Source organism: Saccostrea echinata, unplaced genomic scaffold (genome assembly GCF_033153115.1).
Source record: "Saccostrea echinata isolate AGI-Se365-2 ecotype Australia unplaced genomic scaffold, CSIRO_AGI_Sech_v1 ptg000001l, whole genome shotgun sequence".
Taxonomy (NCBI): Eukaryota; Metazoa; Mollusca; class Bivalvia; order Ostreida; family Ostreidae; genus Saccostrea; species Saccostrea echinata.
Genome location: NW_026889750.1, coordinates 24,529,568 through 24,601,656, shown reverse-complemented (window position 1 = coordinate 24,601,656; position 72,089 = coordinate 24,529,568). Strand labels below are relative to the sequence as shown.

The window sequence follows — 72,089 nt, the reverse complement described above, 5'->3', positions numbered from 1 at the left end:
GTATGAAGACTTTTTTAGATGTAAAATAAGAAATTCCATTTGATATTTGTCAATGTTTGAAATAAATAATTGATTTAAATGTAGAAAAGTATAATTTTAACAAATGAAACGTGTATTTATAGTAGCCCCACCTGAGGAACCAGTCGTCTCACAAAAGGCAAGATAGCCGTAACGGTATACTGTTCAGATTTCAATACGTGTAATAAATTACAATTATCTGCCTGAGAAGAGATATGATTATAATCTTTGATACAATGTAAACAAATATTTCCATAGACAATTTTCCTAGGTAATTAACTGTTTTCCCGATAATGAATATAAATTATGCACAACCCGAGATAATCAAGTAATTTACACATTTATTCTGAAATTAAGCCCTTTACAATATTAATTACAGATTAATTCTATCGGACATTCATTCAATGATCAATTAATTTTATTTTGATAAGTTTTCTCTTCGCGCCTGTTAGATATTCTTAGATTTCATTTGTTGTCCTCGATTCTAGATCCGATCGTATCTTTAACCAATAAAAGCTATGAAAGTACGTTTTGTATTATACATAAAGCATTATTGTACAATTCTTTACAACATCTTACTCAAAGCAAAATACATGTAATTTAGAAGATTTATAAGATAAGAAAGTAGTGAAAGAAATCAGGCGATCAAAATTGATCGGTAGTAAATTAAACAGGGATAATTCCAGCACTGTTCTAATCAAAATTTATTAATCACAGTACTTCTTTTTATGAAATCTGAAAAACACCGAATATTCGAATCTTAAATTCATATTCGAATATCAACTCATCGAATGAATATTCGAATGTTCGAATATTCGTTGCCATCCCTAGTATATATATATATATATATATATATATATATATATATATATATATATATATATAATATAATATATATATATATATATATATATATATATATATATATATATATATATATATATATATATATATATATATATATATATATATATATACATATATATATATATATATATATATTAGGGATGGCAATCGAATACAGAATTGCCAATCGGTTACCCGCATCACGTTCCGACCGATTAACCGGTTAATCGTATCAAAATACACATTTTCTTGACATTTTCTTCACAAACCTCTATTCATATAAACGCAAGAAGACTAAAAAGACTTAAGAATGTCGAAACATTCTGTTTACCTTTATCTCGAAACTACTTGTACATATGTTTTATAGACAAGAAAGTATTAAGAAAACCCATGAAACTTGCCTGAGAAATCAGACATTGATAATTTTCCAGAGCAGATGTCACACAAGTCTATACTACATTGTTACCATAATCAAAACTAAGACGGAACTTACACTTAATTTACAATGTTTGTCTTATAATATAATTTGATAAATAACTGCAAAAGATAGACATATACCAATTCACAATGTTCAACGGTGATTTATTTAATTAGGATATCATTGAAGAATTACAGGACAGTCAGGATAACAACGTGGTGTTTAAACAGCAATTAACACTAAACACACTGACCAGTTACCCTGTGATCTCAATAAATACCACCCAATCAACTTAAATAGATAGATCTCTATACGAAAAAGCTAAATTATCAATGTGTATGCAGAGGTTTCATTTATAAATGTGAATTTTAAGAAAGTCGCTTTCAAATTTACATATATTTTATTTTTCCGACTAACCGATTACAGATTTTCTAACCGATTACCATCGTTCCGACCGAATAATCGGTTAACCGGTTACAAACTGCCATCCCTAATATATATATATATATATATACATACATATATATATATATATATATATATATATATATATATATATATATATATATATATATATATATATATATATATATATATATATATATATATATATATATTTGTAACTTGAGTGACTCATGTGTCCTATTGCTATCTGTTTTTTGTCCGTCGACTGGCGTCGTTCGCTGGTTTTGAACATTTTCAGCTGCTTCTCGAAAACCACTGAACCAATTTTAGCATAAAGCATCTATGGGTGAAGGGGTACAAATTGTGAATTTCATGCCCCCCCAAGCCCTGAGGGGTGGGGCTAAACCCACCAAAAATAGTCCAATCCTTGAAAATCTTCTTTACTCCTGGCCATAATGCAGTCAAATTGTTGACATGATTGTAATAAGCATCAAGCCCTCTAGCACAATTGTAAAATTCATGGCCCCACGATCAAGGGTTTTGGAGTAAGGGAGGGGTTCTAATGATCATATAATGAAAATACCTAATTTTCTTTTAAAAACCTTCGTCTGTTCCCTTGTATATTTAGCAGGCAAACCAGGTGCATGGCTATGTTGAACAAGAAAATTTAAGAAATTTGAGGCCCCAGGATCAGAGATTGGTGTGGGGTGGGCTTTGTTTATTATACAGTGGAAAGGCATTATTTTTTTTGAAAATCTTCTTCTCTGCTTCTGGGTATTTAGCAGATATACTAAGTGATTGTTATGATAAGCAAGGGCGCCTCTTCCAAACTTGTGAATTTCATGGCCCCCTGAGTCAGGGGTTCTGGTGTTAGAGCTGGACTTTATAGATCAGATATTAAAAATGCTTAAATTCCTCAAATATATTCTTTGAACTTGAGTATTTAGCGAACAAACTTATTACACAATTATAATGAGCAAGGATGTTTCTTCCAAAATTATGAAAGTCATGGTCAGGTGTTTCGGTGTAAGGACACGGCTTTGTTGAATATATCGTGAAAATGCATTATTTCTTTGGAAACATTCTTATCTGCCACTGGGTTTTTAGCAAACACTCTTAGTGCATGGTTATGATGAACAAGGATACCTCTTCCAAAATTGTGAATTTCTCGGCCCCTGGGTCTAAGGTCTCTGAAGTTAGGGCGGGGCTCTATTAATTACATAGTGAAAATACATAAATTCTTTGAAAATCTTCTTCTCTTCTCCTTGCTATTAAGAAAACAAACTAACTGCAAAGTTATGAACAAGGGTGTATTTTCTAAAATTGTGAATTTCATGCCCCCTGGGTAAGTGGTTCTGGTGTTAGGGTGGGACTGTGTTGAATCTATAGTGAAGAAGCATTATTATTTGAAAACTTTTTCTCTGTACCTGGGCAACTAGGAGGCAAACAGAGTACAAAGTTGTAATAAGCAAGCGTATTTTTACCAGATTTGAAACTCTGGACCACTTTGTCTAGTGTTCTGGTGCTGAACAGACCTCTATTAATTTGTAGTCTGTTGAAAGTTAATTCCGTTTGCTTTTCACTTATGATAATTAATCACTGTAAATAATGTACATGTAACTGAAAGGTCAATTGAATAAGAGAATTATACAAGAATTTTTATAATATATAATACAAAAATCACTTTCATAGTCTCTAATGGTCAGGTAGAGTTGTAATGGTCAGGTAGAGTTGTGAATAATAGATAAATAAAGAGATAGAAACATCTTAATTTCATCTGTCAGTGTATTATGTTTTTTACTCTATACTTTCATGGATCCTTTACAATGTTGTATTATACTCAGGTGACCGTTAAGGGCCTTGGGCCTCTTGTTTTTAATAGCCATTCTCTGTAAGCATTTAAACTCTTATATAGGGAGTGTGGCACGCTATGTCTTAGATTTTTATGAAACTTGGCACACATTCCTATATTGAGGTATGAAACTAAAATTCATAATAAAATGGTTGCTATGGTCAATAGTTACCATGGCAACCAACATACATTTTTCATGGCCTAAAAAAGGCTAAATTTTGATGAAAAATGACCATTTTTGACAAATTAAAAGTCTTTAATGCAACAAGATATGTACATGACTTCATCTTTTTGCCAAAATACATCATTTTTGTAGTTCTTTAGATAATTTTTAGTATTTGAGTAACTTGACCTAATAGAAAAAATATCGCTCGTTTTTAGGCAGGATTTTTCTGGGGGAAAAATTGTAGATTTTAGGTTCTTTTGAAAAGCCTGGTATAAACTTTTGCGGACATTTGGGAAAAAATAAATACATTGGTTTGAAAGTCCATATATAGTTCTAATATAAACTGCAGAGAAACACTTGGTATTTATATTTTGTTTTCATGTTACCATGGTTACAAACTTAAGCTTTTTTAAAGAATTCCAGACAAGGGCAATAGGTATCTACAATCAGTTTCCATATAAATACCCGAGTATTTTAAAATGGATTAAAACCAAATTTAGTTATGTGGTACACAATATCAAAAACAAAGAGAAAAATCAATTTTCATGACAAAAGGTCAAAGGTCAAGGTCAAAATAGCTCGATTTAGATGGAAATTTAAGGAAACTAAGCACATTTTTTTGCTGTGTCCTAACTAATACTTTTGTTTTAAACAGCATGAATAAACAAAATTACAGTTCTGGTGGACAATAACTACATGTGGCATCACATGAATTGGTAAATACGGACAGAAGGTCAAAGTTCAAGGTCACAATGGTATATAAAAATTGCCCTTTTTGTCCCCCGCTTTCACTGAAAGTGGGGGGTATTGATTTGGGTCTGTCTGACTGTCCATCAGTCTGTCTTTCTGTAACACTTTTGTTTCGGCCAGATGTCTCGAGAAGCCTTTGAGCCCTTGCAATGAAATTTTGCATAAAAAAATCCCTGTGGCCTAGGGAAGACTCCCATTGATTTTAAGGTCAAGGTCATGAATACATAAATTCTGTTTAAACACTTTATTTCTGTGCGACATCTTGAGAAGCCTTCAAGCTTTTGCATCGAAATTTTAAAGCACAACTTCCTATGAACTAAAAAAGACCCCTATTGATTTCGAGGTCAAAAGGTCAAAGGTCAATGTCAAAAATTTATACATTCTGTTTGTGTGTAAAATTTTCATTTCTGAGTGATATCCCAGAAAGATTTTAAGCTTTTGCAATGAAATTTTATGTCATAACTTCCTATGGTCCCGCCCGCTCCTCTTAAATTGTCCCGTCCCCCCACCCCCACCACCCTCCGACCACCACCCCTCTAGATCCGTACATGCTCTTCTTTTTTCCTTAAGCAGGGGACACGGATTCCCTGAATTAGCTTGTTAGTATAGCATTTATACTTGGATATTGTGAAAGCGTATCCTGTTTTATACACAATTTATTTTACTGAAACTGCATGGTAAATAAATTACATTCTCACCTTTAGCTTGATGCATAATGTGAAAATGCTATAAGAATGTTTTTTAAAGGTCATTTATTGATAAAAATGTGGCCAAGTCAAAATATTGAAAGCCTACACACTTACCATGTTGAGTGACATGTATGTAGAGAATTGTGCTACATGGATGTAAAAACACTCTTTTGTTGTTTTTGTAGACAAATTCCTTGTTCTAAAATGTACATTTTTGACTCTATTCAACAGCCCGCACTTTTCCAGTGACAGTCAAATTATGTTTTCCTGTGACTTTTTTTCAGAGAAGTTGACAGAAAAAGCCTAAATCCATTTTATTTTGCAATATTATTCTTAAAAACTTGAAAATTTAGAGACATTGATGATAAATATTTCAACCCAAATATGCATGGGTTTACACATAATAGATCTGCTATTTCCCAAAATGTAATCAATAATTACATGTATCTGTTGTAAAAATCTGCTGGACCTGTTCGGATAATCTGTTTTTGTGCTTTCTTGAATTTATGTCGGTTGCTAAATTGAGTTGGTTGGTAAGCTTGATGGAATCGTACACCTTATAGTGTGTAATGTAAACATAATTTCTAAAGTTTAGTCCTTGAAAATGTTGAGAATAAATAATCTGTCCCTGCCTTCTTCCTACGGTTTTCATTTTTTTAAAAATGAATATAGTAAAGTAACCAATGACCAGGACTTATTCCACCCCTTCCAGGAACCATGTAAAAGCACTTACCCACATCAATTGGTAAGAGGCATTTGTAAAAAAAATAAATAAATAAATAAATAAATTTTAAAAAAAAAGCAATGGATACCTTGTAAAACGTTAAGAAGTGTTATTTATAAATATTAAAGGAAGTGGTTCATTTATAAGTTATTAACCCCTTCCCGCTCCCATTCTGATGTATAGATTTATTTTTTGTTTAATTTTAGATTTTTTTCTTTTGTTAGAAAGGGGGGGGGGTGTCAGAAATTTATTTATGTTTTCATTGTTAATAAAATACAGCTAGACTGATTTAATATTAATTTTACTGCTACAAGGTTCAATCTAAATTTATCTTAGTCTAGAGATATGATAAACCGTTTACTTTAAATATGATTCAGACAAAATTTGTATTTCTAAGCAACCCCCCTCCCCCCACCCCACCCCCCAAAAAAGTATAAATTTTCACTGGTCGATAAGAAGCAAACAAAACATTTTCACTATTGGCCTGAACAATTTTTTTATTTTTTTTGGGTAAAGACCTTTCCCTTAAAGAAAATTCTTGTTTCAGCAACATTATCAACTTACATCACATCATTCAATATAAACTTGATACACCTGTACTTTGTTGTTGCCAAGCCTATTTTTTATCTGACTTTCAACTTCCAGTTTTGTACGATCATGTAAATGTAGCTAGACTTTAATTATTTAGGTAAAATGAAAAGCCTACTTTTCTAACATTATAATTCAGTTTTGTTTTTTTCCACATTCGTTTTTAAAAAGAAACACTGGCTTTCCTGGCTGTTATTCATTGTAATATATCACGTACTCTGACTGAGACACTGTACCTCTTCTTACAACCAATTCAATATAATTCTGATATCTAAGTTTATCTTTTTATTCCCATTTTGAAACTCCTAAGACCTTGAGGCTTAGGCTTCAATATCATGAATGTGCACAGAGCTGATTTCTTTTACCATGTGGTCTTGTACATTTCCCCATTGTTCACACATAAAAATTACTCTTTTTGCATCCAGGAAATAAACAAAGAGATTAAAATTTGTATGCACATTAAATAAACAGAAAAAAAAACACTTGATTTTACTTGAAATCCAGGATATATGTTGACAATGTAAACAACTTCCAGTTAGTTTTGTCCAATGATTTTGTTATCTCTCACACTAAAGAGCTCACAATTATCAAAGGGAGATAATTCAATTTTTAAATGAATGTCTGCTATTTTAATCATAGATTTCTCATATTTATAGACTGAATACCAACAATGTTTTTTAAATAAATTTTAAAATCAGATGTCATTCTTTTTATTTCTATGAGTAACATGAATTGAAGTAGCCGCATTTCATTGAATGACATTCCCAAAAATTGCATTTTTTCAGAAAAAATCAACTTTAGACACCGTTTCCATGGTAACTACTCAACATTCGCATGATCTAACAATATTTTTGGAGTAGTTTATGAGGTGGTAAATTCTAGCCAAATTTGAAAAAAATCTGTGACTATGCGTGCCACAAAAGTTTAAGTGGTCACAGAGAATGGTTATTAAATAAAACCTAAAATCTATGCGAACATCCTGGTGAGCTTGAGATAAAAGATACCACAGAGTCTGACACATCTGTTTCATATTTGGATATTTTACTTGAAAAAGACGTTAATGGTAATCTAACAACCAAGCTTTATGATAACGTAAGTTCTATGGTCGATACAATGACCTTGTCAGCAAATACAATTTATCATTGAGTCAAATGCTGACTGACGTTTTTCATACTAATTGTTAGGCCATTATTTGCACACTGAATTGTCGACGGATTTTTCCGCTATTTCCCGATCATGACAAGGAGCACACGGCGGGTGTGACCGGTCGGCAGGGGATGCTCACTCCTCCATGGCACCTGATCCCACCTCTGATGTTTAGAGGTTCGTGTTTGCTCTGCTCCTATTTTGTATTGTTTAATGGACTTTTGAGCTTGAATACTATTCGTTATCTCCATATATTTCATGTTTTAATAATTCAAGATAAAAAGTAAAACTTGTATATTTAAGAAGATCTAAACACTGCTCATTGAAAAGTTTCTAATTCTACGTTAGTTTTATGCAGGTAAAGTGATATGTCTTAAATGTAAGATAGAATAAATGGGAAGCTTCGGTGGATGACATAACTAGTATCATATTACACCAAGATAAAGTAAGTGAAAACATCATTTGCATGTATTTTCCAAATGTAGGAAAACAACAGAGTTTTCTGTTTACTAATACGTCATGGTCATCGATAATTTTTCCCGGGTAAATATATAGCAGGTACGCTATCTTGAAAACAAACTAGATTAACACAGTATGTACACCTTTCTTATAATTATTCTAAAAGTTCAAGAGTTACATTTTTCATTAGTGTTTAGAGCTTCATAGTTTTATATAACGTCACTTCATTCTTGTATAGAAACATTGTTTCACAATACTCGTACATGTATATATGATCGAATGAAGTAAAGCAAAAAATAGGGCGGTAGATACACATTTTTTCGTCAAAAATAATATTAACTATGCATACAATACCATACATTACGTGACTGAATAATTATTTAAGGCCAAAGTTTTTATTTTTTTTTGGTTTACGATTTTCTGTCTCAAAAAAATGCATTGGGTGGTCGAAAAATAAAAATAAAAATAATTTAGGATTCAACAATTTCATTTTAAAATACCAGCAATGTTTATTTTAATAAAAATAATACACGTCAATACACGTAGTACTTTTAAGTTTTATTGTCTAGATCACATAACTCTTTTTATTTAATTTTAATTCATTTCTAACTTTAGACTGAATGTCATTTTCATTTAGTTCTGATTTTTGTTTATCAATCAGTGCTTGGTTCATGATGTTCAACTTCTTTTTGTGCTCGTCAGTGATATGTGATGTGTTATAAACCTCAGTATCCCCACAAACTAAAAAATATGGATCCAAATTTAACTGAAGTTTAATTTAGATTGAAGAAAAATACAATTTAATTGTTTAACGATATTAAAAGTAATTGAGGTTCAAAATAAAGGTTATAATAATTTGATCATGCATGGATTTATCTCCCTATTTTGGGAAATGCCATTTTTGGGAATGGGTAAACAAATTATTGTCTATTTGATGAAATTGGAAAAAAAATTTAAAATGTTGCTAAATCATGTATTCAGGGGTAATTCATTTAACATTTCAGCATGAACTCTAATTTGGGCAACCAAACGACAATTAAATATGATCCATCTTAATTCATCATACAAGATCAATTATGAATAATAGACTAATAAAAGTAAAATGGACTTCAATGAGTATAAAGTATTTATAAAACTTATGGTTGTACATGTACATGTGTGTATGAGATTTCAATTTAGGTCATTATAGTGAATCTGTTTCTGGAGATTATAAACCTCCTGCAAAAATTATACTAAGTACACATTTTCTAAAAGTCCTCTTTTAATATGTATTAATGCATTGAAAATATATATTTTTCTATCTGAAATAATGCCTAAAGTCCTTACCATTCACTCGCAGATCAATTGAGTAGGTGGAAATAACTTAATAAATGTATATAATTACAGAATATCATCATTTTTAGAAAAACGGAGGAAATTCGGATTAAAAGTTGGCGATGTTTTTACAGTGTTTTCAAACATGTGTTATGACTGTAGCTTTAATAAATGAGTTAAACAGATGAAAAATACAGACAATCTGACAATTTTACTTTGTGTTTTTCCAAGATAATTAAAAATAAAAGCATTGTTCAGTGTTCACCAACTGGGAAAAATACTGCCAAATTGGGAAAAACTGAACTCATTTAAATTGGGAATGGGGCCGAATTTCGGCCCCTGAGAAGGCACTGATAAATCCCTGTTATCTATAGGTGTATGTCTGTTAGGTCGATCAGGGTTAGGCATACACTCCTCAATATTACAGTATGAATTTAGCCAATTGAGACATTGCAATTGGGGAAAGGGATCATGCATCCAAGATTTTATTCACTTTTCCATGCAGAAAAAGTTCTCTAAGTGTGTGTCATTGCTTTCAGTGAGGAATTACCTTGTTACATGACAGAATTAACCGCCATTTTTGGTTTGCACGTGTTTATTTACGGTCACCTAAATGTTTGTAAAGTTCTATATAATTTATAAACGCTTATTTGACTAAGATGCATTCTAAAATTTAAAACCCATCAGCTCAGCTGAGAAAAATCCGGAAAAATATGTCGGAAAAAGACATTATTTTTATTTTCATGATTGGTGAAAATTAGGGTCGGCGGAATCGTAAACCAAGTGAAAAAAAAACTTTGGCCTAATTAGCTGCAATTAAGTAGTCAAATCACTTATTTTGTAGGGTCAAACTTTCGTGGTTTGAGGGAAAAATGTGGTTTGTTGGGATTTGATTACGTGGTTGAAGAAGCGCTGTGTTAATTATCTTGATTAGAATTTTTACACTTCGTGGGAGACATGAATTCGTGGGTTTCGATCGTCATACCACGAAAAAAAAAACAACAACAAATTAGTGATTTTCCTTTAATTCCAACTAAAATAATTTATTCATTGAGATCTTTTCTTCTGCCTGTGTGTATCTATGAATAAATATGTAAAAAATGAACCACCATTATACGGAGTGTTAAAAGTAAAATGTATTTGACCATATGTACTCTTGAAAAACCTATAGTGCCTCCAATAAACAGGTTCTATATCAAGTTTCCTCTACAAAAAAAATAGCTAAAGAAAAAAGTCTTGCTCTTTTCCCTAGAATCACACGATTTCCATATCAGTAATAAGATAATACATGTATATGCAAATTTTAATTTAAATAATTATTTAATTACACTGAATTTAACAACACTGATAATGATAACTTATTTGAAGAAAATTTTCTTCCTGGATTCTAGTCATTATTCTTTGAAGAATGTTTATAACTTTGACCTGAGTTCATATGAACCTTAGACTCAAACTTGTCACGTTTTTCCCACATTGAAGTAGAAGATGAATGTAATATCAAGAATCATCGAAATAAGAGCTACATGTAGAAAGATGTTTTTTAACACCTTCAACATCCTCACAACGTTAAGGGCCCTTGAGTTCACTCGTGGTCGTTTGGGCTCAGGACCCCTAGCGTTGGTACATTGTAGGATGCATTTACAAGTTCAATGGTCGATGTCAAACATAACATTACTGACAACTGAAAACTAGTGACAAGTGACATCCAAAATTGATAAGCAAAAAAGGCCAGTCTCATTTAAAAAATTTACAAATCAATTCGATCATAAAAATTTTAACATTTCGTTTTTAATTCCTACATCTGCATTCGCGGAATTCAAGGAAGCGCATTAGTGTCATGTTTTTATTTTAACCTTAAAGTTTGGTTTTCCAAGTTAAATCGTGGAATTATAAAACAGCAACACAGGTCCATCTTCAAAGTATATAAATAAAACGCAAGAACGCGAAAAAAGTTAATAAAGCCAAGATTAATGCTAGAAAAGCCAAGATAAAAGTTGGAAAAGCCAGGATTAAAGTTCATGAAGCCAAGTTAGCTCTAAAGTTGATATTACCAACTTTAAAGTTGGAATTACCAATTTTAAAGTTTGAAAAGTCAAAATTAAAGTTGAAAAAGCCAAGATTAAAGTTGGAATTACCAACTTAAAAAAATTACTTGCCACTAATATGCTTCTATAGCAGTTAGAACAAGATGTGTTTGTGAAACACTGATGCCCCCGTATAGCAACTTACATTGTGTAGCAAAGGTTAAACTTTCTCAAATGCAAATCAAATATGTTGGTACCAAAAGTAAGGCCTTGTCTCTAGGAATATACCTGTGAAATATGAATGCCCTAGCAGCAGCCACCATTGAATAGATATAGAAAAAGGTTAAAGTTTTTTCAAAAGTATGTCAAACATCAAGGTCAAGTCAAATTGTCAAAATTAATGGTGCCCAAGGAAAGGCCTTCTCCCAAGAAATACACAGGTGAAATATGAAAAACGAAGCAGCAATCGTTCAAAAGTTATGACCAAGGTTAAAGTTTTTCAAAAGTAGGCCAAGGTCAAGGTCAATGGATTACAATTGTTGGTATCCAAAGGAAGGTCTTGTCACAAGGAATAGAAATGTTAAATATGAAAGCCCTAGCACCAACTGTTCAAAAGTTCTGTCCAAGGTCAAAGATTTCCAAAAGTAGGTCAAGGTCAAAGGGTCAAAGTTGTTGGTATCCAAAGAAAAGTTTTGTCACAAGGACTACATATTTGAAGTATGAAATCCCTAGCACCAACCGTTTAAAAGTTATGGCCAAGGTTAAAGTTTTCCAATAGTACGTCAAACTCCAAGGTCAAGGTCAAAGGGTCAAATTTGTTGGCATCCAAATGAAGGTCTTGTCACAAGGAATACACATGTGAAACATAAAAGCCATAGCTCCAATGAATCAAAGGTTATGGGCAAGGTTAAAGACGGGCAAAAACTATATACCCCCGAATCTTCGATACGGGGGCATAAAAAAACTTTAAGAAAAACTCAGCAAAGTTGTTGATAAAGACATAACAAAGAACTCGCAGATATCCCTAATTATTGCGTAGCAATAAGACTGATTTTGCTTCAAATCTTACCAATAAAATACATTTACTTCATCATCTGTTAGATTGATTGATTGTATGTTCTTTAACGTCCCATTCAAGTCATCTGTTAGAAGGTTTTGTTAAATAACACATGCTTTTCATTCATATTATAAAACCTTAATTTTACTTGCGTTGCTGATGGGGGTTGTATTACATGTACCTCATGCATACATAATCGCGTTATTTTCAAACTACTGTTAGGAAGAGTTAAGTCAGTATTCTTACAAATATGTCCAATCTTGGGGCCTCATCCCTCATCAATCACAGGGAAATGAATGGATTTCAGTATTTTGGTAAAGGGTATATTGCTTATTATAACCACACAAACAATTTATTAATGTAACTAAGGAAGAAGAAATTTTCAGATAATAATTATATGTTTCGTATATCACTTACACAGCCCTTTCAAGGTATCCAGCACTGAGCTCATTGCAAAACAATGTTTCTTATATGAACAAGAAGATTTTAAAGATATACTTTATTTCTAATTCATGCTTCAATTTACTTGGCCCTACCATGGAGCTTGGGCACCAAACCCGGGGGAAAGTTATTGATCATCTTTGATAAGGAGTGGAGAGAATACTAGTATTACAAATACGGAAACTAGCCTTAGCTAACATTACATACTGAACTTAAGACATAAATTTCAAAATGGTGAGTATTATTGCTAATTATACTTGCAAAAAGTTTGACTCTAGATATCTCATTTTGAGATTTTTGAAAATAACATACTTGTAGTACGTTTTGAATTTAGAGGTCGTTAAGTTGCTCATTATTATCTTCCATACAATTTGTCTACTTGTGCTTAGAAGTACAGTGTATAAATAAGTGAAAAATGATTGAGATTTTGGTCTCACACCTCAGGCCCCGGTAGGAGGATGCGCGGATCTAGAGGGGGGTTGGGGGTCCGGACCTCCCTGAAATTTGCAGTTATTAAATATATATATATATATATATATATATATATATATATATATATATATATATATATATATATATATATATATATATATATATATATATATATACTTAAGCAAATAAAATATGGCTGTGGACCCTTCCTAGAAAACGTGGACCCCCTCCCACCACCACCACGAAGAAATAGGTCTTTTTCACGTTTGGGAATGGACTTTACTTTTTTTTTCTTTTTGCTTGTCAAGAAATTTTCTGGGGATGATACGTTTAGGAAAGGAGTTTATTTTTTATTTATTTTTTTGCTTGTTTGTCAAGATATTTCTGGTTTGGAAATTTTTTGACCGGGCTGGACCCCTTCCCTTGGAAAAATAACTGGATCCACGCCTGGGGAGGATAAATTCTAAATGTTTGTTCCTATTTACCTATACATGTAGATGGTATGTACAAGTATCAAAGATAGGCTGAAAATGGTGCAGTTAACTCGAGGAAGATTTTTAAAGGTTTCAAACGACGCAGTCACACAATGATTGACAAATTTAAAGCAGATATCAATAGCAACCTGAGTGATTCTGATGATATAGGAATGGGTAAATGTGTCTCTGATAAAAACAAACTCTTTTCTACTATTATATAACAGTAAAAATACAGTTTTTCCTCGCCAATGAAACAGTAATGTGCAAAAACTAACACTTATGTACTGCTCACTTGATTTCAAATTTGGTTCTACGACTTCTGTAATTACAAAAAAGAATACGTTACAATAATTCAAAAATGGTTTATTGTTTTATTAAGTGTAATATAAACTGTATTTACAATCTTTGTAATTGTTAATTATTAACAACACTCTGGTTCCTTTGGGAGATCATAACAGACACATCCTTCTACAACATATTACTTTTAGTTTCGGTTTTCAAATTAAATCAGTGCAGAATTCTAAACTCTAACATTGGAAAATTCATGTTCTAAGACAAAAAAGTTATCAATATTCAAGACAGGAAGACATCCATTAAGTAATTAAGAGAGTCACGGGAAAATTCTCCTTTTTCCCTGAAAGTACAATGAAACTAACGTCATTTGAATCACGTGACATCATATTCTGCATAAAATTAGTCATATACTTATAGCTATCACAAAATTGTAAATAAACTTTCTATATATTGTATGTATATATATCTATTCATTTGATATTAGCACAAGGTTTCTAGATACCACCAATTTCTCCTATATTCCACCAAAATAAATCGTCCATAAATGGCAGAGAAATACTGATAATATTCTGATTATCACACACAAAAGAAAATTGATAAAGTCAAATACATATAAAAATAAAAAACGAACAATCCAGTTAACAAGGTGAAGGACAAATGCATCCCATTTCAAATGAAATGGTTAAAAGTTATACATCAGTATCAACGACAGAGGATAACAGGATAAAGGAAATTCTCTTATAAATATTTCAGCAATCAACAACAAATCGTGCGTCAACTGTAAATTGAACACCGTTACAAAATTGTTCTAAACAGTTATATTTTGTCACAGTTTATTTGCCGATAGACGGCGTGCTAGTTGGGTATGAATGCTTACGCTTTCCAAGTTAACTAATTTATAATATTAAAAAAGGGTGGCCATGTGTTATATGAACACTGAAAATGTTTTAATAGTGTATATTAAACACTTCAGTTCTTTCCAAGTCAAATTAAAGTATCGAGGATGATTACAAATGTATTATGTTGCTCACAAGTATACAGTCACTGAGCTTATAAATGAGACAAAAGTTCTCTGATTGGAAATGAGAGCTGTTATATCACTACACGTGATCGCCTCTTTGACCAATGGAATGTATTGTACTATCAACTCCGTCGATGAGTAAATGTCAGTCATCCACTGCGTTCAATGAGGTACGAGTTATCAAATCATGAGTTTAACTTCCCGTGGCTGGAATTCTGAATATATTATATTCAGTATACTCTGTTCCGGTAATAATTATATAGAAATTAGCAGATAACGGAAGCTGATGACGTCATTGGTAATATTTTGTCAACAACAAGACCAATCACAATTGTGCGGTTATTCCGGTAAAAAATTGTGCAGTAATCTGGAAAATTCTGGAAAAAAAGAAAACAAAACGTAAAAAGAAAATCAAACAAAGTGCTCACGAGTATCGATGCATATACAATTGTAGTTGCACACCGTCTAAATATAAGCCATCTGAATGTGCACATGCAAGCAAATTCCCAATGTTTCTTTTTTTAAATAAATTTTCCTTGTCCAAAATACATCGAATCATCGATGTGACAGATCTGCAGGTCAGAAACATCCTGTGTATTGATTATAAGCATGTCCTGCACAAGGCTTGACCTTTACTTCAGAGGTTATGGATTTCAAAAAAAAAAAAAAAAATGGAAATGAATTTATTACACTGTGTTGCAAAAACGTGCGTGCAAATTGTCCTGGAATAAAGAAAACTTTCAAATATATAATAAATTTTCAATATACATGACAAATTCAGCTTCTGGGCCTTAAATTTTCAACCTGTGGTCATGAAATTTGAATTTTTAAGAGGCCATATATATTCTTCTGTAATAAACATGCTTTAGAAACAGTTTTACTGTTAGATTTTTTAGAGTAAAGATGTTCAAAGTTGTCCTAATTTTCAATTAATACGATAACCTTATCCCCAAATTTTGAGAAGGTACCCATCTGTCATTAATTAAATTTTTTTCTTTAGAAAAATTTACCTACAACGTTTCCAGGAGTAGAGAGGAAGATTTTTCGAGAATGTACAAATTTTAAGAGTTTTTGACTCACATCTCAGGCCCAAAGTGGAAGGGAACATGAAATTCAAAATTTTTTGCATCGCTTCACCCATAGCTGTTATAATATCAAGTGAAGGAGATTAGCTCATTGGTTCGGTAAGAAAAGGTGACAATGTTCAAACGTTTACGAACATAGGAAACTGAATATGTTATGTACATGTACCTATCCTACAGTGTAGATCATTCACATTTAAGGTTGCCCTATTTAGTTTTAAATTTGCACAGAAGATTTTTTTTCTAAGTTCAAGGGCCTGACTCTGTCAAAATTCATCGGACCACGACCAAATTCGAACTTGACCTGTATTTTCTTGTAAAATACCTGCATCTGCAATTTCATACATACAACCCTACAAAAGTAAGAGAGCGGAAACTGGAAATTTCCTGAGGGGTGGAACCAAAACCACCAAAATTAACGCAATCTTTAAAAATCTTCTTTACTCCTGGACATCAAGCAGTCAAACTGTTGGCATGATTGTAATAAGCATTGAGCCCTCTGCCAAAATTGTGAAATTCATGGAACTAGGTCAGGGGTTCTGGCGCTAGGGCGGGGCTACATAGATCATTTATTGAAAGTGCATTATTTCTTTGAAAATCTTCTCTTTTCCTGGGTATTAAACAAACAAACTAAGTACATAGTTATCATGATCAAGGGTGCCTCTTCAAAATTGTGAATTTTATGGCCCCTGGGTCAGGGGTTCTGGTGTTAGGGCGGGGCTCTATTGATTATGCAGTGAAAATGCATTAATTCATTGAAAATCTTCTTCTCTGCTCTTGGGTATTATTTGAACAAACTAAGTACATGGTTATGATAAGCAAGGGTGCCTCTTCCAAAATTGTGAAATTCATGGTCCAAGGGTTGTGGGTTTTGGTGAAAAGGGGGGCTCTATTGATAATATAGTGAAAAAGCGTAATTTCTCTAAAAATATTCTTTTCTGCTCCTGGTTATAAAGCAAAGAATTGTGAGTTTCATGGCCCCTGGATCATACGTTCTGGTGGTATAGTAAAATGTATTAATTCTATTAAATAATCCTGTCTGCTCCTTATTGCTGAGCAGATAAACAAAGTGCATAGTTATGATGAACAAAGGTGCTTCATACAAAATTTTTAAAACTTGTGGTCCCAGGGCCAGGGGTTCTGGTGTTTCTCGGGGGGAGGGGGGCTCTATTGATAAATAGTGAAAATGTGTTAATTCTTTGAAAATCTTCAAATAAGTGCATAGTTATGATGATGAGGGTACCTCTTCTAAATTTGTGAATTTCATGACCCTGGGTCATGGGTTCTTGTGTTAGGGTAGGTTGTGTTGAATCTGTAGTGAAAATGCATTATTTCTTAGAAAATCTTCTCTGTTCCTGGGCATACTGGAGGCAAATAGAATAAGAGTCTTAATAAGCAAGGGTATTTTTACCTGATTTTTGAACATCTGGACCATTTGCTCAAGTGTTCTGGTCCTGGCCAGGCCTCTATTTAATTTATTTAGTATTCTACTGAGAGAAGTTATTTCCCTTTGCTATTCACTTTTGATAATTAATCACTGTAAATAATGTATTTGAAAGGTAATAATAGAATAAAAGAATTATGCAAGAATTTTTATTGTATAATACAAAAAGTACTTTCATAGTTTTAATGATCAGGTGGACTTGTAAATAAGACTTGACAAAAATAACTTATCTTATTGAATGTTCTTCAAAAACCCAGCCGAAATAGACTGAAAAATTGCCGACCCGGCTTTAAACAACAGTCATCAATCAAAGACCAAGAGAGGCCAATGTGAGAGGTTAAAATATGAGGTTAGAAATAGAACAGAAGCACTGATAGTTTGTTAATAGTCTACATAGTGATAGTGATAAATGGGGGACAGATTAGAACTTAATTTATGAGTTGTTACTGAATACCAGACTTATTATTTCGTTGATCCTGACCATCCTATTTCTCTTGATTTTGGGCAACAAAGCTTCTTCTATCGGTTTAATTTAAACTCTGTGGATTCTCTAAATTGTGGTATAATAAACTCAGGTGACCGTGAAGGCCCTTGGGCCTCTTGTTTCAATCGTAAAGTAAGACAAAGATAACTAATGACCATCCACAATTGGAAGAAATGTATTTTACCGGTAATTTATTTACTTATTTTAAAGGTTAACATCAAATTATTCTTGAATGGTTGCAATGAAAGCAAATTATCCTCTTCAACCAATGAATGATCATTTAGTGCGACCATTATACTCTGAACAGAGTTAAGTGCAATTTACACACAATTGTTGACACGGACATCAAGCGAAGTTCGGAATTTAATTATGGGTGTGACATACATCTAAAGGAAGGCATGGCAGAGAATGAGAGGCATGTCATTTTGAATCAATAAGCGTATAATGTCAGAATCTACCAAAATTGTCAGCATTACGATAGCTTCGTGTAATCACATATAAAAACTAGAGGTACTGTACATGTGAGCACTGAACTCACTAAATGATACCCCCGCCTCCCATATGATTATAATCATTATGGCAAATCAAGAGAAACTCTCTTTTTGCAAAATAAAACTTATGTTATTTCTTATTCCACGTGTCAGAGTTTCATTATATATATGTATTTAATATGAAAAAACTAATAAAATCGTTTGATAAAAAAGTTATGTACCGCTGTAATCTATTAGACCATCTCCATTTAGATCCGCCTCCTTGAACATTTCTTTAATATCCTCGTCTGAAAGATTCTCACCAAGTCGCCTCATGGTGTACCTCAATTCATGCTTATCAATATACCCGTTTCCATCCATGTCAAACACTCGGAATGCCTCCAGCTGCTTGTCTGATTTAGACGATGATGACGACGTCGAGACTCCATCAGCGCCCTCTACTCCGCTGTTGTGGGTCCACCGCCTCATCATAACTACAAATTCGTCGAATTCAACGAATCCATTTTCTACAAAAAATATTATTAATAATAATATACTGTAATTTTTCTTAAATGCTACACAGGTACTACATTTCATTATTAAAAAGAGTGCATATTATCTTTGTAAATTAATTGTTACATTTTCACCATAGCTTGAACTTTCAGGGGAGATGACAAGCTTATACTCGCGTCACAAAGAACTGTCAATCAGTGATACTATGCTGTAAAATTCACATCACAACAACCCTTTTGCATATTTGAGAGTTAAATCGAGGAACTATCAATAAGTTAGGCTTATATTGTCATCTGGCTAATAGAGAAATACTCTGAAGTCCAAACTACATGACTGCACGTATCAGTGAAAGTTTCGTCATGATAATTATTTTATTATATTTACTTGGTTCTACCCATTGAACAATATGCAATCTTTGGACATAGCTTTGAAACTTTGATCTGCAAAGCAATACGTAAAATGAAATTTCAAAACCACTTTCATCTTTTATCAAGTAAAAGGATTTTTTTAGCAAAGACTGGGTTATTTTAGACATTTTACCAATTTTAAACCCATTAAATTATCCTTACCATTAGTGTCTGCATTCTTTATCATGTCTTCCACTTCCTCTTGGGAGTAATTATGACCGAGGGTCCGTAAAACTCTTCCTAATTCGTCGCTGGAAATTTTGCCATCATGGTTTTTGTCAAAAAGTTCAAACGCCTGTTTCATATCTGGAAAATGCAATTTCATAAAAATGCATAATACAGTATACTGATCCGTCTTGTGGATCCTAATTTCTTTTATCGGCAATTACAGTTTGCACCGAATGCTGCCTTGGAGTTGAACCAAAGCAAAGGGCTATTTTTTTCTAATCTGAAGATAATTTTATTCTACATCACGATTGTGAAAGTTTAAGAACAGATGATACATACAAACTTTCTTCACAAATCAAGAAAATAACAACTAAAGTCATGTTTATGTAACTAAAATGAATAAGCTTTACCGCATAGATTTTAATTTTTCATTCAAAGTTTCACGATTATGTTCAACAAAATAAAGAAAATGTGTATAGCTTCATATGGACGACAGCAAAAAGATTGGATTTTGAACATGAAAGAAGGTTTACTATTATTCTTAATATTTTAGAAATATGATATTTGCAACATTTACAACCCTAAATCAGAGGTACTTGTGGACAGGACCCCCCCCCATATTCAACCCGGGGCTTGTTGGACATTTTTTTCACAAAATTAATTATATTTATTACACTTATTCATCCTGTGTACCACAGGAAAAAATCGTGAAAACCCCAAAATAATCGTTCCACTCAAAAATACCACTATACATTATAAGGGAGAAAGGTATGCCACTCCGGTTTGTTTACGTTGTACCCCCACTGGTCTTTCTGGGTTTAAAAACATGCATTTATTTTATTTTAACCTAAAATGTCGGTTCACACTGTCTCTACATTTATATTTCTGTCTTAGTTCATGCTATCGGATTGACTCTGCATCTCGTAAGAATCCAACAATTAATCCTTAAACACCATTGCAGTCAGTGCGTTGAAAAATCCTTAGGTAAACGCAACGGAAGTGCATAGAGAATATATTACTTAATATGATAACATCCGAGAGAGATTATTACGTCAGACCAAAACTCTCTCGGACGTTATCGTAAGAAGTGATACATTCTCTATGCACTTCCGTTGCGTTTACCTAAGGATTTTTCAACGCAGTGACTGCAATGCTGTTTACGGAGAAATTGTGGGATTCTTACGAGATGCAGAGTCAATCTGATGGCATGAACTAAGACAGAAATATATGCAGAGACAGTGTGAACCGACATTTTAGGTTAAAATAAAATAAATACATGTCTTTAAACCCAGAAAGACCAGTGGGGGGTACAACGTAAACAAACCGGAGTGGCATACCTTTCTCCCTTATAATGTATAGTGTGGTATTTTTGAGTGGAACGATTATTTTGGGGTTTTCACGATTTTTCCCTGTGGTACACAGGATGAATAAGTGTAATGATTATAATTTGTAAAAAAAAAAAAAAAAAAAAATGTCCAACAAGCCCCGGGTTGAATATCCGAGGGGGGGGGGGGTCCTATCCACAAGTACCTGTGCCCTAAATAGGTCCAAAAATATATATCAATCTCTGTTTGCATCATCTGTTCTTACGACGACTAGTGTCTGGGATGCCCACTGCCCGATTCATAAAATTTAGCTTAAAGAGGCTGGGGGGTTGTGGCCATTTTTAGACTATATTGGTCTCCTTTAGAAGAAGAGCTCCATATGAAGATATAGAAAATGATCAAATTTTAAAACTAAAATTTTTGAAATTTTTCTTTGTCAAATGATAGTTGACACCTTAAGATGTCATATCTAAAAAATTAAGTTAAATCTGGTGGTTAATTTGTGGTTAATTTGTTGACCCCCCAGCCTCCTTAACTATAACAAGTACGGAATTACAAACCATGTGTTCTTAAAGCTTTAGCCATAACTATTATATACAGGCTGCTAAGAGCAAAGTGTTGTTTGGATGAAATTGCTGCATAAAAAGAGTACTTAGGTTTTGGCACAGGATATACCCTTTGTTTATTTGCAACTAAGCACGAAACTGTCAGATTGTTTTAATATTTTTTTTTAATCATTTTTCCTAATTCCAGAGGCGTCGTCACATTACGATTGAACATTATAAGACACAAGAAAAACAATCAGTAATTCGGGTGTTGAGTACAATGAGTAAAACATGAAAAAAAAAAACTCGGAGTGATGCAAACATGTCAGATTAAGAATGCAGCAAGTATGTACATAAAGTGTACTTGAAATACTCTATTTCAAATATGACCGAGATATTCGAGAAAGAATTCGAACACAACACACACAAAAACGTAATACCTTAAATAACTTTACATGTATTTGAAATAGAGACGATTTTTTCAGTCTGCAACGTTTCAACGACATATGAGATGTGTCTGTTTACGTATTACGTAACAGTGCACGCATACCCCCAAAAGATCAACAAAAGTACATAAATCAAAACTCCTTACGTTTATCTTAATGAGATAATGTGTTTATCGGACTGACGGACCCGATAACCGGATCATCCCTTGATCAATAACATCGGGCACAAGAGACAAGGAGAGTCTACTTGCAGATTCAGTTTGCAGTAGCTTCACATGATACTTTTCATCCCCCTCAATTTCTTTATTTATCAGGATACATGTGTTCCATCCTATGTGAATTAGTACAAGTTAAAAACAAAGATAAGACCAAGCAAGAAAATCACGCACAAAGATATACACTTTGTATTTATTTCGTATTCTAAGAGTTTTAATATGATTGGTCGTGACCGATTGAGATTCCCCACGACTCTTCATTATTTATATGCTCTGTCATAATATAGTTCGGGGGAATATCCAAGTATATAAAATGATAAGATATAATTGCAAATTTTCAAGAATTTAAGGGCAAAGCAATATTGAAAAAAAAACTTTAAAAAAATTAATTAAAAAAAAAACAAGACCCTTTTTAAGTGTCAGAAGTTGACTATCAAACCATATTTAAAGATATTACGTCTCTTAGAGACAATAATCCCCCCCCCCCCCCTCGCCAAAACGATTATTTCCTTCGTATTACATGCACAATCTGATAAACAAGTTACAAAACTGTACAAAAACAAACATAATTTAAGACATAAACTATAAAAAATGAACCTGCATTTTTGACAAATAACACCCTAAAACTCCATGACATGTGTTTTAAAGGTAGGATTTTATACTATGGAGCCATTATTATGGTATAAATCTTAAATATTTTGCTTGTTTACACCAAGATAATCGAAATATATGACATTTTGCTCTGGACATGTGGTTTGACATCTCACATTTCTAAATGCCAGACCAATTAAATGACAGAGTAGTCTCGCTTTTCTCAATAAATATAGGTCTAGAAGAAACTATAAAAGCGTTATATTTTTTTAATTGCTTTCTGTAGAAGACATTGACTTCACGTGCGAGAATGCTTAGGTAATCTTAATGAAAAAAAAAATATTTATGTGCTTTTGGTGAATATTTCAATATTTATTCCCTACATTTTTTTACCCATCTATATAATCGTAAAAGTACTGATTGGAAATTAAATCCCTTTGAACATTGTGTGCATATTCTAGAATATCGGCTAATCGACCGCCTGATACTTGCAAGTTCTGAACCTCAAAATAAACTGGGATTACAAGCTGCAATGACTCATCACCATCGCTCTGCTAAGAAATTTTCTAGGAAGTTTACTTAGAAGCGATTCCGCCCATCTTTGTGAACTGTGGTGGATCAAAGATTTTTAAATATTGGGGGCTGGTATAGGTTAATGAATGAGGTTTGGGCTCCAACATTTGAGAAATATATCGATCGTAATATGAATTACGGAATTATGCCTTCTGCGTAATCATTCTAAATAATAAACATCAAAAGTTGTATCATCATGATTCCAGAAGTGCGTGTACATTAGTTTGACAATTATATATTATGACTTATTTTCAGTCTATCATGATAAGTCTGCAATAAGAGAAATTAACGGTATATTTTGAAAGCAAAGTTATAAGTTCTGTGGTAAGAAAAAAAAAGAAAATCAAGATTGTAATACACAGGATATATAATAATGTACCATAATTTAGAGAAAAAAAAGGTTAAATGGAAAAACAGAAGAGTCGAACACTTTGAATTTCATTAAATTATTGAACTTGAGATAATCTTCGTGTACATGTACATATTTTTTTTTACAATTATCAATAAGCCACACTTGGAGTATGCGTAACTAGTATTATTACATACATGTACAGTTTCAATCAACTCACACTGCTTAATTTTAATGAGGACATTGTAAATTTCAAAAATATCACAACACGGAGCAATTCGCAATACATTTGCCAAATATGCAACAATTTGACTTTCGCAATTTTTTTTTTCAATTTCATTCGCCAATCATCTTTTTTTCCATACACATGTATCATTCTTCTGCCGACAAAACAACTAAATATGAAAACTGAGGAAAATGTCTTTAACTCCCACGTCCACTTACCATGGTTTTCTTGGCTGGTAAAACCGTTGGCCATCTTCTTGTGGGGATCGCCATTTTTCGTGTCCATTTCGTTTTTCGTCCGAGCTATTTTTTTCTTGGATTTCGGACTGAGGCGAGGAAGCTTTTTGCTTTTTGAAGACTGTAAAAGAAAAAAAAATCAGTTGTCTCTAAATTTAATGGGTTTTTTTTCATAAGTAAAAGAGGGACAAGTTGAAGGAAACATCATACAAACAAAAAACTGGATGCATGGATTGGTATACAATTTGGACTTGTTTTGTTGGCAAATGATGCATATATCAAATCCCAAGAAATTGTAAACTTTCTATGATGTTCAAATTTCTTCCTTTTTGCTACCACCCTAATAAATCTTTACATTTTTCTATCACTTTTTAGAAACTTATTTGGAAACTTGGAAAGAAGATTGAAATTTACGCGACTAAACTTTTTCATTTTACTTCTATAAACAAATATTTTGTTGTTATTTTTTATGTTTTTAAAAAAGTTTGTATTATCTAAGCTGTAAAGGTAATAAATAATTTAAAATGCTCGTGCCAACGTCAAGACTAAATCAAATCCGATGGTAACATTCGAAAAATACAATCCTGAATTACTTGTGTACCTTTCTGTAATGTAAGAAGATAAGAATAGGTAATTTGACCAGAGATGAATGGTTTTCATTCACGGTTAAGGTCAAGGCCAAGGGCACGATTAACCTCGACTGTAATATCTGACCTAAATATATACCTACGTGTATCTATCATTGGGGTTTAAATCTAAGAATGCAAAGGTCAAACAAAACAGAGCTAATGGCTACAGCTTCAAGAATCGTTGCCACAGACAGACAAACAGATATAATCAATCTCTAGAGTTTGCTTCGCAATCCCGCGGAAAAGCAAAATTCACTTTTAATAATCACATTACTCAATGAAAAAAATAAAATCAATCATCGTGTGTCTTGATTTGAATTAGCCTTTCATTCAGTTAGGGACCTTGAAGCGAGTGGTTAAGTGCTCAATTCATCATACATGTATGTATATCTACAAATAAATCAGGGATCAACTGCGAGCATTTACAATTCTATTAAATTTCTTTAGGGATGGTTTGAACTGTCAAAACTGCCGACGGCTCTTCGATTTTAGCCACTACATTGCTAGCTTTTGCACACAGTCATAAAGGAATTGGCATTTAAAAACAATATAATTAAATTTCGCACAATATATATACACCTACAAAAATTCGACTTTTTCATAGTTGTTAATCATTCAATCCCACTCAGCAAAATATATTTCACAGTAAATTGAAGATTTCAAACCTTTTACAATCACTATAAATACCTTTTTTTATTATTGAGGAACTTTTTTTCTTCATAAACTTAAGCACATAAATTAGTGCAGTGAATCTCTAGCGAACGGATTTTGTTTATAATACGAAACTGCTAATCAACATCGTATTGTGATTTTTATTAAGTTTTATGACTGCTTATGCTGGTGTTCTATAAACTCCATCCCGTCTGGTAACCGTTACTGCGTTACGATTTGCATCACTAGACCACGGAAATTACTAGCAAAGGTCTGCACAGCTTGAAGGAATCATTAGATACTGGCTTTTAGCTTCACAATGTTTACATGTAGGTGCTAAATCAAGATGAACAATCGCCAAGTCGAGAGACAGAGAGAGAGAGACATGAGCGAGAATGCGCTTTTGGTTTTTTTTTCATTCTATTCATAAAATTAAAGTTATTAAAAATATTTACCTGCTTCATGGAAGTGTCTAGGATACAAATGTATTTTATATCTATTTTAAAAATTCAAAGTCAACAAAAATTACAAACATCCCATTAAAAATTAAAAGTTTTCATCAATATATTGGTAGAAGAGATAATTATTATTACATAGCCAATAATATTGAAACCTTAAATCGATTATAGATATTAGTTAAAGAATATTATCGTTGACTCCTCATATTTGACAGAAAACTGGGTCTAAGTGCTACTGCCGTTCAAAGGATTGTGCGAGCGACTTCAAATAAAATAAATCTTCAGAACAGACAGCAAATTTAATAATTAAGAAGATAGATTAATTGGATTTAGAGACCTCATTTCAATACATTGATGAAAGTATCATGGTGGCATAACCATCGTTATTTTTAACAACGTTTTGTGATAATACAACATAAAGAGAGAGAAAAAATCTACTGCAAGGACGTGTTTGATACAAATTTCCTTTCTATAGAAAATATAAAGATTTCTTGTATGACGGTGCAGAAATATTGACTTTTTTTTTAACTTCACGCGACCAAAAAAATAAACTCTGCAATTAGTGACGTTTTCTGAGGGAGATAGGATTCTCTGCTGTCAATGAACATTCTCAAATTCCATGACGTCATTGCTATCTTGTTTGAAAGAAAAAGGAAGCTGAAATAAAGGCAAGCCATGAAGAGTGGGATGCCAGCTAAAAGGATATTTTTCTTGGAGTGGTTTTTTACATCCACTTTATAATTCAGAAATCTATTAAAATACATCGCGTGTCAAATTAAATTGATTCAAACACAATGAACTAATAGTCAACGAAATACACGTGACGTCACACATAGCGTATATGAGCTAATATCCACATCAATTGCCTTCAGATAGCGACCATTTTGTCTATGTCCGACTAGCTGTTCGTCCGTCTGAAAAGACACAATTTCGCACAAAATACCTTTTACTCCCTTCTGGAAGATGAAATTATATAATTCCCTGATTCATAAAGAATGACATTTAGGCCTAATACAACCGCAATTACCGCGTGATTAGTCGTGCATACACCTCTATTTATACCCAGTATCCAAGGCATCTAAGAAGTCTGGGTAATTTTTGTAAAAGGCTAGAAAACAGTTAAAAGCACCGAGTTATTTTTTTAAGTCGCAATCGTGTCTAAAATATTCCCCTTGTGTGCTGTCTATATGTGCATCTGCTAAAAGGATAAGAATGAAGAAATATATAGGTATTGATCTTTATTCAACAAGTCTAACATCGCTATGCTGCAATTTTTGTAGATTAATCGTAGAGAAAATAATTGATTACCCAAAATAGATAAAGAAGTTTAACAAAAACAACTGACTCGTTTTTAAAGGCATTCACTGTCAAATGTACTCCCAAACACCTTATAGATGAGAGCCCAAATTCAAAACATATTTGCAAGAATACGATTGACCCGTCTCTTCAGGAAGTACAACCAATATTAATCAGTATATTAGGTACTTTGCTTAATATTAATGGGTATTTTCATACCCATTCTGTTTTAAAACTAAAAACAATATATCAAAGAGTGTATAAATTCGGCTACGAATAATCCATCCATAGAAGCAACTACATGTATCCAAGAACAATCAATTTATAATGACATGGTATCAAGTAATGACGACTTCATGGGGGGGGGATATCATAAATTTAACAAACATGAACAAACAAAATAAAGCTAGCGAGACTTCAGTTCTGTGCCCCAAAGCCTGAAATGTTAACAGAGCATAAACCAAAAGGAAAAAAAAATCCTCCAAAAGCCGTTACAACATTAAAGTTATCAGATTCCCCAACGTTACCCCTATTGGATTAAAAAAGTTTCGAACTCTTGCAAAAGCTTACCTCATAGACTGAAGAGAAATCTTTAGTCATAGTTACTATTATGTGTTCCTATCACAAAATATTCTTTATAGAGATTTTTTAAAGTTATGTAACTCTTGTTCCTGAAATAGGGAGGAGCCATTAATGACGTCATTTCATTCATCTCTCAGGAAGATTATCGATTTTTATGTAAATATCGCGATGAAAAGATCGCCAAAGAGATTCCGTGAGTAATAATTGTCTTCAATTAGATTCTGACATAGTGCTATTTTCACGCATTACCAGCAGCCAGACAGGAACTCTAATTACAGTATTATATAAAAAAAGTGCTGGATTATTTTTGGAAGCATAGCTTTGTAACATCATTATATATGTTTGTAATTCTTTACATTTTTCACATTTTGGTATACACCACTCTTCATTATGCTTATTAAGATATAAGCAAAACCCTAATGCATGATTCGTTTATTAGACTTCTTTTGATTTACATGTACGTTAGGCTTCCTATTGTCAAAAATCTGTATCATTTATCATAAATCTGATTCGCACAATGAAACGCTTACTAAAATAAAACGTTTAATGAGATGTACGCAGAAAAAGCCCCGGGGTATGATGCGACGTCAGCCACTCTTCTAGAGAGGAAGGTTGCGGGTGATATTTTGCTTCCTATGATAAAAATCATTATCTTAATCAATCTCCCGTAAAACAATTTCCAAAGAAAACAGATGATAAGCAACCCAGTGCGTGAACATGTGATACAAGGTCAATGTCTCGTAGCTTCAAAAATTACCTCTAATAGTCCGACTAAAAATAAAACTTCTGATGTATTTTAGAGCTAAATACCAACGATTAGATTAAGTACGGCTGAAAAATAACTTCCAGACGTAGGAAAATTGGTCAGGATTATAAGAAAATTATTAAAACCGCAAAAAATTCGAACATCAATAAAGGTTCTTAAGTACATTGCAGAGGTGCATTCGTCAATCGAAATCGGCTTGTATTCCCAATGAGGGAGGTTCTCGTTTTCAATTGAAAGTTTAGTTGTTGTTTTTTTAAATCGTACTCAAAGGATTCATGTAATCTTTGAATAAGAAAATAACTGTTTTTATTTTGATCTAAACTAGCGGAGAAATAACTTAAAACGAAAACTTTTAATTTCGAATTCAAATACATGTATGGGTTGATGGTCCTCGCATGCTTTGTTTACATAATATACATGTTCCTTGAGGGATAAATGTATTTTCTTAGCCTGATAATCTCGGCGATACGATAGTAATCGTCTATAGATAACTTTCGCAAAGATGAAGCATATTAAAAATTTATATCATGAGAAAGTATAGAAAAGGAAACTGACATTCGCCTTTTACACACATCAACAGACAAATACAGGGAACCCAAACATTCTTGATGAGTCAAGAGACAAATGAACAAGAAATGACCTATTATTAAGCTGCAATAACAGTCAACCCCAAATACCAAATAAATCCTAGCACTACAGATTTAAAGGCAAAAAGATTTCTTTATCAGTCATCAAAGTAAAGACCTATCAACACATTAATCAAACAATATTAATGAAAAGTGATACCAACCTGTATATCTCTCAGTTCATTCCGCATAGTTACCAAAGAAAAGCGAACTAATGCAAGAAAGAATGGGGAAGTCCAATTAGCCTCACTGATGCAAAAATCACGCCGAAAACTAACTCTAGCGGAACAGAAAAGCACTCACAGTTGGCAGAGGAAAAAGGAAACAATACATAGAACGGACGTCAAAAACCATCTACCGTAAACATCAATACTTATGCTTAATAAATTTGAAATATAACATTCGTGCACGCACGTCATGAAGTCAAATAAGCGCTCACTGCGCTGGACTGTTGTATAAATGTTTATCACGATGACTCATTCACGGTGAAGCTAACACACAAACTCAGAGAAGCAAGATGGCTCAAGATTAAAATTGCGTTAGAAACAATGTACATGTATATATGTACATACAAGGCACATGTGTGTATATGAAGAGCACTGCTGGTCATCCGACTCTAGAGTTGAATGCAAAATACCGACTTTTTGCTGTAATAGAATTCAAGTCTGGTACTAAGTAGCGTTTGTCTATAAAACAATTATTGAGAGATGCAATCCACCTGACGAGAGCACAAATGCAAGAGACAACAAAGAACCTATTAAAAATTATATATGTACATCTAAATGTTTCTTACGACAAAAAATGATTGTCACTTCAGTTCAGAACAAAATTCATAAGAAAAATCAGGTAAGTCTCCTTTTAAGTTTATTTTGCTGACGTGATAAGCACAGCTGTCTGGTACACGCGCACCTGAATACGGAAGTTAGCTTAGGAGATCGCCGAAATCTTGAATGTCTGACAAATAAAATGTAGAATAATAGCAAGGAGAGAGAAAGGCAGAGAGAGATGTTTGAGGCACCTTAAAATTTCCATTTTGTACGAGACAAACTGTTAAATTCAGATAAAACGAAGCTGAAATCGTTTCTTTTCTACAGCTCAGTCGGAAATACATGGTGTATAATACAGCAAATTGATCTTGATTGGATGGTGGGTAAGCACTTCGAAAAGGTCCGTTTTTGAAAGAAGCTTTAAGGCAACCAAACACAACTGGCCAAAATTAGCAATAGATTTGTCTTCGTAACAAGAATTATGCCGTTGATGTATTAAGGGTCTTCACCTTGTTTATCAATCAGAATCCGGATATGGGAGTAAATATGGTCAACAAAGTAACATATTTCTTAATTGAATAATGGCGCTGAGAAGATCGAAACGGGGCTTCGTAAACCTCTGTAAGGGATTAACAGTCTGATTTTAGATACATAATGCATCTTATTCTACATTGCCATGAAGTGGTGACAGAAAATGACCACAAATATATCATTGGGAAAGGTCCAAAGAGCTAGTTGTGTGCAAAACGTCTATACCATCCCACTTTTATCCATTATCCGGTACCCACGGGTGTTCTCGTCTTTTACTAATGATAAAAGACGAGATCACCCGTGGGTATCTGACGATGCTCTTCATCAAGGCTATAATTAAGATGGTATCGTAGAGTATAACCCATGTGACCTTATTAGAATGATCCCATTTTCAACAGAAGCAAAGTGCATTCCCAGTAAGTTGTCATTCGACTGAGTTATTGAACAAGACTAGCTGGCTAGAGATTCTCATGATTAGAACTAAGATACATCGTAAATAGACGTATTTTTTACTACTGGTATTTTTTTCCAGAAGGAAATCAACAATGAAAGTGATTTGGTATGGGACATTTACCCCCGAAATGATAAGAATCCCTGAATAATGAAGGTCTAAGTATTTGTTTTTCATGTTATCATTGTAGCTAGTATTTTTTGCGGCAAAGATTAGTGAGGTTTTAGATCGAAAGCCGACGAGAAACAGAGCATAAAAATTTGTTCTTAAACCTGCGACGGTACATAATGTCGTCGGCGACAATATATGCACCTATCCTCACTGCACATATTGTCGTCCATTTGCACATATTGTCGTCTGCTGCAAAATTACACATGAAGGTCTGTTTTATTTGAACCAGAGACATTACATCTCATAGGTATACAAAATATGTACATAAATATTTATACATAAGCTTTGCACGGGATAAGTGTAGTATATGCTATACAATATACATTACATGTGGCAATTACATAAACAATAGCATTTAATGTATTATCATTTCTTACTGTACACTATTTAAAACATCATTTCTTAATTGATAAGAAAAATACAGAAATTTACCTAGGTTACATAGTTCTTTAGTATTTGTGGAACTCAGTAACTGTACTAATTTAAAAACTGATGGTTTTTTAAAATAATAACTCTTGATATATTTAATTCTTAGTTCTTCATATCGAGGACATTTTAATACAAAGTGAAATTCGTCCTCTATCTCATTTGATATACATATTTCACATTTTCTATCTTTTCTTTCTATGTTACAATACCTTCCCCTCTCTATCTTTAAATCATGCGCTGATAGTCTTAAACGACTAATAGGTATTCTATACTTTGAATGTAATGGTTTTCTTAAATACGTCTGTAGTACAACATTATCCACTACATGTTGATATAAAAAATATTTAGGAGAATTACAAATTCTTGCCATAATATCTTGTTTATAACCGTCATACATTCTTTGAAATACGATGTTCAAAGAATTATTATCAATACAATTGCTATTATACATGTCAGTTAAACCAAGCCTTTGAAATTCCTTCTTAATGTTTACAATCCATTCATCATTATTTTCCACCATATCTTGATAACATGATTGTAAAATACAATTATCACTGTTTTTTAATTTCACCCAATATTTCAAAATTTTCTTTTTCCTTTCTAGTATAAGTGGAAATCTACCTAATTCACAATAAACTGCATCATTACTGGTGCTTTGTCTGACTTTTAAAACTCTTTTACAATAAGTTAAGTGAACATTTTCTATATCTTGACCCTTGTGAAATCCCCACACTTCAGCTCCATAACTCATTACACTGTTAATATAGGTATCGAATACTGCTAATTGTGTTTCTACGTTAAAATGCAAATCCCTAGTTTTACTGTTTACACCATACATAGCTTTTTTACCCTGACATGAAAAATGTTTCTGTGTTTCAGCAAATTTGCCATTATAATTGAACAACATTCCTAGATAATTAAATTGATTAACAACTTCAACAATGCAACCGTTGTATATCCAACGTTCATTTTCAAGGATTTTACGACTATTGCGAAAAATTAATATTTTTGTTTTTTCAACATTTACAGTTAAATTCCACTCTGTGGTGTATGTATACAATGCATCCAACATTCTTTGTAAACCATCAGCAGAGTCAGATATTAAAACAGTATCATCTGCATACATCAGTAAAAATATATTTAACATCTGCAGTTCAATTGATGGACAATTATTTGTAATAAAGTGACGTTCAAAGTCATTCAAATACATAGAAAATAACAATGGTGATAAAATTTCTCCTTGTAACACACCAGACGTAATTTCAAAATACTCTGTAAGTAAGCCATTATATTTTACACATGCCTTGATATTATCATATAAAGACTTAATAATACAAAGTAATTTCCCTTGAATACCCTGAGAACTAATTTTAAGCCACAAGTTAAGTCTATTGATATAATCGAAGGCTTTTTGATAATCCACAAAACAACAATAAAGTTTCCTTTTGTTCCTTAAAAATTTGTTAACTAGCGTCTGTAGTACAAATATTGCATCAATGGTACTTGCACCCGGCTTGAATCCAAATTGTGCATCTGTAATTATGTTATATTCTTTGTCCCAATGCATTAGTCTATTATTCAATATGCTTGTAAATAATTTGGCCATGCAACTAACAAGTGTAATTCCTCTATAATTATTAGGATTATTTGTATCCCCTTTCTTAAATACTGGCACTATACACCCAGTAGACCAGCTCTCTGGATAATGGCCTGATGTAAATATTTTGTTAAATAACATGCATAAAATAGGCATGAGTATTTGTTTACAATGTATAAAGAATTCGTTAATCATGCAATCTTCTGCATTACTTTTATCATGCTTTAATTTATCAATAGCATATTCGATTTCCTGTTCCGTGATTTCCTGATCTAATTCACAGTATACTGATGGTTGTGTCTCTATGTGATTAAATTCATTATTCCTACTGCTTTCTGTATTACCTTCAAGCAAGTTTTTGAAATGTTCTAAGAAATCATTAGCAGATAAATCTGAACTTATTTGCCCTTTCTTACGTTCAAACAATTTGTAAAATTTTTTAGAATTGTACTTCCGGATATACTCGATTTTATTACCTTGATGTCTCTCATAACTGTGTTTACATTTTTTCATAATTTTTTTGTATGCCGATTTTTTATTAAGTAATAGCAATCTATTATCAGTAGATTTCTGTTTATTAAAATGGTTTAGAGCTGTTTTATATTCTATGTACTTTGACTTACACTCTTCATTAAACCATGGTTTATCTTCATTTTGTAATGAATTAATATTTCTATTCACAGAAATAGAGCTATTACTCTGTATAATTTTACAGTATGGTAGTATTAAATCACATAAAGTTTTACTAAAATTTTCTACACATTGATTTACTTCCTCTGTGCTATCAAACGAATGAAACAGACAATTAGAAAGTAAGTCATAGTTATTACTGAGAGTAGTATTTATCTGTGTTACATTTTCTTCTACCCATTTTACTGATTTAAAAACCGTTCTACCTGACTGCTCTTGATCACAAACAACATCACTTTCTTTGTATGACCCATTTAGAGAAAAAATAATGGGTGCATGGTCTGAAAAAACAGTAAAATCTCCTAAAGTAAAATCTACAATATTACTAGCGTTTTCACTATTTGTTATTAGGTAATCAATGGTACTCATACCATTTGCACCATAAAAAGTGATACCCCCATGTAGATCATTTTTATGTCTTCCATTAATAATTCGCATGCCCGTGGTTTTACACAAGTCTGTCAGTTTTCTACCAAAGTTATTCACAAAACTATCAATATTATTTCTTGTAGACTCGTTTGTATCTAAATCGTAATCAGTAAAAACTTGCATATTATCTGATACCGATTTATTTATCATATCGTTCCTTATAAAATCATCTAAATTACCACATCTAGCATTTAAGTCCCCAGTTAAATAAACCTTTCCCTTGCCAGAAAATCTGCAAATTGTTTCTTCTAAATACTGAAAAATATCTACATCTTCCTTTTTATAGAAGGTACTTTTTTCTGGTGGTATGTAGCAAGAAGCTAGATAAATAGGCTTTTCATTTACATTTGACCCCTTTATAATTTCTAGCCAGATAACAGTATTGCAAAAACATTCTACGATATTAACATTAATACTCTGCATGTTTCTATAAAAAATGACAATTCCTCCCCCTCTTCCACAATTTCTAGGAAAAGTGTAACAATTGTACTTATCTAAATATATACATGATTCATCACCTGCACAGATCCAGCATTCCAAAAGAGCTATAATATCATATTTATTTACAATATTTACAAACTCTTTATCTTTCAGCTTTTGTCTAATACCTTTATTTACATTCCACACTATAAAAGAAAGGTTAGAGGTGAAGTCACTGACCTTTCTGTCTCTACAATGTTGTTCAGTCACAGGATTGATGCGGCCGCAATCAAGATGAAGAACATCACGCTGATTGGATGTAGCGGCCACGCACTCCTATCTGAAACCCATTGCAGTGCCCTGCGTTGAAGTGTAGCTATGGTAATTATTTGTGTTCGTATCGTAGTCCATAGGATCATTCGTTTCCCATTCTTCTTCCTCTGAATAGCTATGATTGTCCGGGTCATACTGCAGACCGTTCACAAATAACTTATCGCGCACAAGTTTGACATGCGACCCCTCGCTACGAAGTTGACGCATGATTGGTATGAGCTCCCGTCGACGTTTTTCCATGGTCGCTGGGTATTGTCTATGTACTCCAAAGGATGTTCCCCGTAGCCAGCTTGATCGTTCCAGAACCATGTCAAGATCCTCTTGATACAGAAAGCGAGCAACAATTGGTCGGGTTTTCCCTTTAGAGAAACGTCCGAAGCGATGTACATTACTAAATTCTACGTGATGCGTAACCTCCAGCTCGTTGTAGAGAAATTGACGCAGCTTTTCCTGTGTATTTTCATTCTTTCTCTCTCCTCCCAAACCACTGAACACCAAGTTCATTTTCATTGACCTAAACTGCAAATCTGTTATTGTTTCTTGCATTTGGATTTTATCTCGTCTTAACTGGTCCATATTTTTCGCCATGCCCTCTATCATCTTTGAATGTCTTGAAAGCTCCGTATCAGCACATTTGATCTTGTTTTGGACTGTTCGTACCTGGCCTTGGACTGTTTCCGTATCGAGCTTGGTTTGTTGGGTAGTTTGTTTTATGGAGGACACCGCAACTGTCATTTCTGCTGTATTTTTTCTACTGGTCTCAAACGTTTGGTTCATAAATTCCATTGCCTTTTCAACTTCAGTTATTCTTTTATCCGCTACGTACACTGTATTTTTTACGGTTCTTAATTCCGTTTCAAACTGGCTAAGTTTCATTTCAATAGTATCCAGTTTTTGTAGTTTACCGTTCATTTGGTTAATTGTCTGTGTAAGTGAGTCAATTCTACTGCACAGTGACTCATTTAATTGGTTAATTGGTGAAAGCACTTCCATTCCAACAAAGGTTGCCTGAGGGCAAGGATTGTACATATTGATACCAACGATAATATGTGCCTATCTTCACTGCAGAAATTGCCGCCTCACTATAAGGAATATAGTAACATGGATGATGATGATATCGAGGACTATACTTTCAGTTTTCATGAGGCCATGTGGGTGACTAAAAAGACTTATCTAGGCATATATCGTTGAATATATTGGTGAATATTAACATATACATGTATTTCAATATGCACCAATGGATGACAATATGTACAGGGCGACATGATGTACCATCACAAAGCCTAAATGCTTTATTGACTTTTATTGAGGTGAAAACAATTTCGATTATTTTTTTTAAGCTTCAAAAGAGAGAAAAAAAAATCTTCAGACAATACATAAACTTATTTTGATGTCTTTTGATTGAGTTTACGCTATTGATTTCTGTAAAACATCAAGAGAAAGTTTTTGCAATATTGTTATCGAAACCGTACATTTGTCTTCTCCTTTCAGCCAATTAGCGCGTTGTTACCGCGAGATCTGCTTCCCGCCGGCCGATAATCACTCTTTTCCCGCCATGTATCTGTTATCATGAAAATGTTCTTAATATGATGTTTTGTACACAAAAGATCAAACATTTCGAGGGAGGATGCATAGCTTCAATTACGATAAAGCACGAAAGCTCCTCTGATTCTATTTTCAAATTTGTCGTAATGACTTGAGAAAAAACAATTGTAATTTTTCAGGATGTTCTTTTTTTTTTTTTTTTTTTTTTTTTTTGAAAAAAGAATAAAAACCTGAAAAGTTCCAAGAACTGTTTCTGCTAGCCATCATCATTTCAAAGGGTAATTGTCTTTTGTTTCTAAGAAATGGTTTATGTTTTCTTCTTTTGTAAACCACCATCTGCAGGAGACACATATTAATATCTGCGCCAACATAACAGGAACTCTCTGTAGTTTTTTTAATAAGCAAAACCGTGTAATTACACGGAAGACAGGGTTATTAAATTTTTAAATACATATATTGAATATTCGAACTCTGTTTCTTGCAAGCAAATAATTAAAGGGAGAAAAGATAAAAAGAAACAGGATCTTGCATAATGTAGCTATATGGGCTTGCAAACACATCAGCGCTCGCTTACAATACCCAATGACAGGAAATCGCTTGTATTAAAACGAAGAAAAAAATAGAAAGTGGTGAAAACACGTGTTCCGACCACATTTGAATGTCTTTTTCTCTAATCAAAGCAATATCTGATACTAATATTGCATCTGGTTTTCTATGATTATTTTAATTAATTTTCATCAAAGAGTTTTACTTTCGCCGACCAGGTGTCTTCTTTCAATTTCCATTACCTACGTCAGAATGAAACTAATTTGTCAGCATCAGCAATTCCCGGGTCACGTGACATGGAAAATACCAAACCTCGACCTTTAGCATGCAATGCAATACTTTTGTTCTCTGGGTGGTGTTGATAACAAAAAGTGAACATTCCCTGCTGGGATGACAATCATAGTTTTTTTCTCACGTGATTAAGAAGTAACATAACAGTGTTTAAGATTTTTCAGATGTATTCCCGTGTTCGTATACAATTATACCTATTGCTCTTTCTAATAATATACAGCAAATATTTATCCTCACATTCCGCAAAACTTCTTCACGAGAACGTCAGTATTTTTGTTCTGTGAATACGAAATGTGCCAAGGTGAGAAAGAATGGTTCTTCGTAGTGACTTACTAGTATTTTTTGCGAACACGTATACCGTAAACCCTGAAGATCCAGACTTTAAAATTAATCATTTTACAAATTTACAGTTGTGGTTTGTCGTTGAAATCGGATATCGCTTGCATATATGAAAAACTTATCAAATTATTTTCAGTTCCATACTGCCAATAAGCAGAGGAAACACCCCAAAAAAGCCACAATTTCTGAGAAAAGTTCACATCGTCTATCATTATTTACATTGTCGGAATCTGTGTCGATATTGTATAGCCTTTAGGAAAGCCGGATTATTTATAAATATATAGTACAGATATAATATATATAGACAATTAAAATTTAGGTATACTGTATTTTCCCCGATTAGGACGTTGTCTCTGTTGTTAAAGATTTTCCAGCTGACTGATTAAGCTTTTGATAGCAACTGCAGCTGTTTGCCAATCCGCGTTGTCAAGGTCATAATAGACACCCAGAAACTTCAAAACTATGTCAATAAAATTATTCTAAATTGTATCATTTTAACTCACTCGATACACAGATTTTATCATGTATATTTACTGTAAACAAAATCCAACATACCTTCTCATCCATTTTTTAAGAGAAATTGTAAAATATACAAGTCACTATTTCATCTCCCAATGATAAAAGCTAGAACTTCCATGTTTTCACTTCGTGAGCGAGCTTATAACAATTATTCTCATGAACGCGGTAAATGTATGCATTTGTGTAAAAGACACATAAATACTGCTTCACTGAGCGACTACACATAGAACTCTCTCTACGAGCAGCTGAATCTCAAAGATCATTATATACAAACCATCGCAGCTCTCGACCTATAATCAGAGTAGGCGGGAGGTAACTCTTGCAACAAATGTCAGAAAGTATCCAACTTTGGGGGGAAACTTCACAAGGCACAGAAAGGCTGTAAGGTCAGCACAAATTTAAAAAAAAATGTACGCACACACTTCTATATTTACGCAAATGCTGTTTAATTTTCTAGGTTATGATTTTGAACAGACGTGAACCAGAAAGAAGATAGAAACCTGTATTGACTAAATGCAAATGAAATACACTAGTGCCAATTATTTCGAGGTTCCAATAGTTCAATGATTTTTGAGGAAAAGGGAAAACAGCATTAGACTTCTTTCGAAGGAGAAACATGTTCAGACAAACGTGTTTGCAGCCTGAACTCAATAAGAAAGTGCCAATAAAATGAATTACATGTTTGACCCCTCCGTGATGTTGCGTCAGTACCGTAGAGTTTAATTATCTATCATTCAGCTTACATAGGGACCTTTAAGATAATTCAATTAACTTGTATTCACAGATTGAAAAATTGCTGTACGAACCTTTTTTTCCATACAATACAAGCGTAAGCAGGTAAGCTAGCTTAATTCTATATACATATAGTGTCCTAAGTGCACTCAATTTTGCAGGAAAACCATTTTCACAACATCTAAGGCCAGTTTAAACAGGAAAAAAAATCAATCATATTGTTACTGGATGCTAACGATAAAGTTCTGCTTACATTGTCAGAAATTAAGCAATTTTCTGCTACCAATAGATAACAAGCAAATGACTGCTATGAAATGATACCAGTAATATCCCGATGAAAATTCAAAGACCAAATCAGGATTCTAGCAAGTCATTGACAGGACCATTCGATCCTTAATCACTCTGAGAACTAAAACATTCAATGGAGTGTTGATTGGTAATTGTAACATGTCTCTTGGAGTTTCTAGGTAATGGCTTCGTAGGACAGTAAAGGTTAGATTCAAGTTCATTACCTATCGGCAAAAATTAGTTTTGCATTGGCATGATACACAGATTTCTCGTCTGAGTACCATTAATCGCCTGTAATAGTGTTTACCGAAATGCTGATGAGAAAAACCAATTAATAGGTGTTTATATACTGTTAATAGTGGCAAATGCCAACTCTTTACACAACAAAATCACTTACACGCATACATGCAAGAAAAAACAAAATACATTCAAAACGCAGCAACATGCCAATGGAAATTATTGCTTTTAATCGGAGGAAGAAAGGTGAATCGAGCAAATCCTTTTAACAGACACCCAAATTAAACTAACTTTTTCCAAGGTCCACAGAAGTCTACCGAATACAAGAGTTCTATGAAATGCTTATCGAGCAGAGAAGTGTTAAGTACATCAAACATGCACTATATAGTCTTTTTACTAATGGATCAATTTTTCCGAATTTCTAATTTCAAAATCTGTAATATGACATAACCATCAATTAAAGAAAAAAACGAAATACAAGTTCAATTACTAAAGAAAAAAAAACTTATATATAAGTTCACCACAACGTTCCACTATATGTAAATTTAAAGTAAAAATAATTATTTGATCTTATACATCATATATATCAGTATCGTATTAATTTTCCATCTCTTTTCCATCTTTTATCCATTTTCTGACTAATGAGATTATTAAAATTACCGATATTAACAATTAAGTATTCACCAGGGAAAAATGTCATATTAGGAAAAACTGCGCAACTTTTCTTTATGTGCACATGCTATTTGTCACTGTAAATAACAATGATTATAAACTTATTTTCCTCTTGGTTGAAAGGGAGAGCGCAGTATATAGGCCTATAATAGTCCGCGAAAAAATGCGATATTGTTGTGAACGTTGTATTGTATATAAATGGCACACTGATTAATACTCTCAGCCAGATATATAAACAGTTGGTAATGTCAAGGCATCAAGCAAACTTAATACCAACAATTTATACCTCTCCCTTGTATGGGCGGAAGTGTGCATCGTAATATTAAACTTAGAAAGGAAATACATGTATACTGTTTACTTAAGATAATAATTTTTTTTTAAACAGATATTTTCGGGGTCAAACTTCGCTTGAATTGTTTTACAAACTTAAAAGTATATGCTAAAATTCACTGTTAAAATTTTCTCACAGGTATTTAATTTCAATGTTGTGAAATAGATAAAGAGCAATAGATAAAGAACAAAAATATAGATATCAGATTCAGAAGATTGCATTTGTCATCGAAATTGTTATTGGGTAATGTTATCCCAGATTGCATTGTCAGTGAAGGAAAACTTGTGTTTTTGATACACTATGTAAATCATTTGAGATTTTAGTTGAATTTACATGTACATGTACATTCAATGACTTTCATCAATTATCAAATAAATTCCTCACAACATGTGGCTTGTCGGTAGCCTAGCGACCTACATGTACCACTTGTTAAAGATTTATACATTCAATGATGTTACATTTCATGTAACATTTTTGGCATTTGACTTTTTAAGCATATGAACTATGGAGCAAATGTTTATTTTCGTATACAGTTTAGTGATTTTTCTTTTTGATATCGGATTCTGAAGTTACTGTTTATAAAATGTAAACACTTGGTTTTGTTTTGGTTATTTTGTGTTACCATTAGATTTGGAAAGGGGGGGGGGGGGTCTTGCCCTGAAAGAAAGTACGGCTAAACAACTACGTTGTGTATCAGCTTTATTTCAAACTAGCACCTGATAGAACCATCATGTATTAATGTATAACGTATCAATATAACTAGATGCTGTGTCGTCTGTATATCATTATACCTGGCGTCTGTCTGTCTGTCCATCCGCAAAATTCATTGAATTAATACCGTAGTTTCTTTGAAATTTAGTTAAACACAAATTTTATGTTAAGGTGAAGGAAAGGTCAAGGTCAAAAATGTTGATACAGTTGAATAGCTCTCACCAATATGTATCAGCATATTAGGTTTGATTAAAATATTTGAAACTGAACTTAATACTGTTTTAAGAAAAGTGAGGTCAAGGTCAAAGATGCTAAATGCAGTTGAAGAGCTCTGATCAAAACGATTAAGCGTTAAGGTTTTATAAAAATATCCAAGTTTCTTTAAAATTGAGATAATCACTAATTAAAGAAAGTGAGGTCAAGGGAAATGTCAAGGTCAAAAAACATTGATGCAGTTGAATAGCTCTCAACAGCATCTATGTGCATACATGTATGAAGTTTGATAAAAATATCTTGATTAGTTTCTTTCAAAATTTATCTGAACACAAAATTAAGAAAAGTGAAGGTAAAAAAAAATTGATGAAGTGGAATAGTTCTCATCAGTATGTATCAGCATATAAGGTTTGATAAAAATTTTTCGAATAGTTTATTTGAAACTGGGCTTAATACTATTTTTTAAAAAGTAGGATCACGATAAAAGGAAAGGCCAAGGTCAAAAACGCTGATGCAGTTGAAGATCCCTGATCAATATGTACCAGCATATGAAGTTTGATAAAAATATCTTGAATTAGTTTCTTTGAAACTGGGCTAAACGCAAAGTTAGTTTAAGTTTAAGAAGTATTTTATTCACGATATACAAAGAAGTACACAATGAACATGGATTGAACAGCAGGCAAAAGTGGCCTATAATTAGTTCTCTCCGTCGCAAAGTGTGACGGAAGGACGGAAGGAAGGAAGACGGACATGACAAACACTATATGTCCCGGCTATATTCAGGGCGGGGCATAAAAATACCTAATTAATGTATAATTACATCATAGCGTTTCGGTCTGAAGGGGGCGAGACCTGGAAGAAGTATTCTTAATAACAGATAATGAACAATGAAAAATCGAGTTATATATTCCTGAAGTAAAAACATACTGTGGAAAAAGTCTTATGGATAAAATCACTTATTTAAGGGAGCCGACTGGGGTTTTATTGTGTGAAAAATACTACAGAGAAACTCTTTAATTTTATACCATATATACCTTACATTGACTTCAGTATACATGCCAAGTTTAGTGAAAATCTACCGTCTGGTTATTTTTTGAGGGACCGTCTCAAAATACAGGTACATTTACTATGGGATTATATAGGAAAATACCATTTTTTCGCACTTCGGAGCAAATTATACAAATACTATTATAGACTTTTTGCTCAAATTTTATTATTTGATGAGTAATACTATATTGTACATTTTGTGCAAGAAACACAAAATTCTACCGTCTGGTTTCCAGAGGGGGCATCTCAAAATTTCAAAATCTATGATATTTTCTGGTTTTTATTGAGTACAACAAAACATAACAGATACCATGGATTTACTTAAAAATAATAACAATGATTGCTAGATTCTCAATTTCCTATGTTTAAAATTTCAAGAGCATATATTTTATACTTTTTATTCTATGGCATAATTAATGACCCCGCTTAAAGAACTTCGGTTATTCATAACGTCAAAAACACACTACTACGACGTCTTTCTACCCATCATTTGAAAAATCGTTAAATAAATCAGTTATTTAAAAACGTAATTAGATTTTTTAACCTCATATTTCCTAAATTTGTTATTTTTTTTATAAATTATGTAAAAATAGTTGCTTTAAAAGAGTAAATACGCTTTGTTTCACTATGCTGCGTGAAGTATTGCGCAATGAAAACCCCAGTCGGCCCCCTTAAGTAAAATCCCATATGACATTTATACATGTTGAACCATATATTAATATATTTAATTAAATAAAATAGAAGAGTGATTAGCATTCCTTCCCTTCTTTAACTGATCATAGAAATTTAAGATTCAGTTTCAAATGCTAGATATAAATTCAAATATGCTGTTCATGCAGTTAGCGAGTTATTACCTGCATTTAGTGTATATGTCTCCCATATGGTTCGGTACGCAAGAGCATGTTCTGAGTAAGATCGATGTTTTAAACCAAAACAGGCTACTGTCAAATAATTTGGGGTAACAGTGCATTGTAAAATCTCGTTCAAAGTCAGCACTTCGCAAATCATTGGTGGCAAATACAACCTTTCGTTGGGTTGTATTTTGACAGACATGTTTCGTGCCAATTGTCAGTCCATTGTTTTCAAATTAATTTTGACTATACGTTAAAATCCCTGTACCTGATCGATACAGAGGGCTCACGGCGGTTATGACCGGGCGACAGGGAATGCTCACTCCTCCCAAGCACCTGACTCCACCTCTGAGACAGTGTATTTCCATGGATCCATTTTTTTCGCAGTAATTAAACAGTATTTTTGAGCATGTATGAGATTGATCACAGTTCGTCACCCTCATCCTTTTAATTATTCCACTCCGGAATTATGGGATTTTTTTTTATTTATGACAAGCTCTGTAAAATTCGTTGGAAAGATACAAGGCGTTTCGAGCGACAAAACTTTATTTCATTTGCAGAAAACTGACATACATTGACCGATTTTTATATCGAGTCTACCCCCCCCCCCCCCATAATATATACTTATACATGTAATAACGTACATTCTAGCATCCAATGATGCTAGGAAATTTAAAATACTAGTAATCAATTTCACCTCACTTCGGATAAACATTTTAACAAATACAAAAACATGTAATTACATAAAATAAGGATGTATCGCAATTCGCTGAAAGCAGTTGTTTTTAGAATATGTCCACATACACGTTCGATAACAAATTCAAAATGCAAGAATTTGATGGCGGTAACAAATTAATGCTTGTGACACATGTACATTAAGTCGTGTTCAGAATACACCTGTAACATATTTTTGGTGGAAAACTTGGATTCAATTGTTCTTGGTATATAATTAAGTTCACATAAAAACCATCGGTATGGCCTTTCCCCAAGTGAATTTGTTATTATAGCGATCTATGATAATTTGTTCAGATGGTCAATGAGAAAACCCCCCTCCGTGTTGCAGATGTATGTTGTTATATGGGGACTTGCATCTATGCCAAGGTAAATTCTGCTTGTATATGCTGTACACAATTTTTCCACATTATCACGCTGGACAACTGTCGGAAATTTGGCAAAATTCTTTGTGTTCATGTAATAATTTATATAAAGAATACAAGAGAAGCAGTATGCAAAAGCATTAGCAATGAAGTCATCTGAAAATAGAATTAGCAGACGCCTTGCCAAAGGGAATTCTTAGAGATGCGAAAAAATTCGTGGTCTCCCTCATAATTATTAATGAAACAATTTTAAGGCAACACAAACCTCATCTAATCGAATTTTAAATTCAAAGTTTGGAAATTTTAAAGTACATGTAGCTTGGTTTATTTGTAGAATGATACAAAAAGATTTACATATACGAATTCTAAATACTAGTACATTGTACCGTCATTTAATTTCAATGACAGCTTCTCCTATATGCAAACATCTTTTTTGTTAAACTATTAAGGATATAGGATGCTCAAAAAAATGATGTCATTATGTTATAAAATATAAAACAGTTTGAGCTCCTAATTATTGTTAAAACACATATTCAAGGAAAGTTAGGGAAATTTCCCTATAAAGCCAGCCTTTTTTATTCTCATCAAATCTGTGCTTTACATCTATATATGGAAATTCAATGCAAAAACATGGAAAAAATTAAATCCCCAAAATATATATACAACTTTACTCTAATATTATCTTGTAATGAATCAATTTGAAACTTAAAACAGCAAAAAAAAAAAAAAAAAAAAAAAAACAAGAAGGTAAGTTCAAGTTCATACTTTCCCCAGATTTTGGATATCATGTGACCTTAAGACGAAAAAAAAAATGAAATGATGCATAAACTTACATATCGGGAGTTTTGATGGAAATTATCCTATTTGAAGCGAAAATTTTACAGCACCCTGTGGTATCACTTGGGAATTCTAGGACCGGTCTCGTTTTCAATTTAATTTAGGGTATAGGACAATTATCACTTTTCTTGATACACAAAATCTGTAGTTGATTAATTCCCACCAATCAAAGAGACCATAATTAACTTCAAGTCGTGGAACATTTCAGGCGAATTGGCGGAAATTCCAAAAATCAATTTCTTGTGGCCGCTTCAGAAACGTTACTTCTGCTTATACCTATCTAGTGAAATCCGCGCAGAAATGCACTTCCTGTTCCAATCGTTGGTAACATGTAACAAAACAAAATGGTTTGTACAAAATTCTACTTTTCTGAATTTCTCTAGTTATATGCACGCATGTTTATAGCAGAGATTCATTTGAAGCTGTCGCTAGGAATATAATAACCCACAGAACGCCACCAGGTCCGTTATATTCGAAAGACACGTTCTGAGCAATTATTGTAGGGAGTACTGATTAGAACTATATAGATACTGATGATACAGGGAGTTTGCCGACAAAGATAATGGTATGTTGGTGCACATTGTGTCAATAACAATCCAACACCTGCGAATTGCGCCTCTTTTTAGTTGAGCAATACAATACATATCATCGGCGCCCAACAAAGCAAGCTTGAAACTTTCTGCCAAGTCATATCTATTGAGAAGTGACGTTTATCTTGGTAGAACAGGTTCGTCATTATTGTCGCTTTTCTATCAAGTCATACACAAGGAATGAAAGCTATGAGGAAAAGTTGTATATGTTACGCGAAAAATCTCTGCATATTAATATTTATAGTGTTTTAAGAAGAGATTCCTCAAAGCGCTATTCGTTTATCTTACATTACAATCGACTTGCGCTTTGTCTTTGCTTTGCAAAGCTTTTGTTTACTATTCAATATCAAAGAAATTACATGAACGTTTCTTTCACTGACTCTATAGTAGATTCTTAATTACATGAACTAAGAAAACCTAAAAGTATTACATACATGTATGGTTTTCCGTGGCAACTCTCTTTCTTTTGTGTGCAACAATTATTAACAATCTCCGCCTTAAAATATACTGAATGTCACAAGTTACTGAATGAGAAATTGAAATTTATGACCCATGATGATACACCTTTTAGGGTGTATCATCATGTAATTATTATAGAACTTGGGTCTAAGTTTTTGAAAAGTTTATCCCTGTAAAGTTAAATATCAACGACAAAAAATTTGGCTATAAGATCGAAGGTCAAATATGGGTCCTGATTAAGAGGTCCATAGACCTTGACGGGCACCTGAAGAGTACGACTTTCCCAAGTTACGACCAAAGAAAATTTGCAAAGATGTAATGTTAATCTACATATATATTAAATTTGCAAAGATGTAATGTTAATATACATGTAGTCATGTACACTGTATATTAACTTAATCCCAACGTTTGGCCTGAACCCTGGAGTTATGAATTTAGAAATTTTTGTCAGGGGCTTACAGCTCAATACAACCATGCGAAAAAAAACTTGCCCATAGATGTCAGAGTAAAGAATATATTTTTGTAAAATTAATGTTTAATGTATTTATTATAATGACCTATTAAGCTCAACCGAAAGCTCTGACCAAATAGTCATGAAACTCACAATTAAGTACATTATAATGATACGAACAGTTTGCTTGGTAGATGTCCAGTTCTAGAGAAAAGAATTGCATGAGATTCTGTTTTTCCCTCATTTCCCGTGCAGATCCCGGGAATGCAGGAACTGTAAAATTCGCATATTCGTTTTCCTTTATCCACACACACACACATATATATATATATATATATATATATATATATATATATATATATATATATATATATATATATATATATATGATATACACCATACTTTAAATCGGTTAAAATCGATTTTAAATTAGCTATTTATGGAATAAACGGAAATGCTCAAAGGTTTAGAAACTACTGCTACGGACGAAGCAAGACCAGGCCCCTTGAATGACTAAGGTGACCTCTGAAAAAAAGTCTGGACTGGATTTGTTGACAAGGAAACTATTTAATACATGTGTATGTGATTCTGAGGTCAAATTAAGGCATCAGTTATGGCAATATTTTGGTCAAAATGGTTAATGACACGCTGTCCTCGGATCCTACATAATAAACCTACAAGCTATAAAGATATCCCAGTATTAAAAGATTGAAAAAAATCTGGTCCTGAAACATTAATCGCGTTAAAACAATGTCTTCCATCATCGAAAGCGAGATACAGTGTATAAAGACAACATGCATTCTATTTCTTTTGTGAATAGCAATCACAAAAGTACAAGTTTTACACACGGTGCAATCAAAGCATTATGTATAAAATAATGTATTGCTAGTTTACAGAGTTTGGATAGATGTACGTCTTGGGATGCAAACCAAACAAAGCAGAGTAGGGGTATGATTTTAGATGGTAATGTCTATTATGGGTAATGTCTATTATGGGTAATGTCTATTATGATACTAAGTGAACCATGCTATTCCTGATAGGAGGCAGACTGATTGCATGCATTCCTTCCAACACCTCCCTAATGCATTCTTGGTCAAAATAGGGTCCATGGTTTCTTTGGAAAGGAATTATTCTTAAAAGGATTAACCTTATCAAGCATACGGAAAATATAAGCCAAATGCAGCATTGAAATAAGATCGTAACTATCCATTATCCTATACAACTGTCCTCATGGAGTTTAAATCTGTATTAACAATTGTCATATACAATACACAAATTTAAATGCATTAAATTCTAAATTTGTTAGAAGACCACCTGCTCGCAGACCTAACCCCCAACCCCCACCCCCGGGCAATAAAACAGAAATATATCTTTTTCACTTGAAACAATTAGACGACTTTAAAAGACTGCTATGAAATAAATATTTTATCTGATTATTGATAATCCAAAAATAGTGGACAATGAAACATAATCATGACTGAGACATGTAAAGCATAATTTATCCACAAGGAGAATCAAAGTCAGGTTTCCAAAAATCTGGAAGTGTGGCAATTTTAGAAAAACTTTTGAATGGATCTAAGTTAGGGAAGGTTCAAGCTATGTTCGGAATTGAAATAATAATAGGTTCTTTCTTAAAAATATATTTAATACAAAAAGAATATTATACAAATATTTTACTTCATTCAAGTATGCATGAAATATGGAATATGTTTTATTTTAAAGCATAGCTGGTAATAATTAGCTTAAGTGTCTTAAGAATCTAAATTAGTTTTCAAAAATTTTAACCACAGATGTTGCAGTTTGCAGTAACCCCCCCCCCCCTCCCTTTCCAAAAAAAAGAGCAAGATTCTATAGAATGCCCATCTTCATTCAAAGTTAGAAACAAAGGTCATTTTAGATTATGCAGTTCATTGTCAAGAATGATATGAGTAATGTAATTAATGCAGTTCTCATCAAATGAATATTTTGGTAATGTACATCCCTAGAAGCGACATCCATGCAAATTTGGTCTGGATAGGACTAATAGTTTCTCGCGAGTTTAACTTGCTCCAGTAACTCTTGACAATTGATCAATCACGTTGAAAATGTTAGTTAGATGCAGGACCCGAAACATTCTTGTAGTGTGCCCCCCCCCCCCCCCCCCCCCTGCAAAATCCATGCAACTTTAGATCATTTCAAAATCGTTGACCCTCAGGTAAGGGAAATAACTCTCACTGGGATAAATGACTTTTTCCTTTGTAAGATGGTCAAAATTAAAGCCCATTTCTGTCAAATCTTTCCCGGCAAGGTATGTTGAAACTGTATGAATTTTGATTAAAATTAGATTTTTTTTATGGAGAATCAAAATAATTAAAACAATTTTATAAATATGAGTGAACAGCGGGTTGATTAACCTCAAGGCTTCAAAATAAACATGACTGTTCAATCTTAGGAAAATGAAGGTCAAATGCAGCATCCGAAGCACGTCTGATTGTGTGCATTCCTAGATGTAACAAACATCCATGCAAGTTTGGTCAATATAAATCTTATAAATGGACCTGCTTTAAAAAAATTTAACCTGTTCAATCATCCAGAAAATGAAGGACAGATGCAGCATTCAAATCATATCTGGCATTGGTCAGCCCTAGATGCTTCATCAATACCAGTTTAGTCAAGGTAAGGGACTGCTCACGCCGACGACGGGGCTATAGTATAAGCTCATCATTACTTCTTCGAGGCCAAGCTGGATGACGTTTGAACATCATGTTTAGTTTCTGAATAGTTTATATATTAATATCCTGAATAAAAAACGTACAATTACAATTGAATTGTTACATGTTTATATGTGTGGCGTTGTTGCACTAAACTGCAACTGAATATGTTTAAGAATATGTGCCTAAGAATATGTGCTCTTATATCCTTTTTCCGTTTTTGTCGAGTTTTACACAAACTGCGGTCAAATCCAGCTAAGATCCTTGTGCTTTTCGCCAATAACTTCAATGTCTGATTTTGATTAAAAGAATTCTCTCAGTTGAAATGACTTAATGTATATCAATAATTCACTGCATATTATTTTTAACTTTCTTATGAAGAACTAGCTACAATGTATTACGCTCTCCTTAGCTTGGTATTATACTTTTAGTATGTATTTTATTGTTTTTTTCTCCTCTGCGTTGATAAACAGTTTGCACTCAAACAATATATATTCTTCAGAGAAGAATTTTAATAAGGAGTATGACCCAGTTTTATCTTCTACAGAAAGAATGGGAATTGATCATTGCATTTGGATAAGAAAGTCAATTTCTCAAGTGGCCAAAATTCTGGCGTAGGAGTCTATTTTGCACTTAAGACATCAGTGATCTATTTAAGAGACCGCAAATGATAGGGGTCACTATGTAATTAGGTATAGGTTCCATTCTGATTCCCATGCGAATATTTGCAGTGGAAATTTGGGCTGAATGTAAGCCAAATACCTATTATTCATATTCACATACACTTTGAAAACCGCTTTGTAACTTGACAGACTGAACATTTTGCATAGGTGCTACTTATGAACAAAATTATGCAAAAATATGGATTGACAGCTTTCTAACTGCCTGGCTTATAAAATAATTTATGATCCTCTGTTCAATTTTTTTTCCGTTTTGAATTCAGTAATTAAAATGATACCTTTCAATTGCAAATTTCTATATTTAAAAAAAATGGTAAATTTCCAGCAGTTCACCGTGTATTTATTTTAGCTTACATGTACATGTATTTGCATGTAATATCATCGCTTTGAAATGAAATTAACAATTGCTTACAAAACTAACTGATCTTGAAAAAATACTGATGGAGAGAGTGGGATAGTGGGTTATAAAAAAAAGTCAAGATTTATGACACATTCTGTATGTAATAAAGGGTTTAGAATATTTATGCTATCAGTGATAATATCATAATAAGAATAATTATAAATTCTATTTATATAATTTTATACTGAAAATTGAATTATATCGTCTAATTTCTTAGTATCATACATGTATATTCAATTCTAGTAAATAGCAATAGTTCAATATAAGAAGCATACTTAAATTGCTGTCGTATAAACACGTAATAAATGAAAGCCAATAATCGCTAAGATCATTCATGGAGAGGAGACCACAGATCGATCTTGGGTTTCTTCTGGAGACCGAGTCTCTAGAAAGATTCTATATTGGATGATCCAAGTAGTGTACATAGCTCCCAGTCTCCATAGATCTTCTCGGGGCATCACCCACAAAAGCAAGAGAAGACTGCACGAAAATGAAAGTTAAAAATATCGATTTGCAAGTAATTAAGAAAATTATACCACTTACGGATAATGTGAGCTCCTCTCCCTCCATAGCCTTGCAAAGGCAATCCTATCCTTGATATAAAGAATTTAAAATACCACCAGACACATTTAAATTTCCATGAGTCTTAATTTGCAGTCGTTTGGTACACACAATTATGAGTAAGTAACATTAATATCTGTCGTGTAAAAAATATACACCGCTTTCCCTTTTCTGAAAAACTGACTTAATTTCCCTCAAATGGTATATTTTTATGTCAAGCGCTTAACACACGACAATTTTAATGAGAATATATTATAATGTATATTTATATTTGATGATATGTATATACGTTTATACATGAATGAGGCTGAAGGCCGCTGGTTAACCAGTGCCGAGTGACAGTCAACGAAGTGTGCAATTTGTGTATGTCAACAACCGCAGATAACAAACAGCGGGACTACAACAATAAGATGGGAAATCACCGTGAGGAGACCTATTTTCTTCTGGAAATCTCTGATTTATCAGAGTATTTTTATCTTGCAATTGCGTGGAAAAAAGTCGTTGTGACTATTTGCAATATAAGGCATGTATCATCAATTAGTATTTCAAATAAGATGCCAATTTTGGTCGCGTGTTTACATTTTTTTCTTTCAAATCTATAAAAAGATAACCTTGGTTTTTAAAAAGATTCATCCGCTCGACGAACTCTACATTAAAAATAGATCATACTACTTAAGAATCAAAAAGAGACATTGTAAAATATTAAACAATATTTCCTATAAGGAAATGCAACCTAAGTAGAGTTTTCCACTTCGTTGAAAAAGAATGTTTCGAGATAGAAATCAATTTCTCCAAAAATTTTCCTCTCGACTAATTATTAGAAGACAATAAATGTATACGGTAATAAAGCGGATATATCTCCTAAAATGGAAATATTTATTTTTATATTTCATGCCACAACATATTTTTGCACGTGAAATCAAAATATCAAAGCGGTAACCGTAAAGAACACTAAGAATCAATTATGCATTATTAATATGTGTTTTGAAACAACAACAGTTAAATTATGAATATTGTGGGATACAAACAATTGTAGCTTATCAATATATGTTCGAAGAAACTTTACAAAAGGGGAATGAATTTGGAGAATTTGACTCGATCACAGAAAAGGTTAATTTCTGATTTGGTAAGTGCGACACCCTGAACCGCGGTAACGACCCTTCCATTCAATCATGCAGCTCTCCAAGAGCGAAATAATTAGTGTAGGATATGGGGCAGGTATGACTTTAAATCTCCGTTTTTGTCATCATTCAAAGTTTACAAACCAAAAGTATTTAGGTAAATCTGTCCCCTACCAAGATGTCATTCAAAAAAGTGACGTCAATCGAAGCTCCACAGCACTATTTTTGGATGTCGTAAAGTGCGTGCATAAAGATTAATTTCGACCTAAATATGTTGTCATCACTTTATGAATAAAACATCTTGAGTGCCTCTTCTTCGTGTTTAAAATCACCAGGAAATTTAAACCAGTTTATTACGAACCTAGCTATTAAAACTTTGTCGACTTGAAAAATATCCAAATATTATTCTAATATATATTGAGATATTGAGTTAAAAGGACACAAGATTTCCACATGTGTTTAATGTACTAATCTATTGATATATCAATAGACAAAATTATCTGGCAGCAATTCGACGTTAGAAAAATAATACAGGCACATCTCAAGGTAAATGATTCTAATTTTAAAAAGCGTCGCAGGGTCAGTGTTTAGGAATCTATTTTAGGAGTCAAATTAAAAGACTTGGAAAAAATGGTTAACAAGCTTTGTCGCCATGGAACTAGTGAAAAAACATTAAATATCCTGACTGTTTGTCTGTTTTGTTTTATTTGCTTTAATCTGTGTATTTTTATGGTTATGGGGATCATAAATTAACGTCGACGAGGAATATAGTAAGCTCACAAATACATGTAGAATGCAACTTTGAAACCACATGCTGTTGCAAAGACCCGACAAAAGACCAGGATTTTTTGTAGACAAGTACTTAATGGTTAAGATCGACAATGGTTATCCGAGAGTATATATACTAAAGTTCGTTACATTTATTGAAAATATCTCTCAATGAGAATGAAAATTAAACACAAATGTGAGTATGCTGACCGTGGTCTAGTAGCTTATACAGTTACATCTCAGGCGTGATAAAAATCAAAATGGCTACCATAGGTCCATGGTGTAGGTTATAGGTCTTGAAAGAAATGCTGGCCTAAACGCTACTTAGGAAAAACTGGCTTAAATATAATTGATACTAGGCTCCAAGTCAAACATAGCGTCCTTAGTTACCACTTCGCATCACATGACATATTTATATGAACAAAACTTGTTTCCTCCATTTAGGGAATTTAGAGCCATTCTCCCTAATTAATTAAACTCTTGTATAACAGCCGTGGCACCCTGCTATTATAAAACTATTTGGGTACCATTTAACTCATATCAGGCAAAACTGGTTGCTATGTGCCATGGTTACTATGACAACATGCATTTTTGAACATGTTCAGAGTTCCATCCTTAACGTTTGCAGCAGTGCAGAAAAGCGACAGTGACTGTTTCCAAAAGTCAAAAACTTGACCTCCTATAAACATGATGGAAATATTTTGGAAAACAATGTGACATGCATTTCCATGAAAACAAAGTATTGAAATGCAATATGTTTTTATCATTCATTTTGATTAGTCATTTATTCACAAAATATGTCTATGGAAATTATTTGAAAAGCATGTATATAAATCTGAAAAAGTATTCAGTTACCTTGGATACGTACCCTTGTATGTAAATTCCAAAAACTTTTCATTGTTATGTAAAAATAAAACTGTCTTGACTTTCAGCTGTGACCACCTTAGAATTTCTAACTGAATACAAGCTATCACAATATTGATACGAAATTCGGAATATTCAACACTTTTCCTTCTTGGTAACCATTGCAGAAAAATTTCTTCTTTTCACCAAACTCGATCAATATTATTCAACTTTAGATTAGTATAATTTTAAATGACTTAGTATATTTTTTGACGAGAAGGTTACTTAAATCATAAAGTAGCAAGAAATAATTACTATAAATCACTACTCAGTTGCCTCCATGATTACCACAATGTAGCAATAGTTTTCTTAGAATATCAATTTTCATCGTGTTAAAGGTCCTTTAAAAAGAATGTCTTTAGATCATGAGTGGCAACTATGTATATTTTTTGTGGAAATGGTCCATTTGGTTTTCAAAGTCCTTTTTAAGGAAGCTCTAATCATTGCATACTGAGGGGTTCTAATTCCATAGTAGTTTTATGCATGTAGAGTGATTTTTCCTTTGGCGTAAGATGGAATAAAAGCAAATATACTGTAATTGACACAGTACAAAATACATTGAAGTATTCTTAACATTGTATTAGATCAAGATAAAGTAAATAAATGCATTATTTCCATGCATTTTCCCAGTGGAAGTAAACAACAGAGAATTCGGTTCCCTAACACATCAATTTATTTGAACATTTCCCCTGGGGAAATATGGCAGGTATCCTATGTTAAACAGGTCCAGCACAATCTCTTGATTAAGCTATATAGCTTGAAATAGCTATATAGCTTTATTAAGCTATTCAAAATAGCTTTATAAAGCTATTTATATGCAGGTTTTCACAAAATGTTATTTGTACAAAATAGACAAAAAGTCGCAAGTATTTGACTATTCATATATGTAATATGGGTTATCAAATCAACAACCCAAATCAAAGATAGTTCTAACATTGCAGCATTTGAATACTTTTAAGCAAAAGATGAATTTCCATTGTTTGGGTAACTGTACACTACCTTGTGTGCGTTGAGGTATGGATAAGTATGATTGCTTCTCATTGTACTGAATTATTACCAATCAATTATCTTGTTGACCATAATTGGCCTCCTTTATAATTTCATTGAAGAAGTAACTGTATCAATTGCTTTATATAGTCCCAAAACTTTTAGAACTTTGAGTACAAATGCCCGTATTCATACCTATGGCTCAGGTAAGCTAGGTTTATCAAGTAAGCCAGAGTCAAGTAAACTGGGTTTAAATCCCACTTGAGCTGAGCTCACGTAAACCTCACTTGTGTTTCACACTGAAAATAAAACTGGTTTTACCTAAACTGCAGACAATCTCGTGTTTTGACAGCATTTGGTGTAATATTAACCAGAGAAAGAACCGAAGACACCGGAAAATGAAAAGACAGCATATATCTTCATAGAAAACCTTTCATTACTTCACAGAAAATGTTTTATTAGGAGCGTCCTCCTAATATTGAGGAGAGACAATGTTCTCACCATTACTATCAATAAATTAATTCATTCAATATAACAAAGACCTCCACTTACTCTATAATTAAATTTTCTAAGTGAGCAAAAGACACAATTCAGATTCAGGAATTTTTCTCCTTTAGGGGCACGGGCATACCCACTCCAAAAAAATAAGAAACATCTTCCAAATAAAATTCATTATTTTTTTAAAGGAATAAAAAGCACCAATACTTATTTGGTCACTTTCATTCTACTTGTACACGTATGCATGGGTTCAAATCTCCCCCCCCCCCCCCTCCCCACACACACACACACACAACTTGCCTTTGCAATTACACACAATAGAGAGCGAAGTTGCAAATCGGAGACAATGTAAAATCACTTGTAAATTTCCACCTGGGAATGGCATTGAACATTGATGTAACACACTTCAGCATGTCCATAATAAGTAGAATAGCAATTTTAGAGAATTTGTGCAAGATCATCATATAAAAAGATTTAATCTGTCACAGATAATTTTCGGTTGTCTTCTATCTTTTTCCAATGAGATCCAGCCTCTTCATCTAATCTTTGCAGTCCTCCAGTGTTAAAAGAACAATAAATCAACATTTAAACCTACCCTAGACCAGGTTTAGGCTCAGCTTAATTTGTGAGCTTAGCTCACTTCTGAGAAACAGGTATGAAACGGATTTAAAAAATGTAAGCTGTTCTTAGTGGTAAACCTGGTTTAAACACAGGTGTGAATACGGGCAAAAGTCTCTTAAGGAGACATAATTTGATGAGTGATTTTTACATGCATTATTTTCATAAGAGTTCAAGGTTGAATATCATCACTGCACCAAGGTGCGACTTTTTGTGCATACTTGGAAAATAACACATTTGAGAAAAAAGTGGGATAAAATAGCTAAATCAAGCTATTCTGGATAGCTTAATAAAGCTATATAGCTAAATCAAGCTATATAGCTTAATCAAGAGATTGTGCCGGACCTGTTAAAAATGAGCTAGATAAGTGCGATACGTACATCTTAGCATGATATTATTTTCTCAGAGTCCTAAAAAACTTTTTTCATTTGTGTTTAGGGTTTCTGAAAACTCAATAAATATTAAAAATACAATGTAGCTTAAAATCTCATTTTTTTTTCGTCTGTTACCATTGCAACCAGTGCACATAACAGCAAAATTTTTAATTGATTTATCTTTCTGGTGTCAAATTTTAATAATGACCAAAGTGTCATCAAAATCAGTGAACATGCATCCCAATTACATTAAAGTTCAAGTGGTCACAGAGAATTGCTTTTCAATGTTAATTCACACATACCTTTTTCGCTCGATTCGCCTCGCTTTGTCAAAAAAGAAATAATTATTACTGAAATATCTGTATCCGAAATCTGACACCTAGTGCCTACATGTAGGTGAGTGGTCCATTCGATATAGGTAGGTATTTAGCAGCCGTTACGGTCTTGAACGCAGTCCTGCTCAGACATTTTACCCTGGAGAATTATAAGGCATTTCAAAAACTGATTAAAATTAAGACTGATAGAATACATGTACATCTCCCATGCTTCCATTTCCACGACGGCCTTATCAAAGCCGAAAAGCAGAAAATTTCCAAGATAATATTTGAAACCAATATTAACTTGAACTTTCGTGTCGTTAATAAGAAAGTTTTAGGTAAAAAAAATCGTAGAAATGACGTTCTTCTTATGAGAGCAAATCAATGTATTTGCATTAAACTAAATCAATATCTAATATGAGCGATCTCCCTGAAGATATGAGAATCATATCCCTATGATATCAAAGCTTTCGACAGTATATATAGAACAGCAGTATAATTTTCGACTATTCTAGTAGCCTAATTAAATATTACTTTTTTTTTACAGACATGAAAACAACTGCTAATTCCAATAGCATCAAACCATTGACTTTTTATACACTGTAGGAGGGGGGGGGGTGATTTTAAATAAATAAGAGAACTGTACCTGAGTTTTTGTTGTCTAGATAAACATGTAGACCTATAACCCTCCCACTAGAACGATACAGCTGAGACAGAATGCAGATTGATATATTCATGAGCGTATATTCACAGATAGTTATCAGAATCACTAGATAACATGCTCAGGTATATATATGCATATAATGACATTAAATAAAATGTGTGCTAATAATATCTGAGGCGAACTAAAGTTACGCGTTAATATTGTTGAGAAAAATACAACTTCCAATTTTTGATAAAGTTTACACAGGGAAAAATGATTTTATGGCCCTTTTGGGCTTCTGTTGTGCATCTTTTTATCATTACAGTAAAACAATTGCTCTTGAATTAGCATATAAGTAAAATATCCATAGGGAAAATATGGCTTTAATTAAAATCCATATGTACAATAAACTATTATATAGTGCATTTCTAGATCTATACGTTAACTTCATCAACTAGTCTTTGAAAAATTTGTCTCTATCCCAACTTCTTTCATATCGAAAGTACTAGATTAAACTTATGAATATTATGTGTATACATAACTGTACGATAACATTTATAAGGACTACTCTGAATAAAGGTTAATAAAAGTTCTATGTGAATGATAAAATCAATATTTTCTTCTCTCACGCGAACATATGCCTGTGCCAAGGGGCCGGAATTACACGACCTTTGTTTTATTTGGGGTATATTTGTTCTTCATCATCTGTTTCTAAATAAAGTGAAACCCGAACTCAAAGCACTTTATAACGAATGTAACAATATAAATAATGTTGAATAGAATATAATCAGTTAATCACATACATGTATGCTCCTATACATGCATATATGAACTTAAAACTGTTGCGTACTGGTACATGTACAATATTACATTGAAATGCATAAATTAAACCACGGTCTATAAAGTCAGACAACTATATGATATACTTGACCGCCTTTGACCCTTAGCTTTAACAAGTTACGTCAACCTCCGCCCTTTTGTCCGATAAGTAATACAATACATGTTCATTTTCAAGTTTAATGACATTATCTGCGATAGAAAGAAATCGAAGATCAACCACTATCTATAAGTGTTTTTTAACTATATACAATGTAGCTTTATTTGGTATGAACATATGGTCATGGCGTTTCATTGTATTCCGAGTACAGTGAAAATGAGCAGTTTGATGTTCTCAACTTTCAATTTTAAATAAAATAAAATGATGAAATAAATCTACGGGTAAGGGGACCCGAAAGAAAAGTACATGATTTTATAAGCCAATGCAGGAATACAACAAGTTTTACACTAAGCGGCTGTACTAAGGAGTTACTTCTCTTTGTATGTCGTTATAATTGTGAGCACAACTTGCGCGTTGGCACTGCTCCATATGTAAGCTTTATTAATAATCTTTGCTGATGCCACAAAATGCCATATTGCAAGTAAAATGGTTAAGTTTTTCTCAACAAATTCATTTAATTGATTTTGTGAATTACAGCTACCCATCTGTGTTTTGATGAAGTTCATCATCTAATAGAAAAAAGAATCGCTCCCCCCTTTTTTTGCCAAGATTTGTACTTTTGTGAACGTGTCGGACCATATGTATGAAAACGATAGAAATGGGAGACCAAGGAAAACCGACTTTAATGTACATTAAGATACAAATCTACCTTACACTTCTACCCACACAGGATGATGAACAACAAATCATGGCATACAGACGAATTTTATATAATCCAGGACTCTTTATTTTATAATCATAAATAATTACTTCTTAAGGTAATTCAGATTATATATTATAAGCATTTCTCCTACTTTAAGAATGTATAATTATATGTTAAATTGCATGTTTCAACCGATACGATTTATGAATGCATCTCTTTGAAATCTACTGCTACGTCGGGTAAGTCAAAATATATAAACTTACTATTTTCAGAGGCATTGTGGTCTCCAAACTAACTTCTGCAGTTCTGGACAGGTTAGTAGATATTACATTTTAGCTGGTCTATAATGGTCATTTAAGGTGGCTAATGAACCGTGCAAAGTCGCTCTTGCCACAAGGCAGTAAATAAAAATGTAAACAAATACGCCACGGTTCTGTTTAAATTTTAGGTGATTTGATATGATTTTGCTATTTTTTAGAAAGTTTTGCTTAACTTTTCATAGTAATACACATTAAATTTGTAAAGTTTTGATAATTTTTTTTAATCTACATTTTTCAACTACATATTTGAAGAATTAAAAAACAAACATTGTAACAAATGTAAGCATTAACCAAGTATAAGAAAACTTCAAAGCATTAACAGTAATGATATAAATTAGTTTCGAAATATCTTTGAAATACCCTCTTCTTCTTTTTTCTCTGAGGCATAGTTTGTGTGGTATTAATATTGTATCCTATCAAAAATTTACTATAATTAACTATTATAGCTTACTTTGATTTACTATGACACCTTATTCTAGAACTTTTCTTTAGAATTAGACCCTTAATATCTCTTGAATTTATAACTAATGATATAAATTTTAAAACAAATGATGTAAAAAAAAAATACCCCCCAAAAATTATTTCCATTTTATATAAAAATATTCACAATTGGAAAAAAAATAATAAAATGTAACAATTTGAATTTCATTATAAAAATGCTTTGATTTACTATTATTTGTAAAAGAAAAAAAAACCCAACAAACTTTGATTTACTATAAGTAATAACTTTGATACTGTAATAAGCTATAATAACTAACTATAGTACATTCTTGTTAGGGTAGTAGCGTGTATTTCTTTCTCAAGAACTAGGACAGCATGTACATGTACATAATTATATACACCCAGTAATCCTATGAAATTTTCAAGTATCTAATTGCCACTGTGAGTAATGACACATCTTATGAACAAATTAAGTACTTACCCCTCTAATTCTACTTGATTTTTTATTATACTTTAATTCTTTATTAAACAACTTTAAGCCATACAGTCCATTAGTATACACAAAATTAACATAATTATGCACGCATAGCGAGAGTCTACGGGGGGTGGAACCCCTAGTGTCCATCTGTCCGACTCCTCAATACCAACAATTACAGTAAGCATTAAACTCTCCATTATACATGAAAAATATCTATACATAATATACATATAAATTAAATTACTCATCATTTCTTAATATCATTGCATGAAAAATAAATTTCCCTAATCCAACTAAAACACCAACATCATGAGAGCTGAGTAACTGAGTAAGCTTGTACATATCATATTTGGAGATCTGAAATAATATGGTTTGATATATTTTCTTCTTAAAGAATCATAAACAGGACATTCAAGCAAAAAATGATATTCATCTTCGATACAATGATCATTACAAAATTGACATATTCTATTACTTCTTGTTATTTTCTGATATCTTCCTGTTTCTATACTTAAGCTATGGGAAGAAAGCCTTATTCTGGTAATATACTTCTTTAACTTAGAATGAATAGGTTTTGTCAAATATGCATGGATTTTGGAAAAATTGTTACACACAATGTACTTATACAAGAAACACTTTGTTGAATTTTCAAAAAAGGCATTACAATCTTGAAGGCAGATATCCAACAGTCTTTCCTTGTATAAAGATATAAACTGTATTGGATTAATAAAATCTTGATTGATCCAAAAATTTCCAAGTCCCATTCTAAACAACTCATCTTTAACATCCCTTGCCCAGTTAAGTTTGGAGTGTGATTTATTTTCAGCATTATATAATAAATATTCATAAGAAGATTTCAATATACAGTTATTTGTACTAAGTAATTTACACCAGTATTTCATAATTCTTATTTTCCTGGGTATGATTAATGGATAACGGCCTAATTCACGATAAACCATATAACTGCAAGTAGATCTTTTAACTCCTAGTAGGTTTTTACAAAACATAAGATGAATGCGTTCTATTTCAGGTGATTTGTGGAAGCCCCAAATTTCACACCCATAATTTAAAACACTTAATATATATGTATCAAACAATTGACAGTGCGTTTCTGCATTAAATTCAAACATTTGGATATTTCGATTTAGTCCAAAAAGTGCTTTTCGCCCCTGATCTGATACTTACTCAACCTAATAACCATAGTAAGTACTGAAGTATTTAATTAACTCAAAAAGAACTGGAAGTCTAATAACACAGTAAGTACAAAGCATCTAATTAACATAAGCCAGAAAAGAATTTTGAAATACTAAGGGCCCCTTAAAAACTGACCTCAAGTGAACCTTCAAACGCGTTTTAAAACTCTAAAGGACGAGGTTATCACTTTGAAAATGGGATTCAATATTTTTGGAAAATTAATGAGTAGTTGGAAACCTTGAATTCAAAGATACCTATACAGAATTCCAAAACTTCAGGAAAGTCATAAGAAAAAAAGATACATTGCAGGGTCCAGTAAATGTTCTACCAAGCCCCTATCCTCACAAATATATGATCTGCTGTGAAGGAAGAACTTCAGACGTACTGTACTACATGATGTTCTAGAAATGATGTAAATCAAACGTGAACTCTCAAAAACTCCAAAGAACTTTTTTTTATAACAGACTCTGTAGGTATATCATCCATTTGTAAATACAGTTTTAACATTTCATAAGGACATGTACATTTTCCCGTTTTGGAAATATTCAATTAACTGCCTTGTTAAAATATTTATCTGTCGTACTCTTGGTATCATACAAAGTGACATATTCGTCCTGAAAATCGATATCTGAATGTCTTAAGTTCACTAATTCACAAAATCATGAAAAGGCTGCAAAACTCAGAAGACACATGCAAGCAATCCTCACGTCAGGTTAAGTTGTTATTTGAAGTCCGAATCTTTCTGTGATCTTCTGCATCGTTTCCGGAGAAATTGGTTCTTTTTTGGATACGGGCTGTGATGTACATCTGTGGGCTCCTTCCTTTACTGAAATCTCTAGTGAAGACAATCTAATTAAAATTTCTCGAGAAGCGGTAGCGAATTCGGAACATCTAATTTTAATTAGATTGTAGTGAAGAATGACACGGATTTTAAAAATCTGATAAATCGTGCGCCCATGATATAGCGTAAAACGCTTCATTCACTTTAGCGATGGAGTTGTACTCTTTAGATAAATGAATTAAATACAATGACACATGAAAACCGGAAGCAGGAAATTGTTGAACAGGAGGACGTTGAGAACAGCACCACTTAATCCGTCCATTTCATGTGTATGTATATTACGTGACGTATTCTTAGATTTGGATTTTTTACAAAATAATTTCAAATAGTCCAGGTCTTCTTTTCGATGCCTGGAAAGAACGCCATCGTTCCGTATGAAAAACATCTGAAAATTTAAAAATCGGAAAAGAAATTAATTTTCCATTCATAATATTTCAAAATCCAACAAAAGACCTTGTCACTCATGAATGATGACCATGTTGATCCCCAAAAAGAATTGTCTAGCCTTGTCCCTCAGTACACAATCTGATATATTAGGACCATGCTAATATGTACGTTAGTGCTTTACCTTGGTCTGACCATGTCTCTAATTATACTACTGTATTAAGACCATGTCACTAATTACTAATAAAATCCTTACGTGTCACACAACTATTCATGTTATCAAAGTATTTAAAGAAGATGCATGTATATTCAATTCAAATATTTTCATGTGACCATATCAACACTATTGTATTAGCATCATGTCCAACACTTAAAAGCATGATGCCTGAAATTTCCGAAAATGCAACTATTTGAAGAATAATGGAAGCATCTCTAAATTTAATTACGTCATCAACATAATTTTTATATTCCATATTCTCGTCAAAAATCATTGTCCAATACGCAGAAGATGGCCAAACAAGATATGTTTTATTACTCTCATGATTAAACAACCCAGTTGTTATCTGAACTCCAGTCTTGAGAAAAACAATTCAATGCCTCAGGCTCATGCATCAGGATTCCAAAATAATTAATTAAATCTTGATCATCTAGTGTTTTAAAAATTAGCAAATCTATCTATATTATTTATAAGGACCCCACATTCAGTTCATAAAATTGAAAAAAATCTGAAGAAACGAACCAATCATCATAATCAACAAGCTTGCTCAGAAAATGAGCCTTGTCATTCAACGACCTTGGAATCCATGAAATCTGCTTGTGTAAACACGAAACAAAATATAGAAAATGCAATATCTTGTAGAGCTTTTTTCGTACTGCCAGAATTTACTATCTTTAGACAGTTTAGACTATCTGTGAGAATCTTCATTCATTTTCCACTGGTCTTTAAAAGAAAACAAAGATTCCTGAATAGCTTTAACTCTCCCCATGTTGAACTTTCTGCACACTCGAATTCTGAAAAATTGGAACGAAAATATTGATCTTCATTTTCTAAAGAACATATGGCACCTGCTGCCACTGAACTCGATTGCATGAGTCTTAGAATAAGACTATTCAAATTATTTAAATGAGAAGACCAACACACCAATAAATAAATCTGTTGTTTTATAAACAAATGCAATTTTTCGCTCTTATCGCTTATCTGCAAATAATTTAAACCAGAAAATTCATATTTATCATTTACTGGCGGTGCCAGAGCTTGCACTCGATTGACTTATTAATATGTAATTGAACAAAGGGCAGTTTTTCCTCCAATGCCCTGCTGTTTTGCAGTGGAAGTAAATGTCGTATGAAGAGGTCCCCGTCTTTTCCACTTTCCAGTAACTTCTAGAGTCTCAATACTGCCGGAAAAAAAATTGTTGCTTGCTACCGGCTGCGGCAGGAGCGTTGAAAGTAGTCCCAGAAGAACGAGTAGACTTAGAGGTTTGGAACCTCCTCTTCTCCTTAATGGCCCGTAAAGCCCGGTTTAGCGCCTGTCGAAGTTTCTTGTCATCGTCAGAATCTGAGGCGACGTCGTTTGTTTCATATTGATGAACCGTTGCCCAGCCCGCAGGAGGAGTTGCCAGCAATTCTGAAAAGCTTATTTCTCTTGTTCATTTTGGTAACCATATCATCGTACAACTTGTAGCAGTCTTTGCTTAAAGACTTAAGTTTTTTCTGCACCTTTTCAATGTCGGAAATAATCTCTTCAATAAATTCAAAATTAAATTTTGTTACTTTGCGATTTCAACGACGAAACAATGTCGTTTTTAATTTTTTTTTAAGCTCAATTTCTTGTAATTTCTGTCCTTCCAGAATATCGCTTTTAAAAGCATTCAATGAGAAATACAAGTAAGTTTAAACAAATTAAAAGCTAGTATCCTTGCCGGTATCAAGAGGAAACTTTCGTTGTCGGACATGCTTTAATTTTGACTGAAGTGCACGCGGTCTTGAGCTTGAATGACACAACATAAAGAACATTTATATATATAATCATTGGCCACTTACCGGCCATACAGATATTTCTACTCACTCAGGTAAAAATAGAAAAAAAAAAACGTGTTTGAAAGGAAATCGTACGGATATCTAAATTTAGATTTTTTCAATATGTAAAAATATAGTTATATACACAAATACTTTGATTGATTGATTGTTGTTTAACACCCCAATCAAGAGGTTCTTGCTCAAATAGAGACGTCTCCATATACCAGTGAAGAGCTTCAAATTTAAACCTTTACTCTGCGCTTAGCAGTGAGGTTCCTAATCGTGACAAGGAACCTCAGTTTTTGAAGTCTCATCCGAAAGACTCGTGACTTTCACTTCAAATGCCGGGCGCTTGGCGAAGGAACAGTTATTACCTATGTTTATGTCTAAGGTTTGACGTGCCGCGGCGAACGAGGATCGAACCCGAGGCTCCCGAAGGGAGCGTTCTACCTCTAAGCTACCGTGACCGGTCACAAATACTTTAATTGATTGTATGTTGTCTTACGTCCCGTTCTAGAATTTTTCACTCATATAGAGATGTCACCATATACCGGTGAAGGGCTTCAAATTTAGACCTTTACTCGGCACTCAGGGCCATTGAGCAGTGAGGATTCTTTATCGTGCCAACGCCTACCGTGACACGGGCTCGGTTTTTAAGGTCACGGCCTTCCGATCACGGAGCGAGCACTCTACCGACTGAGCTACCGTGACGGCCAAATACTTTGAAGTTAGTATTGAAAAAGATGCTGGAATTCCTAACTGACAGTATATCTATTTCGTCTTTGGAGACCAGGTTTTCCGACAATCTGTTTTAAATTCGATGGGAAGTAATTGTGCTGCTATATAACCTGACCAGTTTTTCGTATGAAGTAAAACACATGTATATTTAAGAACTTCTACTTAAAATGAAGAAAACTTTTGCTGTAGCATTCAATTCGACATTTAGATACATGGACAGCATTTTTTTCAATTAATCATACTTATTTTCTATCCATTAACCATACTTATTTTCATTCATATGTCGACTCCATACATCCTAGTAAACTAAATCAAGTGGATACCAAAGACTGCGTCATATCTGTTTCATATTTGGATGGGGGTTTTTTGACTATAGACGTTAATTGTCAAATAACAACTATTTAACTATTGACAAACGGGATGACTTGAGGTAGGCATCCTCAACAGCAATGTCCCACTATCATCTGCATATGGTGTTATATCTCCCAACTGATCGGTACATAATAGCATGTTCTGAGTACGATCAATCCTTAAACTGAAGAAGGCTATTGACTAATAAGTTAATGTTACAGAGCCCTCAACAATCTCGTTTAAAGTCGGTCTTTTGTAAGTCACATGGCCATTATACTGACATTGTTTGCAAACACAAGCTATCGCTGGGTCTTATTTTGACTGACATATTTCATACTAATTGTTAGACCATTGTTTTTATACAAGTTTACCTGATTACTGCAGAGGGCTCACGGCGTATGTGATAACGTTATTGCATTAAACAATTACCAAAAATTTAGAGGAAGATCCTACCCCCGTCCGAGTTTTTGCAGTTTATGTTATTGTCCTTGCTTGCCCCCCCCCCCAACCCTTTGATGAACGTTGCTACGTACGGGCCTCGAGAAAATAAATCACTTAGATCTATTACCGGGTAGGTTTGTTACTGACTGACTACATCAATATATTGGGTTGATTAATCTCATACAAGAGAGATCAACCCGATATATTTATTTAGACAGTCAGTTACAAACCTAATGAACAATAGTATAGGGATTGCTATATTTTACACCTGTACATATAAATTTAAATAGATCAACCTTAAACTTATATTATGTATGACAAAAGTACCTTTTTAAAAAATTAAATCCTCAATATTTTCGTAAAGATACGTACAAATTTAGGAAACGATTGACATTCACAAAGTACATGTACATCCCTAACATTATACGTTTACGGTCTATTGTCCCTCTGCTATATTTTTTCCAATGTTTTTTAGACATTCAGCACCAAGTAATAAATGATTCTGCACTGAGGAGGAAACATGTTCTGCCAGTCTCGCCTGCCTTTTCGAAATTCACTAGATACAATGAAATGAAGAGAAAGAAGTTAAAGGAAGTCCCTTTTTCAGCAGAACAGTTAAAACAGCCATAGCCAACTCCTACACAGGTTTGAATCATTAACAGTGAATTAAAATTATTCCAGCTTACTTAATAATAATTATTGTTTAATTTTTCGGAACAGAAATTATCACATTGACAGTGACTGCTTGTTTTATGACAATTTTTTAAAAGATAGTTTGCAATGTTATGAATATATGAATTAGTGACATTACAAACAAAGCATGAAGTATTTTGATCTGGCCAGGAGGGTGATCCGTCTCTTATGCAGACTTGCACAAATAGAGTTTCATTTTTGATAGGTTCAGTATTCTCCTGAAACCGATAGTTCGAAGTAGCACGGCAGGGAAGGTAAGAAGACAACTGGCAGAATGCATGGATTCAAACAGAGAATACTTCGAAAATAAAATGAAAGATTTCAACAAAATCACGATCTGGGCCACCCAGTTCGAACAACTGATAAACATGCAACAGTAAGGCACAGGAGGATGAATTTTTAATGTCATGAACTTTTTGATCAGGAAATGATTGATTGTTTTATTGTTTGTACCATTCGAGAATTTTTCACTCATATACAGACGCCACTATATTCGGGTAAAAGACTTCCATTTTAGACATATACTTGACACTCAGGACCAATGAGATGTGAGGGTTCTTTACCGTGCCAAAGCCTACCGTGACACGGGACTCGGTTCTTAAGGTCTCATCCAAAAGACCTGCGACTTTCACTTTTAATGCCGGGCGTTTGGCGGAGGAACAGTCTCTACCTTTATTTACGTCTTTGGGTTGACAAGGGGCGGAGAACAAGAATCGAACCCGGGCCTCCCGATCACGAAGCGAACGCCCTACCACTAGGCTACCGTGACCGATGATCAGGAAATGAAGGCAAATCCTCTCTTAACTTCATCTTTTTTTTTTGAATGAAGACAAACATTTGAAGAATCCCATTGAGAATTCAAAAGAAAAATATAGATGTTTTGAGCATTTATAGCTTTCCATGCCTCTTGATCTTATTGGATTTAGCACAGGGGGGTGTCTCTGGTTACCATTAATATTATTTTGAAGGTTTTTTCAGACCGTTCAGAACTACAGATTCTAATTGAGGGAGCTTGGATTCTACCGAAAGTATACGCCCTTACTTGCAAGAATACCAAATAAAATCTAAAAAAGCTGTATTCAGAGAGAAACTACAAAACGTTACCCATATATTGCCATCTGTCGCTGATTTCGTCTACAAGGAGCTTACCCTAGATGCAAGTATAGATGATCATCACTGCACAATAGGAAGTATTATATTTCTAGGAGAGATTTACACAGAATGGTCACTTGGAGGAAAAGTGGAGAAAATGCAAAGAAAAATGTCCAGCTGGTAAAACTGTCCCTCCAAGAGCTTCATTAGATTAGTTTCGCCCAAGGTATCCGTACACTCACCCAGTCTTGAGTTTACATCGAGAATTCAAGTGCAGATGCAAGCTAAGAGCTTCACAGCAAGATGGATATTAATGCTGTACACAGTTCAAATACTTCAAAGAAAGAGCAGTGGAGCAGAGGGAGATGGTAGTGGTGATTTTATGTGATGATGAGGCTATAAAATCCCAGTCGGTGAGCCTGATATCACAGTTCAGGCTCTTACCTGACGGCACGCTTCTTCCTATATATCCATACTGGCAATTTTGTATAAGAAGATCGTTATGTAGATGTTTACAGTAATAGAAAATAAAAATAAAATTCGCCAACCCGCCCCAATTTTTAAGCAAATTAAGACGAAAGTCTAACTTTAAATTTATGTGGCCTTAAGGTCATCTGCATAATTATTCCATTCTTCCATTGTCTTCCAGGCGCGAATCCAGGATTTTTTTTCCGGGGGGGAGGGGGGGGGGTTGTCCCAAACAAAAAAATTCCAGCTAAGAAATTTCTTGGCAAGCAAAAAATCAAAACAAACAAACAAAAACAAAACAAAAATAATAATAGTAATTATGATAAAAATTATTTAAAAAAAAAATTTAAAACTGATCTGAAACTTCTTTCCCAAATAACCGTTCACGGTAGCTCAGTCGGTAGAGCGCTCGCTCCGTGATCGGGAGGTCGTGAGTTCGAATCTCGGCCGCGACTGACCTAAGTCGATAAAAATGGGTAGCAACTGTTCCTTCGTCATGCGCTCGGCACTTTGAAGTGAAAGTTGCGGGTCCTTCGTATGAGACCTTAAAAACCGAGGTCCCGTGACACGGCAGGCGTTGACACGATAAAGATCCCTCACTGCTCAATGGCCCAGAGTGCCGAGTAAAGGTCAAAATTTGAAGCCCTTCACCGGTATAAGGTGACGTCTCTATATGAGTGAAAAATTCTCGAATGGGACGTAAAACAACATACAATCAATCTTTCCCAAATGAATTCAACCGAAGAAAATTCTTGACGAGCAAACTTTTTTCTAACGGGGTTTTCTAAGGAATACAAGTCGGGGGGCGGGGGCGGACCCCCCCCCCCCTCTACATCCGGGCATGCTCTTCTTTTTTCCTTAAGCGGGTGACACAAATTCTCTGAATTAGCTTGTTTCTCTGGGTCGGTGGCCGATTTCTTCAGTTGAAGTAGTCGTTTAAAGGTCCGTTGACCAACCCTCGATTATCGTCCAACCTTCGGCAAACAGCTTGGTAAGTCATGCATGAGCTAATGAATGAGGTGCGTGGAGATTTCGAGCAGTATATAAGAATGCCGCCTGATATAATTGTGGAGCTTTTTCATGCAGGCTCCCTAAGGATCACAAAAAAGTGGCAAAGGCAACCTCTAGAACCCGGACTGAAGTGAGCAATAACACTGCGCTATTTGGCAACTGGATGCAGCTATACAGCATTAGAATTCGAATTTCGTTTGACCCATCATATAATATCCCTTATTATACCCGATGTATCGAAATCACTTAATTCTAAAACGATTATACATATGTATTCCTTTTCCTTCAAGTTAATTTACCAATTGTATCAATTGTGTGCTCTAGGTGTGCAAGGCTTTGGTATCAAACACACCAGACAAATGGAACGGTATGTCGTTGAAGATTAGTTCCCGATGGAACTTTCACCATGCATGTGGCGCCATTGATGGTGTGCGCACTGGTAACAAGTAGCGCACATTGGTATCAAGCAGCCATCACAATTTTTAATGACTACAAGTTCCTGTGGACTAGTGTTGGTGCGCCTGGATCAAACTCAGATCTGCGTCAATGCCACCTAGAGCTCCTGGATGCTACGCCTCTGCCTAGCAATGACCACCCGATACGATACTTTTTGATTGCATGAAGAGAGAATATTTCATTCGGCAATGAGATCATCGAGTAGTTGAAAACGCATTTGGTGTTTTGGTCTCCTTGTTTAAAGCACTTTAAAAAATTTTAAAACATTTTTTAACTTGAAAATGAAATTGGTATTGAAAAAGACTGTATTGAAAAGAAACATCATTTTCTTTGCCAAGGACCGGTATTGGAATCTAGCCTAGTGGTAGGGCGTTCGCTTCGTGATCGAGAAGCCCGGGTTAGATTCTCGTTCGCCTAGCCACGTAAAACCTAATACTTAAAAACATAGGTAGTGACTGTTCCTTCGCCAAGCGCTCAGCATTAGAAGTGAAAGTCACCCGTCTTACGGATGAGACGCCCCCTGTCACAATAGACTTTGGCACGATAAAGAACCCTCATTGCTCAATGGCCCTTAGTGCCGAGTGCGGGTCTAGTTTGAAGTCCTTCACCGGCATACGGTGATGTCTCTATATGAGTGAAAAATTCGTCAATGAGACGTTAAACGACATTCAATCAATCAATCAACCATCTTGGCCAAGAGTAACTCTTGGATAAGGTTCAGTTTATTTTGAAGGCATATGTATTTTCTCAAAATACATTCCTTACCAGTCTAATTCACCCGGGAGGCGCAGTGGTTAGAACGCTTGCTCTAGAGTCGCAGATAGCTGCAATAATGTAGCCCTCTCCGATTTTTTTAAATCCGATATTTCCAGGAAAGGGCTACAATTCCATTGCATCTCTGTAATGGTGCAAATATAGTTTTTAGATACGGGCGACTGCAGGCAAAATAAATTATTTTTACATACATCTTACTTCCAATAAGACGGAATTTTTATTCACTATCAACATCACAGCCCTTTATACGCCAAAACCAAGTGCAAGTAAAATATATCTGCGTGTTTATCAGTCGTTCTCCTCAGCAGCCCTGACAGTTCTCGCGTGATGTACTTTAACTTGAAGCTTGAATTTTAGAATCATTTGATAAAGCAAATGTCGGTGTTGATAAATGATTGTGTTGTATGATATCTCTAAACTTCGATAAATAACAGAATTCCATGTGATTTTTTTTTCAGAAACAGTAATATTCATGCTTAAAATAAGGGAAATCCTAAACGATTCGCTCCCCTAGATCCCGAATTCTCATTGGTTGTCCCAAAATAAAATCGATCAAGGTCAAGAAACATGGCGGAAATTCAAGTTGTGATGTTGACATACACGAAAAATAACCGATATACGGATTGTTCTGTATATTTTTGGATCAATTCATGTCTTGCATAACTACATTGTATGAGTTCAGGGAAGATATGTTAATAAAATACCCACTTACTGATAATCTGAGCCGAAATCTGTGCGGTAGTGAATCACTCCCGCGCTTGCACCATTACGGAGATCCTAAGGAGTTGTAGCCCTCTTCCCCCCCCCCCCTTTCAAAAAAAAATCGGAGAGGGCTACATTATTGCAGCTAGAGTCGGAGAGTAAGGAGTTGATCCTTACATCGCGGGTTTCCAATTCACTGCATGACGCAGAGACTGGTTCTTCGCATGAGACCAAATAAACCATAGTCCTAGTATCGCAGTAGGTGCTGACACGAAAAAGATCCCTCACTACTCAGTGTCAAGTACAGGTCTAAATTTGCAGCCTCCAACGGCAAGTGGTGGCGTCTCAATATGTGTGAAAAATTCTCGAAGGGACGTAAACAAACCAGTCCAATTTTCGCCAAGTTCTTTTGCTATGGCAGTAAAATGCCTTTGTTTCTGCCTTGTATCTCTATACCGATGTTCGTACTTGTCTAAGATGCACGGAGACATGCCGCACATAGTCCATGTGTAAATCTTTAGAAAGCATTACTGACAGTTTTTTTTATTCCTCATTTTTATGTTCTGGTTGTTTTGAGGCCTTATTTCCTGATTCTGTTATTTTCTGTGGGTCTGGAGCAGGAACTGAAGGTACCTTTCTGATGAAGTTTTCTAACCTCTTCTCTACCTCCCGACTTTCTTTTCTCTCTCTTCTTCAAAGGCGGCTCTTCT

The 72,089-nt window shown here is 33.6% G+C and overlaps 1 protein-coding gene across 4 annotated transcripts; it reads right to left on the bottom strand.

Moving 5' to 3' along the window:
• Positions 1-14,152: 14,152 nt before the first annotated feature.
• LOC133187639 (calmodulin-beta-like) lies at positions 14,153-51,442 on the bottom strand. Of its 4 annotated transcripts, none has more exons than XM_061323064.1 (5): positions 51,090-51,442; positions 24,177-24,315; positions 19,683-19,826; positions 18,843-19,127; positions 14,153-15,497 (listed from the first exon to the last, which is right to left on the bottom strand). In XM_061323064.1, the coding sequence occupies exons 1-5, from the start codon at positions 51,114-51,116 to the stop codon at positions 15,460-15,462; spliced, it is 633 nt and encodes a 210-aa protein (XP_061179048.1). In that variant the 5' UTR covers positions 51,117-51,442; the 3' UTR covers positions 14,153-15,459. The 4 variants fall into 4 exon arrangements, with proteins under 4 accessions (XP_061179048.1, XP_061179063.1, XP_061179055.1 ...); XM_061323079.1 differs by lacking the exon at positions 51,090-51,442 and adding an exon at positions 45,273-45,642; XM_061323071.1 differs by lacking the exon at positions 51,090-51,442 and adding an exon at positions 38,297-38,484.
• Positions 51,443-72,089: the final 20,647 nt, after the last annotated feature.

Bases quoted from the DNA above. Each gene is read 5' to 3' on its own strand.
- LOC133187639 (XM_061323064.1), bottom strand. From the start codon at position 51,116: ATGGAGGGAGAGGAGCTCACATTATCC. The intron at 24,316-51,089 runs GTAAGTGGTATA...TTTCTTTTACAG, and splicing joins GAGAGGAGCTCACATTATCC to TCTTCAAAAAGCAAAAAGCT. The intron at 15,498-18,842 runs GTACATAACTTT...CTTTTTTTCCAG, and splicing joins TGGTCTAATAGATTACAGCG to AATTTTCCAGATTACTGCAC.